This window comes from Carcharodon carcharias, chromosome 18, assembly GCF_017639515.1.
Source record: "Carcharodon carcharias isolate sCarCar2 chromosome 18, sCarCar2.pri, whole genome shotgun sequence".
NCBI lineage: Eukaryota > Metazoa > Chordata > Chondrichthyes > Lamniformes > Lamnidae > Carcharodon > Carcharodon carcharias.
In genome coordinates this window covers 91,927,883-91,999,971 of record NC_054484.1, presented here as the reverse complement: position 1 = coordinate 91,999,971, position 72,089 = coordinate 91,927,883, and the positions used below count along the sequence as shown (strand labels likewise).

At 45.3% G+C, this 72,089-nt stretch overlaps 1 protein-coding gene across 1 annotated transcript; it reads right to left on the bottom strand.

The window, feature by feature from the left end:
- Positions 1 to 18,198: 18,198 nt before the first annotated feature.
- LOC121290479 (coiled-coil domain-containing protein 122-like) lies at positions 18,199 to 66,960 on the bottom strand. The gene is made up of 4 exons (XM_041210918.1): positions 66,841 to 66,960; positions 58,354 to 58,752; positions 55,810 to 55,926; positions 18,199 to 18,348 (listed from the first exon to the last, which is right to left on the bottom strand). Exons 1-4 carry the CDS (start codon positions 66,958 to 66,960, stop codon positions 18,199 to 18,201), a joined length of 786 nt encoding a protein of 261 aa, XP_041066852.1.
- Positions 66,961 to 72,089: the final 5,129 nt, after the last annotated feature.

Below are 72,089 nucleotides of genomic sequence, written 5' to 3'. Positions count from 1 at the left end.
TGGAGAGATGCTGCAGTCTAAATTCCGATCAGACCTCAGGCGTTCATGAGAGAACCAGTGATAGATGTTTGTCCTCTTTTAGGCACCTTGCAATTCTTCAGGCATACTGCCATGAGTGCACTGAGGTTTGCAGTGCTGCTGCTGCCTCTTGAAGGCTGCCATGGTCAGTGAAATGTTGGTGTGATGTTTGAAAAGACTACGCCATTTCTAATTTCTTCATAGAGAGTGCTGGTGGGGTTCTTATCCCATAACAAAATGGCCACATGCTCCAGAGACTGCCTAGCCTTCCAAGGATGAGGCCTTCATCACGCAAGATTGTGACTACTCATTCTGAGATTGACGTCCTTCACTGAGATAATGAAGATAGCAAATTTGTGGAGGGCACAAGTGAAAAAGGCTCATATGAGTTAGTCATCCTTATTGTCCTGGAACCTTATTTCTATAAGGATATCATGGGCACATCTGCTGTATCTGGCCCATGCTATGGCCTCATCCTCATCCTCATCCAGCTTATCTCCCTCGACGTCCTCCTCATCGGAGGAGACATGCAGCACCTCCATCTCTCTGTCTGGCAACTCATCCTCCTTTGGAGTGCCAAGTTGTGTGGAGCACATAAAACCACAATGTTGCAGGATACTGTCTGGGCAGTGTACTGGAGATCACCACCTGACCAGTCCAGACATCTGAAATGCATCTTCAACATGCCAATGGTTTGTTCAATCAAGGAGCAAGTTGCAGAATGAGCCACATTGTACCTCTCCCCTGAAGCACTCTGTGGACACTGAACTGGCATCATTAGCCACGCCTTTTGCTGGTAGCTTTTGTCACTGATGAGCCAACCCTGGATGTGCTGAGGTCCCTCGAAGATCTGTGGCACCTGCGAGTAACTGAAGATGTAAGAGTTGTGCAAGCTCCCAGAGTATCTCGCACAGTCCTGCATAATCTGCTTTTAGTGGTTACAGATCAGCTGTACGTTGAGAAAGTGGAAGCCTTTTCTATTGATGAAGCTCGTGCCAGGGAGATCCTCATGGCACACATGTGGAACCGATGGCACCCTGTACCTCTGGGAAGCTTGTGATTACTGCAAATCGCACTGCTCTGGCACTCTGGCTGCCTTCATCCAGGGAGAACTCGGCGTAATTATGTGCCTTAATGAATAGTGCATCGGAAACCTCTCGGATGCATTTACGAGCGGAGGATTGTGATATTCTGCAGAGGTCCCCAGTGGAGCTCTGGAACGAGCTACTCGTGAAAGCATTGAGTGCGGTGGTCACCTTTAGACCCACTGGCTTTGGATGGGCTCCCAGGCCATGCAGCATCCTCTCAGAAAATGTGGCAGATGTGAGCCACCACATCTCTTGACAAGCGAAGGTATCTACAGTACTGTCTTTCACTCATCTGCAGGCATGAGAGGCATCTTCGGTACACCCTGGGTCATGACAAATGCTTCCTTGGAATTGGTATCTCTGCCTCACCTTCTGTATCTTCATGGGGCTTCGCTGGCCCGTGTTCCTCAGGACCTCTGTCCTGCAATGGTGATGGGCGCTTCTTCTCTGCCAAGCTAGGGACTCATTATGAACCCTTGGGCTGCCCTCATTCCAGGCATTCCATTCCCAGATCTTCCCTTGCAGCTGTCGCACAGTCTTAAGGATCACTGGAAGCTGAACACCATCCCGCAAATGCCCCAGGCATGACAGTGCTTTCACAAAGGGGTTGGATCTAGATGAGTACAGTCAGGCCCTATGATCCTTAGTCAGGGCACTGTTAGGGTGCCTCCTTTGGAGTAGACTAGAGCCCAAACTTGCACTAATGTAATGACTGTAATTGTTTATGTGTGTAAAGCCTGAACACCTCAACTGCAATGTGTCGAGGTCTTTGGAGCTTTTTGTATATTTACTTCAGCTGTTGCCCCATGCAGAGCTTTGTGGACTTTGTGCATCCCTAGGAGAGGAATAAATGGTCATTCAAAGCCAATCAACATTTTGCCCCAAGCTGCTCTAGCTTACAACAAGAATGTGTACCATGACTTAAGGTGCCCAAATCCTTCAATTGGCATTTGAGTCTTACTGACGTGTCTCAGCTGAGCCTTGCTCTCCATGTCCTGAAGTGGTAATTATCAGGGTGCCCATTCAGAAGCTGACTCCTTGCACAAGCCCCAGACCACTCTCCAGGCCATTATTTACCGAGGTTATTTTTCAAATGCGTTATTCCATTGGCTGGTGATATGGTGCTGCTCCAGTTCTATTATGAGACCAACACCCCCCCTTGACCATCCAAATCTTTCCTACCCTGGAAGAGCATCATGTGCAAAATTCCCTCCCTCTGATCACTCACCTGCCTCCCCCACTAATCCTGGAGTCCATTGTGAAACTTGTGATATCCTTTTCCTCCTCTGAACCATTTTCTGTTAACGTTTCGATGTCCCATGTCGACTTGACCCCTGCTCATCTTGATGCCCTATGTACAGTGACCTACCGAGACACCATCCACCCCTCCCACCATGAGACCATCAGTGCCCCCCTCTTACTTACCAGTTCCCCATTTAAGGACTGCAGATGCCCCCCCTGACTGTGACTGTGCCATCTGCTGCCCAGTACCAATCCATGAGGACTGACATGTGTGAGGGACTGACCACTCACTGCACAACATGTTGTGCACAACTAACGCAGTATGTACAGACCGTCCCCCTCCCTGGATTGGGACCAGGACATGTGTGCCAGGCACAGCCTCGTAGCATGGTGCACACAGCCCCAGAACTCTGCTTCCTGGCCCTGACTATATGGTGTGCACAGCCCCAAACTGTCTCTGCTTCCTGGCCCTGACTATATGGTGCACACAGCCCCAGGTCTCTGCTTCCTGGCCCTGACTATATGGTGTGCACAGCCCCGAACTGTCTCTGCTTCCTGGCCCTGACTATATGGTGTGCACAGCCCCGAACTGTCTCTGCTTCCTGGCCCTGACTATATGGTGTGCACAGCCCCGAACTGTCTCTGCTTCCTGGCCCTGACTATATGGTGTGCACAGCCCCGAACTGTCTCTGCTTCCTGGCCCTGACTATATGGTGTGCACAGCCCCAGGACTGTCTCTGCTTCCTGGCCCTGACTATATGGTGCGCATAGCCCCGAACTGTCTCTGCTTCCTGGCCTTGACTATATGGTGTGCACAGCCCCGAACTGTCTCTGCTTCCTGGCCCTGACTATATGGTGTGCACAGCCCTGGACTGTCACTGCTTCCTGGCCCTGACTATATGGTGTGCACAGCCCCGGACTGTCTCTGCTTCCTGGCCCTGACTATATGGTGTGCACAGCCCCAGGACTGCCGTAGATTATGCCCTGTCTTTCTTTTCCCCCCGCACCCCCGAGTCATGTGTCTCTCTTCCCACCTTCTCTCATGTGCTCCAGTCAACCCCCTCAAGTCATGTGTGTCTGTCCACCCCTCCCCTTGTCTCTGTGTTGTCTCACCTCCTACAGTTAAGCATGTGCCTTACAAATCACCCCCTTCCCTTCCCGCTGGTTTTGCCTAAGCAAGCTTGGCACAGGGTCGCAGCAGCTGCGATCTCAGCGCAGTGAAAGGTAGGCGACCGCTGTGTACACAAATGTCAAAGTTGCCAGTGAAGTGCAGTTTGGCAGGTGCACATCTGTTATATCCAGTTGTGATCCACGACAGTCTAATTAGCCACTGGCGTGGCCATTTGATTTGGAGTAGGGCGCGATTCCAGCGAGCTGGGCTTTTAATGACAATTTGTGAGATGCAAATGTATCCAAATGTGGTTCCTGACATGGAGCGGTGGGCAGCCTGACTCAAACAAGGGAGCAGGAAATTGCAAACTATTTCCACGCTGGTGGGAAACTGACTTCTGGCCGTATTGCGAAATTTCCAGTCCTGCTTGCCATGATGCTTGCTGCTGGCAGGACCAGAAAATCCCACCCCGAGTCTGCCAAGTACGCTCACTGAAGAACATCAGCTGCAGAACAAGGCAGTAACATTTATGCCTTTTAAAACTTGGGGGCTGCTACATCTTAAAAAGTCTCCCAGTCTGATTCCTGTTCCAGTTCCATCTGTAAAGAAATTTGACCTCCTGGTAAGAAATGCTACAAGTGACTAAGTTCAAGACCTGCTGAACATCCATCTTTTTGAGAGAATCCTGCAATAATTTTGATTTATGGCTCCAGCTATTGAAACCATCTCAAACTGCCCTTCAAGAATGAAAACTCACCTTTACCAGGTTCTAATAAAGAGTCACATAGACTCGAAACATTAACTGTCTTCCTCTCCGCAGATGCTGTCAGACCTGCTGAGTTTTTCCAGCTATTTTTGTTTTTGTTTGTTATCTTCACCAGGCCCGCTCCGACTGTTTTCCTGTAATGAGCCAAATACTTAAACTATGAATTATTCTTTTGTTTACAGATACCAGGTTTCTGATTCATTGGTAACCAACTTCGCTATGACTTTTTTTTAAATGATGACATATTTATCCCTGACTAGTTTACAATAAGTTCTCAAGGCTAAGCTAAGGGAATTGGCAGATAAGTTGAAGTTAGAATCAACTGAAGAGAGAAGGAAAGCAGACATAGTTGAGGTAATAGCGCAGCATCTAAAATTGGAGGGGATACAAGAGAGTCCACATTCTGCAGGGGCTGAGTCAATTGAGTTAGCCAGGATTCGGTTGCACATGGAGCAGCTAGAACACGAAAAAGAAATGGAGAAACTTAAACTGGAACAGGAAAGAGCAGAAAGAGAAAGAGCATTTAAATAGCTAGAACTGAAATTTCAGCCAAGAGAGAAGGAATGAAGAAGGGAATACCAGCTTAAAAGGAATTTAAAATGAAGGCACCAGATTTGGGGGAACGTTTTGCAGATGGGAGAATTTATCCCAAACCGGAGTCCAGTGGGGTGATGTCTAAATTTCTACATGTCCTTCCAAAGTTTGACAAAGGAACGTAAAGGCATCCTTCATTTCATTTGAGCAGGTAGCTAAGCAAGTGAAGCAGCCGAAAGGAATGTTGCTCCTGCACAGTAGGTTAGTGGGCAGAGTTCATGAGGTTTATGCATCACTTTTGAAAGTGATGCATAAGGTAACAGCCTGGGCACATCTACACTGAATCTGAGAGGGTAAGGCAAAATAACTTTGATTGCTGGATATGGGCACTAAAAGGTAGAGGCCACGAATGAGACCCTTAGGGAAATAATTCTCCTGGGTGAATTTTAAAATACACTCCTTCCAGTTGTAAGAACTCATGTAGAGAATCAAAAGGCATCAACAGCTGGAGAGGCAGTGAAGATGGCAGATGACTATGGGCTTGTCCATAAATCCAAACTCCTTTTTCCATCACTTCAACAAAACCTGAAAAGGATATACAGTGAGAAGGTGAAAGGAAGGCAAATAGCCAGGAAAGAGAAGGGTCAACTGAGAACTGGGAATGTGCTGAAATCTCCTCCTCAGACCAGAAAGAAAAGTTCTGTGGGTGGGAGTGATGTCTGAAGGCCTAAGTGTTTCCATTGTAACAAAGTGGGACATATTCGGGAAAAGTGCTGGAAGCTGCATGGGAAATCCATGGGACTTAATGGGGTGCATAAGGATGATTCAGGATGAAAAATCCTGACTGAAAATACAACTGATCAAGTTGTAATGGGAATTGCAGCTGTGAGTCTGAGTGTGAACACTGCCGAGAGTGCGGGTGAGATGAACAAGATAGCTGAAAGCTACAGGAAATTCTTGTCAAAAGGAAAAGTAACTCCTTATTCCTCAAGTGAAGCAGGTAAACTTATAGTTATACTTAGGGATACAGGGACTACCCAAACTCTTTTGCTGAGGAAAGGCCTGATTTTTCCACCAGAGAGTTCACTAAATGCCAAGGTTTTGGCGAATGGTATTCCTGCGGATTATGTACTCATATCCTCGTATTGGGTGTACCTGGAGTGTGACCTAATGTCTGGAATGGTAACAGTAGGAGTTGCTTATAGTTTGCCTGTCAACAGAGTTGACTTGCTCCTCGGAAATAATTTAGCCGGAGTGAAAGTAGTAGCTTCTCCAGTAGTTACGGAAAGACCAAGTGAAGTCAAGGAGACAAAGCAGTTGCAGGAAAGGGTTCCAGGAAATTTTCCTTCTAGTGTAGTGACTTGAGCAATGGCTAAACAAGTTCCATCGTTAGAGGTACATTGGCACCACAAACAGATATTTGGCTGTCTGAAACTTTCTTTGCAGATTTGGACAATCCAAAGGAAATATTCAGTAAGTCATCTCTGATTGAGGCTTAGCCAGCCGATCCAGGGTTAAGTAAAGTGGCACAATCAGTCAAACTGAAGCTGAAGCAGAAGGGTTTCCGGAAAGCTACTGTATTAAAAGGGGGATTCTGATGAGGAAATGGAGAAGAGCGGATGGTAGTTCATCAGGTAGTGGTACTACCCGAATACCGTCAGGAAATACTAACGGTAGCTCATGAGATTCCTGTGGTGGGACATGGTGGGATCTGAAAGACCCAAGCACGTATAAGTCAACATTTTTACTGGCCAGGCCTTCACAAGGATGTGGTGCAGTTTTGTAAAACATGCCATACGTGCCAGATGGTGAGAAAACCACAACATTCAATCAAACCAGCACCTTTAATTCCCATACCACTTTTAGGAGAGCCATTTAGTAGGGTATTAGTAGACTGTATGGGACCATTACTGAAAATGAAAGTGGGACACCATTATATTCTTACTATTATGGATATGAGAACTCAATTTCCAGATGCCATCCCTTTGAGAACGATTACAACTAAGGTTGTGGTAATTAGCCCAAATTTTTACTAGATATGGATTACTGATGGAGATCCAGTCAGATCAAGGCTTCAATTTGATGTCTAAAATTTTTCAAATGATGGCCTGTGACTGGTTTTAGTCCTTTTGGATTGGTTTATTGACATGAGATAAGAGGTCCTCTGAAATTAATCAAAGAAACATTTTTAGGACATGGGACAAATCCTCCATACCAGATTATGGCCAGGTTTTTTAGCTTGGTATGCAGGTGCATGCCCGACATGCCCGAAAGTGAAATAAAGCACGTTGATGTCGGCCGAACGTGCCGATGTCAACATGCACTCTCGCAATATTTCGGTAGGCACGCGCGCGATGAACACAGAGGCTTGCCCGCCATTAATTAAGTGGCCAGTTAGGGACCTTGAGACACCAATTCTCTCAGATGTTACGTAGCCCGTGCAATTTTCACACGGGCAAAATGGGAGGGCAGGCCACAATCTATGAAACCTCATCCACGGGGATAAGAGGGGTCAGTGGGCTTGTACATGCCAGTGCTTTCTAGTTTAGAACTTAACTTGCTGCTGGTTGCTTGTATGAACAGGACATCTTCATTTCACTTCACAGCTGCATTGACAGAAGTAAGAGGCTTCAGTTCAAGACTCAGTGTTGTTTTTCAGGCCCTCAGAAAATTCATACCACTTTGGGCCTTCCAGGTATCAGACAGCCTTCCCTTACCCTGGTAATGGGGATTGTGGTCTCTGCTGGTGGCACCTCCTCTGAGAGGAAGAGAGGGGCAGAAGGAAGAAGGAGGCCAGGTGTCCCTATTCAGCTTCCAGGGGAGTGACCTGTGGGAGGCCAGGCGGAGGAACAAGGGACGCAGGGCCAACAGGAAGCCCAAGGCGGAAGGGGCCGCACAAGACGCCACTATCCTGCTGCCAGGGTTTACAGGCGGCGATGCAGCTACCTCAATATGTCCGAGGTGCAATGCCGAAGGAGGCTCCACCTCTCAAGGGAGACCATGACCTCCATTTTCAGAGGATCGGTCCTGAGATCAGCTCTGACTGTGTGGGTGGACACCCCATGCCAGTGGCTCTGAAGGTCACAGTGGCCCTGAACTTATATGCCCCAGGCTCTTTCCAGGGCTCAGAGGGGGATCTGTGTGGAGTCTCCCAATCAGCTGTCCACAGTTGTGTCAAGCTGGTGACAGAAGCTCTGTTCAGGTGTGCATTGACTTTCATTCATTACCATGTGGACAAGACCAGCCAGGCAGAGCGAGCCAGAGGCTTTGCTGCAATTGCTGGCTTCCCCCGCATCCAGGATTCAATCAACCACACACATGTGGCCATCAAGGTGCCAGTGGGTGAGCCTGGTGCCTTCGTCAACAGGAAGGGATTCCACTCCATGAACATGCAGATAGTGTGTGACCACAGGATGCTGATTCTACAAGTCTGTGCAAGGTACCCAGGCAGCTCCCATGATGCGGACATCCTGCGACACTCCCAGGTGCCGAGGCTCTTTGGTGCTCCAGCCCGACTGGATGGATGGCTGCTGGGTGACAAGGGCTATCCCCTCAGAAGGTGGATCATGACGCCTCTCTGCTACTCAAGAACAGAGGCCGAGCAGTGGTACAACAGGAGCCATGCCTCCACAATGGCAGTGGTAGAGAGAACCATAGGTCTTCTCAAGATGTGCTTCCGATGCCTTGACAGTTCAGGGGGCACACTCCAATACCCCCCAGATCATGTGTCACTGATAGTGGTTGCATACTGCGCTCTCCACAATCTGGCACTGGAAAGGGAAGAAGATTTTGATGCGGCTGCACAGGCAACAGACGATGAGTCCAGTAGTGAGTCTGAGGACGAGCACGGTCAGGAGAACGCTGAGGGCATAGACACAGACCTGGGTAACCTCCAAGGAGGCAGGAACACATGGGACACTTTGATCCAATGCTCCTTCAGCTAGCTGACCAAATAAAAACCACCACCATATGCCAGGGCTGCAGGCTCCATACTTGATATCTGACAGGAACAGTTCCTTGGCCAACAACATGCACTATGTGCTATTTCAATGAAGTTTAAGGAGAAACACGTCCATCAAACATCATGGCTCACCCTGCACCTGCAGAACAAATAAAACATCCAGAGGCCAGTTGCACAAAAACCCATTTAATTAACTGGTGCCTGGCAAACATGCTACAAACTAACATTGTGTTTTCCATCACACCAATAAACACTGAACTGAAAAATGGGGGAAACAAATATCACCTTTGATCAAAAAGATAAAAGCAAAAAACTGCGGATGCTGGAAATCCAAAACAAAAACAAAAATACCTGGAAAAATTCAGCAGGTCTGGCAGCATCTACGGAGAGGAACACGTTTCGAGTTCGAATGACCCTTCAACAGAACTAAGGTGCACCTTCAACACCTCTTTGTCCTTTTGTCTGTGACATCTTTTGGTTATCTCCACCTATCGCTGGCCTTCTATCCAGCTCTACTTGTCCCACCCCCCCCTTAAACTAGCTTATATTTCACCTCTCTTCTATTTTTACTTAGTTCTGTTGAAGGGTCATTCGGACTCGAAACGTTAACTGTGTTCCTCTCCGTAGATGCTGCCAGACCTGCTGAGTATCACCTTTGATCAGGCATCATGTTGTGATTAAGGTGCTTTAAGTTTATGCTTGTGGGTGCTACATCTAGGTGCTCCCCTCTCACTGGCATTGGCATTGGAGACAGCCTGCTCACTCTGTTGTCCTGTTGGCCTTGTTGACTTTGGCGGGCGTCCTCTGGCCTGTGGAGCCTGTGCTGGCCCGATCTGGGAGGGTGCGGCCAGTGACACGGCTGGCATCTCCCCAGTCACCGCAGCTTCATCAGATGCCACAGTCACTGGCAGAGGGGCAGAGGAACTGCTGCCCTCATCCGGAGCGCCCTGAGAGGAGCCCACAGAGATGACAGGCAGGTCGTGTGCCAATGTGAGAATGCTCTGGACCTCCCTGCTCACCACTGATGGATGGGCACCTAGCTGGGAAACTGGGTGCCCAATCCATCTCCCACACTGACACTGACCACCTGAGGTCATTGCTGGTGTGAGGGTTTGCAGGTCAGAGTGCATCCCCAGGAACCCCTGATTCAGTTGCTGGCAGAGCCTTTCCATGAAGGAGGCATTGCGCTTGGCCATGAGGGTCAACACATTGCTCACGCCCCACAAGGACTCCTTCACAATGAAGACCATGGCACTCATTCCCTCATGTATCTCCGCCAGATCCTCGTGCACACCCTGCTGTATGGCCAGCATCTGCTGCCTCATGGACGACTCCAGAGGCCCATCAGCAGCCATCGACTGAGCATTTTCCTGGTCCCCAGCTGTCCTCTGACTGCCGGCACCCTCGGCACTCTCTGCTTTCACCTGCATCTCAGGCAAGTGTGTAATGCACTCACCAATGTGCACCGAGATGGTAGCCGGTGATCTAATGCCCACTGAGGTGCTGGTATCTGCGCTGGTGCCTGCTTGAGAGAGCGGGTGTGATGCTGGTGCGTTGTGATGGGTATTTTCCTCAGGGTCAGGGGTGGGGTCTTCAGGCTCCTCATCCCAAAGGGCTGGTGCTGAGCCTGAAAGGAAGAACAAGGACATGTCATTATTTGAAGTCGTCACACAGTTACTTGGTAGCCTTATGAGACAGAGATCTGGGTGCATTAGGGTGCCCTCGTCTTTCCATTATCAATGGGGATTCCAGGTTCGAGGTTCACATCAGTATAAAGATTACAGTGGAATGGTTCCAATAACCAACGTTCTCACCTCAGTGCACTGCACTCTTACCTCCCTCTGGCACCCCAACTTCACCGCGGCCGCTTGACCGAGGTGCATGGTGCCTCTCCAGCTCCAGGGCCTCCTGTTCATAACAAGTGAGGATGAGTAAGCATGGGGGTCCCCCGCTATTACGCGGCCTATCTGCATTGTTATGGGATGTTTTGTCCTGAAGGGAGAGAGGAGCATTGATTAGTCCACTCTCTACCTGCATTGGCATTGCAGCCAACCTCACCTGAGGAACACCTCGCAGGTCTCAGCCAATTTGTGACTCTGGAGCTGCAAGGCACTCAGTTCAAATAGCCAGGGCTCACTCCCTTGGCCAGATGCTGCCTCCAGGCAGGACATTTCCCACGCATACTGTAACACCTGTGAGATCTACGGGGGGGATGGGCAGCTCTTCTGACCCACGCCAACACAGTACTCACCCTTTCGGATCGCAGGAAGTTGTTGAAGCGCTTCCGGCTCTGGACCCATGTGCGTCTCACCACATCGTGGCTGCTGACCCTGGATGCTACCTTCTCCCAGGCCTTTTTGGTGAGGTGGGGGGACTCCACTTTCTGTCCCTGGAGACAAGGGTTTTTCCCTGCGCTGCTGCCTCCTCCAGGAGTGTGGTGAGACACTCGCCTGTTTAATATATGATCTCACATGACTTAAACAGAATTTTATTCTCTTTTAAAGGGCAGCCGTGGAAAAACTATTCACGCCATGAGAGTCTGTCATAGAAATAAAACTAGGGCCAGAATGTCCTGTTGGCGTCGGGGGTGGACCCCGCACGTCCGCGTGTAAAATGACGCGTGGTGACGCCGGGCGAGCGTCACGATGTTACTGCGTGCAATCACGATATTTCGTTGGGTGGGCGCGTGATGATAACCGATGCATGCCCGCCATTAATTAATGGTCCACTTAAGGCCCTTGAGCTGCCAATCGATGGCTATTTTTCGGCGCCAGTGCGATCTTCATGTTGGCACACGGGTGCAACAGGCAGGCGGGTAGGACACATTTGTATAAACCTCATCCACGGGCGGTATAAGAGGGCTCACTGGGGTCACGAGTGTGCTCTGTCAAATATTGATGTTTCAAAGTTACTGATACTTGCCTGTGTGATCTGTAATACTTCAAAATGCATACCAGCTGCTTGGTCTGGACTCACAGCCTTCAGGTCAGCACTCTGCAGTGAGGAATCTTTTTTTGGGCCTGCAGGTTTCAGGAAGCCTTCCCTTAGCCTGGGAATGGGAGCTGAACTCTCCACAAGAGGCACCTCCTCCTCTGAGGGAGGGAGGGCTAGAAGGGGGAGGAGGCTAGAAGTGAACATTCAGCCTCCAGGGGAGCCACCTTTGGGAGGACAGGCGCAGGCACAAGGGGCGCAGGGCCAAGAGGTTGTCCAAGGTGGAAGGGGCCGCAAAAGATGCCACTATCCTGCTGCCAGGGTATACTGGTGCTGAAGCAGCTACCTCAATATGACTGAGGTGCAGTGCCAAAGGAGGCTCCGTCTCTCAAGGGAGACAGTCAACTGTCAGTTGATTGGGCCTGAGATCTCTGTGAACTTTAACTTTGTGGGTGGACACCCCATGCCAGCAGCTCTAAAGGTCACAGCCGCCCTCCACTTCTATGCCTCTGGCTCCTTCCAGGGGTCGGTGGGTGATCTTTGTGGTGTCTCCCAATCAGCTGTCCACAATTGTGTCAAATAAGTTACAGACGCTCTGTTCAGGCATGCATTGACCTTTGGGACTGTACCATTGGGACAAGGCAAGCCAGACAGAGCGAGCCAGAGGCTTCACGGCCATTGCTGTCTTCCCTCGTGTCCAGGGTGCTATAGACTGTACACATGTGGCCATCAAAGCGCCAGCAGGTGAGCTCGGTGCCTTCATCAACAGGAAGGGATTCCACTCCATGAACGTGCAGATAGTGTGTGATCACAGGATGCAGATTTTGCAAGTCTGTGCAAGGTACCCAGGCAGCTCCCACGATGCCCACATCCTCAGACACTCCCAGGTGCTGAGGCTCTTCAGGGCTTCAGCCCGGCTGGATGGATGGCTGCTGGGTGACAAGGTCTATCCCCTCAGAAGGTGGCTCATGACGTCTCTCCACCATCCAATATCAGGAGCTGAGCAGCGCTACAACAGGCGCCACGGCTCCTCAAGGGCTGAGGTGGAGAGAACCATCAGTCTTCTCAAGATGCGCTTCTGATGCCTGGGCCGCTCAGGGGGCGCACTCCAGTACCTCCCAGATTGTGTGTCACTGATAGTGGTTGCATGCTGCGCTCTCCACAATCTTGCACTGGAAAGGGGCGATGCTGTGGATGACGAAGATGTAGACGCAGTGGCTACAGATGCACAAGATGAGTCCAGCAGTGAGTCCGAGGATGAGCATGCACAGGGGAATGCTGAGGGGGTAGATGCTGACCTGGGCATACTCCAGGGAGGCAGGGACACTCGGGAGGCTTCAATCCAATTAAACTTCAGCTAGCACACCACAGATGGACCTCCAAGACAAGCCTGGGCTGTATGCCCCATATTCGAGACCTAAGTGCAAAATCTGCCTGGTTAGGAACATTAAATAAGGGCCTTGTTAATAAAGCTGAATGTCCCACAAATCACATAACATTACTGGTAAACATCCAGAAGTAAAGAGGCACCCTCAGCCATGGTTACATGTCTGTATTTAATATTGCAACCAAAGAAACTTAATGAAACAAAATGACAAAGGTATTAAAAATCACACGAATTCATAAAGACCTTATTGTGGCCCAACACAAAAGCAGCAGTGATAAACCCGTGCTGTGCATAAGCTGCCTTATGCTTACGTTTGCGGGTGCTACGTCTTGGTGCTGACCCCTCGCTGGGAGTGGTCTCTGAGACAGCCTGCTGACTCTGCTGCCCTGTTGGCCTCAATTACCTTGGCGGTCGTCCTCTGGCCTGTGGAGCCTGTGCTGGCCCCACCTGGGACATTTCTTTAATTTAATTTGGGCTGTGCAAGACAGAATTTCTAATTAGGCTGTAGTCTTGATAAAAAGAGAATCGTCCTCATTTTCATTCTCTGTATTTATGATTTTGCTAGAAATATTAACCAGACTAAATGTTCATAAATGCATTAATGTCCCTACCTGTAATGACGCATACCAATTGTTCCCGTGTATAATTTCAGACGCTGACAGAGCCGTTGAGTCATTCCTCAAAATTCTGTTTCAATAGAGAATATGGCTTGAATTTTTCAGATGGCTGGTCTCGCATTCTGCCATCCAAAGAGTTGACAGGGAATACATCCGGGGAATGAGCATTAAGTGTCTGCAGGCAGAACCTCCACCCTACACTTGGAGGAAGCCCTGCCTTAGTGAGCTGCCAGCCAACCTGATTAGTCGGCAGCTCTCCAGTCCCTGCAGCGACAGGAGCTGCAATGGACAGAAGAAGAAGAGCATGTGGACGCCTGAGATTAAGTCTGGGCACTGGAGGCCCAGGTAAGTTTAAAGGATCTCTGGACAGAGAGGGTAGGGAAGGCCTGAGGGGATGTGAAGGCAATGATTATGGTCATGGGAGGAGAGGCTGGGTGGGGGCTTGGGGAGGGAGATCCAGAACCACGGGATGGGGGTCACCTGGCTTCAGAAAGGATCTTCTGATGGAGGCGGCACTCCCACCCCCTCTCACTCGAAATCTAAGTCTGTAGATTTTCAGACATCCCCCACTCAAGGTCAATCCTCTTGCCAGGCTAAAAATTGAGGCTGGGCAGAAAATGAGCCTTAAGTACCTAGGTGTAGAATTAAAATTGACGATGTAGAGTATATCAACATTAAAGGGATCCAAATTGTATTAAATGAAAATCTGAATTACATGAACAATTAAATAATAAATAGGAGTAAGGGAATTTTAAACTAAAAACATTTTATATAATAAGACATATGTAGATAAACTTTTAAGCACAATGAGCAACAGCTGAGACCAGTTGCCTGCAATTGTGGGAACTTTGTGACTTTTCACACGTTCTGATAACACCGTATGCAGCAAGTGCCACTAGTTGCTCAAATCTGAGCTGAGGGTGTCTGAGCTTGAGATGCAGCTGGATTTAGTACGGGGCATATGGGAGGCTGAAGGTTTCCTGCAGCAGACATCCCAAGGAGGTGGTCACTCCGCAGCTACAGAAACATCAGGAGGATAGTAAGCAGGTGGCCATCTGTTAGGGAGGAAGAGGCAGTTTAGGAATCCTTTGGGGGTGTGACACTCTCAAAATTATTTTTAGTGCTGAATGCTGGCGAGGGTGTCAACATCTCAGGAAAGTGGAGTCTAGAACACATCCATGGCACTGTGGGGCAATCACCTGCATGGGAGGCACAGCAAAATATGGAAATACATGGTGACGGGATTCAGTAGACGGGTGATTGAAAGGCTCCTCCATGTCCTTTGAGAGGGCCAACAGGCTGTCTGGCTGGCCTGCCAATGCATCAATCATCTTGATGTGCATGCTCATCAGACTCTCCTACATGCTGCCCCACCAAAGTCCTCATCTGAATATCCTGTAACAGAACTTGTTTGCAACCTTTTTGGCACACAAAGTATCCTTGCCTGCTGACGTGGCTGCAGTCCACAGACCCACCATATACTGATCCTGCATCTATACTGCCCTCTAAGGTACGTGCAATCCTAGTAACTGGCAGGGGTCAAAGTAATTTTCTTCTTGAGGTCTCTTCTCGAGATTTTCTCAAGGGCTACTTTTTGGTTTTCAGGGGCTGTGTTTTCATTCTCACTAACTCCTTTATTAGGTGATACAATCGCACAGTATCATAATGTTCTAAATTCATATTGAATTTTTTTTAGGGTTTCTTCAGATAGATAAGATACTACATATACCAATGATTGTATAAATATTATTAAAATTTTTAGCTTGGAATCTGCTGAAACCCTCATTCATGCCTTCATTACTTTTAGACTTGACAATTTCAACACACTCCTGGCCGATCTCCCACATTCTACCCTCCTTAATCTTGACGTCATCCAAAACATTGCTCCTCATGTCTTAACACGCAGCAAATTTAGTTCCCCTATCACCCCTCTACTCGTTGACCTATGTTGGCTCCCAATCAAGGAGCATCTTGATTTTAAAATTCCAATCCATATCTTCAAATCCCTCCATGGCTTTGCAATCTCCGCTATCTCCACAACCCTCCAAGATATATAATTCTGGCCTCCTGTTCCTCTCCAATTTTAATCACTCTGCCATTGGGACCTTAATTCTGGAAAACCCTTGCTACACCTTTCCGTTTCTCTACCTCATTTTCCTTCTTTCAGATACTCATTAAAACCTACCTCTTTCACCAAGCTTTTGATCATTTGACCCACTATCTCCTTATGTAGCTTGGTGTCATACTCTGTTTTATAATGGTCCTCTGAAGCGCCTTGGAACGTTTCATTATGTTAAAGGCTCTATGTAACTTTAAGCTGCTGCACTGGACTTCATTAATTCACTCAGATCAAATTGCCACTTTGTTGCCCGTCTACTCCCCCATCTTCAAACTTAGTTCGCTGGCACTAAAACTCAGTCCAGGTTGTCTGTGTAGATCAAGAGGCTCTGGCATAAATTTTGGGGCACTTCCCAATAACTTTTCCATTTCCATCCCCATATTGTGAGGTAGCCCTTCTTGCCTTCTGTCACTTTACCTTTTAGCTACGGTAGCAAGATCTACCATTACAAAGCTTGATCTAATGTTGATGAGGAGGACTTTGCATGGTTGTCTGAGCAGGGTGTGCCTTTGTTGTGTCGGGTGCCCAGACTGCTGCCAGGTGCTCCGGCCGGTTTCATTCTTATTAGGCCTTTTTGTCACAGCTTGATACAACTGAGTACATTGCCAGACATTTCAGTCAACTGCATTGCTAGGGTCCTGGAGTCAAATAAATCAGACAGAGTAAGGATGACAGATTTCTCTCCCTAAAAGGCATTAGTGATCCAGATGCATTTTTATGACAATCTGGCAATTTCAAAGGCACCACTACTGATACTAGTTGTTAAATTATGGATTCATTTAAATTACTGAATTTAAATTCTGCATTTGTTCTGGTAGAATTTGAATGTTTGTCTCCAGATCATTAGTCCAGGCCTCTGGATTACTAGTGCAGTAACATAATCACTATAACATACTCAATTGCATGGAAAATTTTGCCCTTAATGGCTTCCTTCCCAATCCCTCTTGCAATCATTCCTTCACTTACTTGTTCCCGCTATACCCTCTACCCATTCCCCATCACACAAACTATTCTCACTTCTATCATCCCTTCACTCTTATCACTATCCATACGTCTTTGAGTTTGAACTACCCACTCAACCCTTAAATCCTTACCTCCATTGTCACTCATCCATCGCTCCTTCAGCCTATGGGCCAAAATAACCTCCACAATGTTCTGATCGTATACCTGTAGCTTTTGTTTACTAAACATATTAAGCTAAGGGAAAGAGAGACAGAAACAGAGAGAAAAACAAAGACAAATGGAGAGAAAGATACAGTTTTTGCATCATTCTAACTTGATTCCTTAGCTGAATTTTGAAAGCAAATGAAATCCCTTAGAGGGAACTGGACAGGAGGGAGTATAGGAGAAGTGGAGGAATGAATCTCATTGAGGGTGAAGAGGTCTCTTGTTTCTCAATGCCACTTTTAATGTCAGGGAGCAATGGAGGACTAAGGGCAAGGGTCTGTGACAATGGAGCCAGGCGAGGTAAGGATTTAAGGGTTGAATATGTAATTCATATGGGAAGAGGTATGGACAGTGATTGGAGTGAGGAGATGGAAGGAATGAGAATAGATAGTGGGATGATGAATGGGTAGTGGAAACAATGGGGGCAAGGAAGTGAACGAAGCAAAAATGATTGGAGGAAGGAATAAACAGGGAGCCATTGAAGAAAACATTTCCCCTGTAATGCTCACCCGAAATGTAACTCCTTTCCCTGTCACATCACACAACACAGTCCAATACATTACACCTGAAAGGCAAAAGAGAAAGGTGAAGATGCAGACATGGACACAGAGAAGCAAAATACTAGGTAGTTGTAAAGAAGCAATGGAAAAAAGAAATGGCAGACTGCCCTGATGCCAGAGAAGTTTGATTAATATTCAATAAAATTGCAAACTATGTGCTTTTAAATCTTTTATTTGAAGCCCAGCAAAACTGAAATATTTTAACACAGAAGTAATAATAAAAATGTCCCTTAGCTAAATAGAATGTAAGTGGCATTAATTAACTCAGCTGAAGATTCAGATAATCTAATATGCACACATAAAAACATCAAAACATTGACATCAGATGCATATGTTTACAACATTTTTAAAGAGCTGGTTCAATTTAACACATTCAAGTTCTAACCAACCTGCCAACAAATTAATTTTCATAATCAAATTCATGCATTAATTTCAAAAAAACTTCTGGACTGAAATTAGTCCATGCAATATTAGTAACACACACGTTGATACACAGTGAAATTCCTTTATCCAGAAGGAAACAAAAATGCTAAAGCTTTTGTTAAAATAACTGATAAAGGAACTTTTTTTTGTTACTAATGGTGCACAGTGCAATTTCAACCTTGTTCACGATATCAGCTATGTTAAACAGTATTAACTCTTATGCTTTATATTTTAAATAGAGTATGATTTCTAAATCTTCAGTGTTGGAAGTTATTTACTTTGTAATTCCAAGGCATTTTCTTAGATGTGCTGCAGTTTTTTCCATCTGTCGTATGTCCCAGGTCAACTGGCGTTTGTTCGACTGAACTTTATTCAATTGGCAATATAAACGCTTAAGTATGGCTTCACACCTTTTGTTCTGCACCTGAAGAAATTAATTTGAAAATCTGTATTTTTAGATTGATCCATAAAAAGATGAAATAGTTGAACATATACTGTTCAAACTCTCGAGAAATGTATTTACAAAATGTGTCCACATATATGGAGTAAGTTAAATAGTGCAGGAATAATTAGATCAAGGTGAGGCATTTAGGAAGAGCTCGAACAAGCAGGTAGATATGAAGGAGAGGGGATGAGTCAGATGAAGAAAACAGCATGGTGGAAGGGAGCAGGGGAAGAAGGAAGGAAGAGAGAGAAAGGAGCAGAAGGAGCTGAAAAGGAGAGGGACTAGAGACAACAGGTGGGCAAAGTAGGAAAGGGTGACATGGCACAGGGATAAGCAGACTTTTAATTCCAGATTTTTTATTGAATTAAAATTCACCATCTGCCATGGTGGGATACAAACCTGGGTCCCCAGAGCATTACCCTAGGTATCTGGAGTACTAGTCCAGTGACAATGCCGCTACACCACTGCCTCCCCTAAACTAACTAAGGGAAAGCAAGTGAAGGGAAGGGTTATAGGTGATTGCAGGGGTTGTGAATGTGAGACACCGTGGAAGAGGGATCAGGAGGAGATAGTGTCAACATTGGTGGGGTTAGATGAACAGAGGTGGGGAAACTCTCCTGTACCTAGGCCAAGGCCCGCAATTTCTCTCCCTTGGGTGTGGTAGTTCAAAAACTGTTTCAGTAGAGGCTGGGAGCCTTGGGTCACCAAGTTTTTAAAGGGAGAGGCAGAGAAGAGAAAGAATCCAATAAAATCCATTGATAATTCCTGAAGCACACAGCAGAACAGTAAGCCTAGGACAGAACAGTAGCCAAAATAACCTAGCTTTGTGCATCGCCCCACTGTCCCCTCCCTCACATCTACATGTGTTACAACCCAAACACTCCATGACTAAACTGAGCAAAATATGGAGGCAAAATTGGGTCCAGTAACTCACATATTTTGGGCAGAATGAAGTCCCTTGGAGTTCCAAAATGACATCCGCAGCATGCCACGAAGTGTGCCGAATGGCATATTGGTAAAAGGGTTAGTGTGTACAGAGCTAATGTCTGCTGGCAGCATGCAGAATAAGCAGATAATGGCATCAATCAAAACGCAACACTGAATTTGGCACCAGTGCAGTCAGTTTGGAACTCCGCTCTCCAGCTTTTGTCTTCTCAACCTCCCCAACTGGGCACACTCTCAACTGCATGATAGTTCCCTGTCCCTGCCCCAACCCCCATTCACCAGTGCTATTTAAAGGGACCAACAACTACATACAGGTTGGTTGTTGATTTATTTTTTCTGGCTGTTGCTGCAATTTTAGATGTTTTGGGTACTTTTCCATACACGCTACAAGAGTAAAATGTCTACAGGGAGTAATCTAGCAGGTAATGAAGTAGTTTGCTAACTTAAAGACTTCTGTGCAAACCAGTTGCTTCCAGACCTGAGTGACCTAGTATGTAGTCTTCTTGGCATTGAACATAATTGGGAGAATGAACAGAATCCATGCAGAGCAGGACAAGCTGCTAGAAGAGGGAGGAGAAGGAAGGGGAGAAAGGTTTGCATCAGCGGGCCATATCTGCAGAAAGTCCTTAGGGAGCAGATCTGTTGGAAAACAGATTGTAGGAATGTTGTGATGCCCCAGAGGCCCCTTTGTGCACTAGCATTCACAGCCAAGTTGACAACAGTTTGAGCTTCCATGCAGCAAGTTGACATTACATGACAGTAATCATAGGACTGGATTTTGGTTACCGAGGTGGATAGCTTGAGTTAGGAAATTTCCTGATTCACTGGACTTGCCTCAGGAAAAATGCTTCTATACACACAAACCTTGTGGGTGCGGGTGCAGGATGCAGTTGAGCCCGCCGACCATGGAAGCAGAGTGTTGCAGCCACGGGGTGGGTAGGTGCCGAGGCGGGCTGGTCGGAAGGCCTGCCTCAATTTTCTGGGACTCCATCCCAGTTGCGTTAGAGGTTTTAGCTCCCACCCAGTTCCGATGACCGCTTATCCTCTCCATGCCAACTCATTGCTAACTTATGCTCCTTCCATTCCCATTCACCCAGTATGCACTCTGTACATAACCAATGGCATGTGTGGAACTGCTCAGAGACAAAAAAAAAACCCATTCAAAATCTTCTTTTGAAAAAAACCTGCTGTTCATACAACTGAATAAGTGTGTTAATTAGACAGGCCATTAAAGTATCAATGACGAAGGCTTCAAACGCTTCACACTTCTTAACCTTGTCCAAATAAACATTGAGACATTGACAAACGAGATCACAGAAAGAACTTATTATAACCACTTAAATATGTCAATCAAGCGGTCAACAATTCACTTTCGTTATCTAAATCAAACGCCTGCTGAGCTACTGCTTGTATTAGTCTGGGCTCACTTAATGAGCTTGCATAATGAGGAATGGCTGTAAGCATCAGTTCAGAAGGGGGTTCTGTGGCTCTGACAAAGAAGGCATTGGTGAACTGCTTTATGTGTACATACTAACTTCTGTAACCTGAAAGGGTTCAGAGGCTAAAAAGTTAAAATTGTGGTCACTTCAATTGCCATAGGTAATACATAACCACCTGGCAGAATGGATTGCAGCTCTTGCTGTTAGATGTAACAGCCTCTATGGAAAAACATAGTCCCTCCATGCACTGCTCCTCAGATAATTCTAGGTAAAAAACTGAAGGTGTATAATCACTGTGGGCTGGGTAAGGCCTGTGGGCAATCCCTCTCCCCTTCCATGCAAGGTTTACTGAGAGATCGAAGTACTGTTCCTTATAGCTCCCAAGCCTGCTGCTCCTTCTTTCTCCAACCAAACTAGTGCACTCAACTTTAGCTCTGACCTTCTTCAGGGTGGAGAAGTTGAATAATGTGCAAGAAAGCAAAGTCCCCTGTGGAAATCCAACCACTGTAAATCCAGCTACTGTTTTCGCAAATAGACACCAATGATTCAAGTATATTCAGGTGACAGCACATCTCATTTCTGTTTGAAAGCTATTCCACCCAGTGCTGCTGAATGGGTCTAATGCCGGGGAGCACTTGCATTCCAACAAGTTAAAATGGAGAACAAAAACAGAATTACCTGGAAAAACTCAGCAGGTCTGGCAGCATCGGCGGAGAAGAAAAGAGTTGACGTTTCGAGTCCTCATGACCCTTCGACAGAACTTGAGTTCGAGTCCAGGAAAGAGCTGAAATATAAGCTGGTTTAAGGTGTGTGTGTGGGGGGCGGAGAGATAGAGAGACAGAGAGGTGGAGGGGGTTGGTGTGGTTGTAGCGACAAACAAGCAGTGATAGAAGCAGATCATCAAAAGATGTCAACAACAATAGTACAATAGAACACATAGGTGTTAAAGTTAAAGTTGGTGATATTATCTAAACGAATGTGCTAATTAAGAATGGATGGTAGGGCACTCAAGGTATAGCTCTGGTGGTTTTTTTTTTTATTTTTTTATATAATGGAAATAGGTGGGAAAAGGAAAATCTTTATAATTTATTGGGAAAAAAAAAGAAGGGGGAAACAGAAAGGGGGTGGGAATGGGGGAGGGGACTCACGACCTAAAGTTGTTGAATTCAATATTCAGTCCGGAAGGCTGTAAAGTCCCTAGTCGGAAGATGAGGTATTGTTCCTCCAGTTTGCGTTGGGCTTCACTGGAACAATGCAGCAAGCCAAGGACAGACATGTGGGCAAGAGAGCAGGGTGGAGTGTTAAAATGGCAAGCGACAGGGAGGTTTGGGTCATTCTTGCGGACAGACCGCAGGTGTTCTGCAAAGCGGTCGCCCAGTTTACGTTTGGTCTCTCCAATGTAGAGGAGACCACATTGGGAGCAACGAATGCAGTAGACTAAGTTGGGGGAAATGCAAGTGAAATGCTGCTTCACTTGAAAGGAGTGTTTGGGTCCTTGGACGGTGAGGAGAGAGGAAGTGAAGGGGCAGGTGTTGCATCTTTTGCGTGGGCAAGGGGTTGTGCCATAGGAGGGGGTTGAGGAGTAGGGGGTGATGGAGGAGTGGACCAGGGTGTCCCGGAGGGAGCGATCCCTACGGAATGCCGATAAGGGGGGTGAAGGGAAGATGTGTTTGGTAGTGGCATCATGCTGGAGTTGGCGGAAATGGCGGAGGATGATCCTTTGAATGCGGAGGCTGGTGGGGTGATAAGTGAGGACAAGGGGGACCCTATCATGTTTCTGGGAGGGAGGAGAAGGAGTGAGGGCGGATGCGCGGGAGATGGGCCGGACACGGTTGAGGGCCCTGTCAACGACCGTGGGTGGAAAACCTCGGTTAAGGAAGAAGGAGGACATGTCAGAGGAACTGTTTTTGAATGTAGCATCATCGGAACAGATGCGACGGAGGCGCAGGAACTGAGAGAATGGGATGGAGTCCTTACAGGAAGTGGGGTGTGAGGAGCTGTAGTCGAGATAGCTGTGGGTGTCGGTGGGTTTGTAATGGATATTGGTGGACAGTCTATCACCAGAGATTGAGACAGAGAGGTCAAGGAAGGGAAGGGAAGTGTCAGAGATGGACCACGTGAAAATGATGGAGGGGTGGAGATTGGAAGCAAAATTAATAAATTTTTCCAAGTCCTGACGAGAGCATGAAGCAGCACCGAAATAATCATCGATGTACCGGAGAAAGAGTTGTGGAAGGGGGCCGGAGTAGGACTGCAACAAGGAATGTTCCACATACCCCATAAAGAGACAGGCATAGCTGGGGCCCATGCGGGTACCCATAGCCACACCTTTTATTTGGAGGAAGTGAGAGGAGTTGAAGGAGAAATTGTTCAGCGTGAGAACAAGTTCAGCCAGACGGAGGAGAGTAGTGGTGGATGGGGATTGTTCGGGCCTCTGTTCGAGGAAGAAGCTAAGGGCCCTCAGACCATCCTGGTGGGGGATGGAGGTGTAGAGGGATTGGACGTCCATGGTGAAGAGGAAGCGGTAGGGGCCAGGGAACTGGAAATTGTTGATGTGACGTAAGGTGTCAGAGGAATCACGGATGTAGGTGGGAAGGGACTGGACGGGGAGAGAGAAGGGAGTCAAGATAACGAGAAATGAGTTCTGTGGGGCAGGAGCAAGCTGAGACGATCGGTCTACCGGGGCAGTTCTGTTTGTGGATTTTGGGTAGGAGATAGAAGCGGGCCGTCCGAGGTTGGGCAACTATCAGGTTGGAAGCTGTGGGAGGGAGATCCCCAGAGGAGATGAGGTCAGTGACAGTCCTGGAAACAATGGCTTGATGTTCAGTGGTGGGGTCATGGTCCAGGGAGAGGTAGGAGGAAGTGTCTGCGAGTTGACGCTCAGCCTCCGCGTGGTAGAGGTCAGTGCGCCAGACAACAACAGCACCACCCTTGTCAGCGGGTTTGATGACAATGTCAGGGTTGGACCTGAGAGAATGGAGTGCAGTAAGTTCAGAGAGAGACAGGTTAGAATGGGTGAGAGGAGCAGAGAAATTGAGACGACTAATGTCGCGCCGACAGTTCTCAATGAAAAGATCGAGAGAAGGTAAGAATCCAGAGGGAGGGGTCCAGGTGGAGGGAGAATATTGAAGATGGGTAAAAGGATCCGTTGAACTGGGAGAGGACTCCTGCCCAAAGAAGTGAGCCCGGAGACGAAGACGGCGGAAGAAGAGTTCAATATCATGCCGAGCCCGAAATTCATTGAGGTGAGGGCGTAAGGGTATGAAACTAAGTCCTTTGCTGAGCACTGAACGTTCAGCATCGGAGAGGGGAAGGTCAGGGGGTATAGTGAATACACGGCTGGGGTTGGGATTGGAAGATGGGGTGGGGATGGAGGGACAGGCAGGGGTGGAGGGTCCTAGATGGGTGTTGGTGTCGATGAGTTGTTGGAACTTGCGTTCCTTAGCACTTGAGAGAAAGAGAAAAAGTTTCTTGTTGAGGCGTCGGATGAGCCGAAGGATAAAATGAAACTGGGGGCACGCGCAGCTTTGAAAAAGGGTACGGCGGTGCTGCTGGAGGGAGAGGTCGAGTGTGTTCTACATTCAAAAACAGTTCCTCTGACATGTCCTCCTTCTTCCTTAACCGAGGTTTTCCACCCACGGTCGTTGACAGGGCCCTCAACCGTGTCTGGCCCATCTCCCGCGCATCCGCCCTCACTCCTTCTCCTCCCTCCCAGAAACATGATAGGGTCCCCCTTGTCCTCACTTATCACCCCACCAGCCTCCGCATTCAAAGGATCATCCTCCGCCATTTCCGCCAACTCCAGCATGATGCCACTACCAAACACATCTTCCCTTCACCCCCCTTATCGGCATTCCGTAGGGATCGCTCCCTCCGGGACACCCTGGTCCACTCCTCCATCACCCCCTACTCCTCAACCCCCTCCTATGGCACAACCCCTTGCCCACGCAAAAGATGTAACACCTGCCCCTTCACTTCCTCTCTCCTCACCGTCCAAGGACCCAAACACTCCTTTCAAGTGAAGCAGCATTTCACTTGCATTTCCCCCAACTTAGTCTACTGCATTCGTTGCTCCCAATGTGGTCACCTCTACATTGGAGAGACCAAACGTAAACTGGGCGACCGCTTTGCAGAACACCTGCGGTCTGTCCGCAAGAATGACCCAAACCTCCCTGTCGCTTGCCATTTTAACACTCAACCCTGCTCTCTTGCCCACATGTCTGTCCTTGGCTTGCTGCATTGTTCCAGTGAAGCCCAACGCAAACTGGAGGAACAACACCTCATCTTCCGACTAGGGACTTTACAGCCTTCCGGACTGAATATTGAATTCAACAACTTTAGGTCGTGAGTCCCCTCCCCCATCCCCACCCCCTTTCTGTTTCCCCCTTTTTTTTTCCCAATAAATTATAAAGATTTTCCTTTTCCCACCTATTTCCATTATATAAAAAAAAACCCACTAGAGCTATACCTTGAGTGCCCTACCATCCATTCTTAATTAGCACATTCGTTTAGATAATATCACCAACTTTAACTTTAACACCTATGTGTTCTATTGTACTATTGTTGTTGACATCTTTTGATGATCTGCTTCTATCACTGCTTGTTGGTCGCTACAACCACACCAACCCCCTCCACCTCTCTCTCTATCTCTCCGCCCCCCACACACACACCTTAAACCAGCTTATATTTCAGCTCTTTCCTGGACTCGAACTCAAGTTCTGTCGAAGGGTCATGAGGACTCGAAACGTCAACTCTTTTCTTCTCCGCCGATGCTGCCAGACCTGCTGAGTTTTTCCAGGTAATTCTGTTTTTGTTTTGGATTTCCAGCATCCGCAGTTTTTTTGTTTTTATCTCAAGTTAAAATGGAGTTTCAGTCCGAATAATGTTATAGAACTCGGATTTGAATACAGTAATGAAACTTCTGCCTGCTTCAAGGAAATCCCTTGGCTTCCGTTCAAAACTCTGTTCTAGTAAGGATGATAAGTAAGAAATGAGTGGGAGTGGGGCGGTTAAGTGACCACTGTGTTTTTAAAGTCGGTACCAAATCCCCCCCTCTTCCATTGCCAGAGAGAAAACTGTGTGTAGTATTTCTAACTAAAGGAGTAAACCGTACCACCAATATTTTTGTTAAAGCCTATTATTTGGTAGTTACCTGCAGCAATATAGAATGTGTGATCTCAAATGGCACATATTTGGGTTTTGTCCTTCAAGTTAAATTTTATAAGTTCTGTGCACTATGGAGCAGTTAGAAGTTCAAAGCTTTTTTCTTTTTTATTAAATTTCAATCTCAACACAATTTCCTAACTTTCTCCCTGCCACTCACTGGCACAGCAGATGATCTTATAGTTCACATATGTTTTACAGTTATTACACAGACACTGATCAAGCAATAACAGATATTTTCATGTAGGTACCAACTATATATCTAAGTAAATATTGGGAAGACTGAAGGCATTGTTTTTGGTCTCCATTCTAAATTCCATTGCCTAGCTCCTGCTTTCAACCTTCTCTCTCGCAACAGCCTGAGATGAAACCAGATCCCAAGATAAGCTTCTGACCGTGTATTAACGACATCGCTAAGATCCCCTACTTCACCTCCATAACATTGTCCGACTTTGCCCATCTCAGCTCTTCTGCTGCTGGAACCCTCATTCATGCCATTGTCACCTGCAGAATTCACTATTCTAATGCCCGCCTGGCTAACCTCCCACATTGTACTCTTCTTAAACTTGAGATCATTCAAAACTCTGTCTTACCTTGCAATTGTACATCTATCACCCCTGTGCTCACTGACCTATTTCAGTAACTGGTCAAGCAACGCCCTGATAATAGAATTCTCATTCCTTATTTTCAAATCCCTCCATGGCTTAGCCTCGCTCTTTCGCTGCCAGCCCCACAACCCTCTGAGATATTATGCTCATCTAATTTAGGTCTTATGAGCATCCCCTGATTTTAATCGCACCATTAGTAGTTGTTGTAGTGGTGATCCTAAGCTTTGAAATACCCTGCCTATAGCTCTCTGTCCCTCTACCTTGCTTTCCTCCTTTAAGACACTCCTTAAAACTTACCTTTTTGACCAATCCTTTGTATATCTAACAGAATATCTGTTAATGTGGCTCAGTGTTTGTTATATTTTGTTTTGTAATATTCCTGTGAAATGTCTTAGGACACTTCATTACATTAAAAGGTGCGATAAAAATTTAAGTTGTTGTTAATTACATTTTATACACGCAGAAACAGGAGATTTGCAGTCTTTATATGCCATCTAGTGGTAATTTGTAAAAAGTTTTGCTATGGCCATCCAAATCTAATTTTACAACACTTTTTAAATAGCCAATTTCAGAGTTTTGGACTGCATTTCCCCTTGTGTTTTTTGACAGGATACCTGCCTGGAAGTCAGCCCGAATGACAGACTTGACGCCCGCTTAGGTTGGGACCACTGATTGGGCTGGGACTACTGTGCACACTGCAGGTCCAATAGATGCTAGTAGGTGTTTGGAAGGTGGGTCCACATTTTGGGAAGAAAGTCTTATCCTGGGGGGAGTTGGGAGTCCAATCCCTGATCAAGATATTGTTGGATCGGGGAGGTGGTCCGAACCCAGGGAAGCAAATGAGCTGGGTGGGCTGAGGGGGAAGGTGTGGTTGAAGCACTCTGCTCCTCCTGGCCCATAAGCAGTACTGTATGGGAAACCTGGCCAGCCAGGGTTAAATTTGTACCAGCCTCTTATATATATATTTGGCCAATCACTTCCTGGGAGTGAGATGGCTGTTTGCTAACTTTTTTATTGCTGTGTGCAGCTTTAATCCCTCATATTTTGTTTAGCTCATTTTGTAATTTCTAGGTTGCCTCCTTTGATTCCTCTGCCCTTCTTAGTTTTGTATCATCTGTAAATATGGTCAATTTGTATTGAGTTTCTGAATCTGTCACTGATGTAAAAGACAGTAACAGTTAGATGTCAACATATACAGACCCCCACCCAACTCGGTACTCTTCTCCCACTCCTTCCAACCTCTAACCAATATGTGCTGTTTTCTATACTTTAAGTAGCTTTCTTTTCATACCTAAATTTTGCCTGGAATCCTGAACTTTATTAAGAGCCTTTCGTATGGAGCTTTATTAGCTCCGAATGAAGAGCTTGGATATGTCATATCTGAGAACTGAGAGAATAGACCCTGTCAACTCAGTTCATTAATCTCCTTTTACAACACAGATTCTGTATTTTTTAAACTCAGAGCTGACCAAGCCATTCGAAGGATCATTCGCTAATCAGTTGAACTGCCATTCTTTGTCCATGTGGTCATTCTTGGTGTTTAGGGTTTGGATTCTAAGTGGCTATTAGACTGTGGAGATATGCAGCACACCTTTAATAGGGGTCACTGGACAACGATCAGAAGCAGGAATCTTAACTTTATTTTTCCCCTCTTTAATTGTTATTTATGAGAAAACAAAATATACAAGTTAGCAGTGACACTAATTTCATTTACAGCAGCCTCTAACACCTACAAGATGCGCTGCAGCAACTCATCAAGTTTCCTTCTACAGCACCTTCCAAACCCACGATCTCTACCACCCAGAAGGACACGGGCAGCAGAATAGCAACACCACCATCTCCAAATTACTCCCCAGGTTACTTACCATCCTGACTTGGAACTATGTTGTTGTCCCTTCACTGTTGTTGGGTCAACACCCTGGAACTTATTCCCTAACTTAAGAAGGCCACTCACTACTACCTTTTCAATGGCAATTAAGTTGAGTGACAAGTACTAGATTTGCAAGTGACACCCACATCCAAGAACAAGTGAAAAAGTGCTTTTATTGTCAAATGACAAAGATTAGCTGACTGACCTCAGTAATATGCCTTGTGGTACATTTACCAATTGCCAAACTGAGTGACTTTTAAAACAAAATCCACATCTCATTTGTGAAAGTACAATTCAATGTGTTACCTAACCTACCTCAATTATTCTCAGCCATTCTTCAAGGCATGGTGTACCAGGTTGTGTGTTACTCAAATAAATTTTTACAATCTAAATCTTAAGTTAATTGACTGTATACTCAGTTGATCCAAATACAGGAATGCTGAACTGAAAATACTTATGGCTGAAAAAAATGGTTCCATAGCATCAGTAGTTTTAATGCTGAGGGTGACAGTTTAGGAGAAAAGCGGCATCGTGCCACACCCACCTATTTCCAGTACATCCCATTCTGAATGCACGTTGTTGAGGGCATTATCGCAGGTGTGCTATAAGTATCCAAAGTAGGCAGATTCTAAAGAAGAGTCATCTGAGCTTGAAATGTTAACTCTGTCTTTCTCTCCACAGATGCTGTCAGACCTGCTGAGTTTTTCCAGCATTTTCTGTTTTTGTTTCAGATTTCCAGCATCTGCAGTATTTTGCTTTTATATTAGATTGGGCTACTGTTCAGTGTTGAATGTCAATTTGACACCTGACCTGAACTTGCTGCTCTAGTTAACGCCTTCTGTTAAATACGCACAGCTGAACATGTGTTTGGAACATGAGGGACCTCTCATCATGACTATTTAAAGGCACCATCATCCAGCTGGCAGTTAGTTTCTTCTTACTTCCTACTGGTTCTTGCTGAGTTTGTACTGGGTATTTGGAAGAGTTCCTGAAAGTTGGTGAAGTCCAGAAAGGGTGGTGCTGGATATGGGGAAGGCATTGCTTCTGACTGCAAGGCCCCAGAGTATTTGCTCTCTAGTCTGTTGCCCCATTTCTGTCTTCCGCACCTCTTGAAGCAGTTTTAGCCCTGGCTGTAGCCAGAATGCACCTTGACTTTAGGAGGTCGAGTCTGGCATTAAGTAGTGCAGGCTAGCCTTAAATGATGTTAGCCTTGCATGAACTTAGGCTTCTTACTAAGGTGCACTGCCACTCAGCAATGCGTTTAGCACTGGATTGCTGTAGTAAAGTGAGGTACTCTGTCCCTTTAAGAGAATGCAAGTGTACTGATCATGCGACAGCACTGATGAATCACTGCACAGCACAGGAAACTGGGAACTGGAAGTCTAGTTCTGGAGGTTTCTGAGTGAGCACTTATGATCTGGTGCTTTGCCCCATGTCTCAATAAACCATCACTATTTATTCTTATATCAGTCTCTCCCCATTATTGATTGCAAGCAGCAATTGAGGAGAACATAGGAAGGCACGCAGTTAGAGTTTGGTTGGCCAACGAACTCATTTACCCAAGACATAAAAGATGCACCCACAATCACTATAAATAGCAGGCAGCATAAGCTTTTGTGCTGCTGGCATCACTATGAATGAATGGGAACAGGGTAATTATGCATCGCAATCCATACACCTGATTTTGAGACTCTCTGATTTAGCCTCCTATTTGTCTCATTTAAAAATAAAAGACCACTTCCTGAATCGAAATCTGCTTTTGTCTGGCTTGAGTTTTTTAATCTGTTACAGTCCATGTGCAACTGCTTATGGAATGTACAGATATAAAATCTGTGACCAACGTGTTACATTTATGCTTTTTGAACAGTGATATTTTAGTCTGTAAACTGGATAATGTAATCTCTACAGATTACATCATACAACAGTAAGAATATCAGTACTGTCAAGCACCTGTAATCATATTTCATATGCTCTGTAGTTTAATTTTCTATAATATGGGATTTGGATAGGTTAACATATAATCTTTTCATCTCGAGGGTTCTTGCTGAGTTTGTACTGGGTATTTGGAAGAGTTCCTGAAAGTTGGTGAAGTCCAGAAAGGGTGGTGCTGGATATGGGGAAGGCATTGCTTCTGACTGCAAGGCCCCAGAGTATTTGCTCTCTAGTCTGTTGAATTCCAGTGAGAGAATGAAAATTTCCACTATATGCTGGCAGTAGGAGTCCTACATGAAATGCAACTGAAACCCAAGGATCAGTTTTAATCCTGACTACCCAGTGGGAACGGTTACAGGCATGAGGTTAAAATGGAAACCAACTTTTTAACCCCTGAATGAGAGGGCAGAGGCTGCCCCCTCCCCTCCAGGCATTTCATAAATGTTGAAACGTTAGTGTCTGATAATATCATTCAGACCCCAGCACCAATTTAACTTGGTGAATTGTAAATCAACAGGCTGATAGGAAAAGTTGGCCACAAGCAGAAGAGGCCCAGGTGACTATTTCATTTTGGAGTGCTCCTCCTGTCCCGACAAGGAAATCTTAGGCCTCCCCTAGCCCTGGTTTCTATCCCCAGTCCTCTAGCCACAATTGGTTTGGACAACCTCCCCATTGTTAATTTACCCTCCAGGAGAAAGTTTCCACATGTTGTTCCCAACGGCTGTGATGTAATTTTCTAATCCTGTCTTTTGGCCTCCAGTCAAACCCATCAATTTAGAAAGTCAAAAAGGGTCTCACATCATCTCTTTCCATATAGGTATGGGCCCACCATATAATTTTCCTCTCAGGCACTTCACAGGCCGGTGGTGGGCCTTCCGCTGGGGGTGGAAGACCTGTCTGGCAAGAGCTGCTGGCAAATCAGAGGGTGGCAGCTCTACTGAATAGCAGTACCACTGGGGGGCAATGGCTGCTGCCGGTACAACACCGATCGAACCCTGGTTTCGTCGTTGGATCCAAGGCAAAATGTTAGTGATATGGGGAGGGCAGGTTTTCGGGTTGGAGGTCCCTTGAGGTCAGCAGAAAGGGCAGGGGGAAGGCTTTCAGGGTTCCCTCCTTCCCAATGCTGGGTCCCTTGATCAGCCATTGAGTACCTTTTGTTTGTGCTCCCCACATGGCGAGCCTCCCACCCTCTGCTGGGTTAATACCTGTCATGATGGAATGAGACCCTTAAGTGGACATTAATTGCCCACTAAGAGCCTCAATTGGCAGCGGATTTGGAAAGGCCTTCCAACAGTCCTTCCATCCCCAGTCTTAAATGGGGTGGAGACTCACCTGATAATGCCTCCTCTCACCACAAAACTTACCACGGGGAAGGCCACAAGACATTGCCTCATGTTGAGAAAGTTAATTGACGTACGGGACTTAAAATCTCAACTTCACTCTCCAGTTGGGGTTGAGGTGGGTGTGCAGTCAAATTTTCACAAGCTTCAGACGCTGCAACCTTAATTTCCATATCAAGTTAAATAGGAGCTCTGATTTTCGTCAATCCTGATCCAAGGCACTTTTTCCAAAACTAAGTACAAGATTAATAACCTCCCTCAGCGAGATTTTATATGATCAAGTTTTAGGAATATAAGAAATGGGGCATTGACCATATAGCCTCTCAAACCTGCTCCACCATTTGATATGATTATCACTCATCTTCTGCCTCCATTATATTTTCCTTCCTGCTCCCCATATCCCTTGATTCCCTGAGACCAAAAGTATGTTAAACTCAGCCTTAAATATACTCACCAATGGATAATCCACAACCCTCTGGAGTAGAGAATTCCAAAAAGTCACAACTCTTTGAGTGATCAAGTTTCTCCTTATTTCCATCATTCATGCTCAAAGCCTTATTCTGAGACTGTGTCCCTGTATCCTAGATTCCCAGCCAGAGGAAAAACCTGTTGGTGTCTATCCTGTCAAGCCCCCACAGAATACTGTATACTTCAGTGAGATCACTTCTCATTCTTCGAAACTCCAGACGGTATAAACATAATCTCAGGACAAACCCCTCATCCCAGGAACCAATCTAGTGAACCTTTGCTGTACCACCTCCAATAAAAGTATATCCTTCCTTAAGTATGGAGACCAAAATTGCACACACTACTCCAGGCATGGATTCCTCGAAACCCTGTATAATTGTAGCAAGACTTCCCTATTCTTGTACTCCATTTTTCTGATAGTAAAGGCCAACATGCCATTTGCCTTCCTAATTGTTTACTGTACCTGCATGTTACATTGTGTTCTTTGTACAAGTACACCCAAGTCTCTCTGAAAATCATCATTTAGAAGTTTCACATCTTTGAAAAAATATTTTGCTTTTCTGTTTTTACCACAAAAGTGAATAACCTCACATTTTATCCATCTGCACCTCGTTGTCCATTCACTTGTTTCTTTGCAGCCACTTTGTATCCTCCTCCTCATAGCTGACATTCCCAACTAGCTTTATAAATACCATCTTCCCTGTCAATAATCAGTTCCTCCAACAGCCATGTCTCCTTAGCCTGGAACATTTAGCTCAACTATATTCAAACCTCAGAGCGCTAAGTACATGAGAGGCTAACTACTGTCACAATTCTGTTTTTGGATTTAATGTAGCCTCATATTAGTCCAGCAAATTCTTTTCAAGATGAATGATATTCTAACGGACCAAACAGATTAAACAGCCATTATTTTTGCATATCCACATATAGTAATATGCAGCAGAATAACATCGCCCTTCGACATTCAATTACGTTACAATCGCTGAATCCATCACTTAAGGGGAGATGATGGCATAGCGGTATTGTCATTGGACTAGTAAACCAGAGACCCCCACCACAGCAGATGGTGGAATTTGAATGCACTAAAAATCTGGAATTAAAAGTCTAATGATGACCATGAAACCATTGTCGATTGTTTTAAAACCCATCTGGTTCACTAATGTCCTTTAAGGAAGGAAATCTGCTGTCCTTACCTGGTCTAGCCTACATGTGACTCCAGACTCATGGCAATGTGGTTGACTCTTAAATGTCCTCCGAAATGGCCGAGCAAGCTACTCAGTTGTATCAAATCACTACAAAGTCTCAAAAAAGGAATGAAACCAGAGGACCACTTGGCATCGACCTAGGTACCGGAAACGACAACAGCAAATTCAGCTCTGTCGACCCTGCAAAGTCCTCCCTACTAACACCTGGGGTCTAGTGCCAAAGTTGAGAGAGCTGTTTCACAGACTAGTCAAGCAACAGCCTGACATGGTCATCCACATGGAATCATATCTTACAGATAATGTCCCAGATACCACCATTACCTTGGAAGAGGTGGCTCCACAAATATCCCCATCCTTGGATATGTCCTGTCCCACCAACAGGACTGACCCAGCAGAGATGGCGGTACAGTGTTATACAGTCAGGAGGGAGTTGCCCTGGGAGACCTCAACATCAACTACAGACTCAGATCAAACATGGGCAAGGAAACCTCCTGCTGATTACTACGTACCGCCGTCCCTCAGCTGATGAATCAGTGCTCCTCCATGTTGAACACCACTTGGAGAGAGCACTGAGGGTGGCAAGTGTGCAGAATGTACTCTGGGTGGGGGGCTTCAATATACATCACCAAGAGTAGCTCGGTAGCACCACTACTGACCATGCTGGCTGAGTCCTAAAGGACATAGCTGCTAGACTGGGTCTGCTGCAGGTGGCGAGGGAACCAACAAGTGGGAAAAACATACATGGCCTCATCCTCACCAACCTGCCTGCCGCAAATGCATTGTCCATGACAGGATCGGTAGGAGTGATCACCACATAGTTGTTGTGCGGACGAAGTCCTGCCTTCACATTGAGGATACCCTTCGTCATGTTGTGTGGCACAACCACCGTGTTAAATGGGATAGATTTCGAACAAGTATAGCAACTGAAGTCTGGGCATCCATAAGGCACTGGGGCCATCAGCAGCAGCAGAATTGCACTTGAACACAATCTATAACCTCACAGCCCAGCATATCCCCACTCTTCCATTACCATCAAGCCAGGGGGTCAACCCTGGTTCAATGAAGAGTGCATGAGGGCATACCAGGAGCAGCACCAGGCTAAAAATGAGGTGTCAACCTGGTGAAGCTACAACACAGGACTACTTGCATGCCAAACAGATAAGCAGCAAATGATAGACAGAGCTGAGTGATCCCACAACCAAAGGATCAGATTTAAGCTCTGCAGTCCTGTTGCATCCAGTCGTGAATGGTGGTGGGTAATTAAACAGCTCACTGGAGGAGGAGGCTCCACAAATATCCCCATCCTCAATGACGGGGGAGGCCAGCCTATCAGTGATATCCAGAAACGGCTGAAGGCACTGGATACTACAAAGGCTATGGGCCCTGACAATATTCCGGGATTAGTATTGAAAACTTGTGCACCAGAACTTGCCATGCCCCTAGCCAAGCTGTTCCAGTACAGCTACAATACTGGCATCTACCCGGCTATGTGGAAAATTGTCCAAGTATGTCCTGTACACAAAAAGCAGGACAAATCTAATCTGGCCAATTACCACTCTATCAGTCTTCTCTCGATCGTCAGTAAAGTAATGAAAGTGGTCATCATGAATAAATAAAAAAATACCAAAATTAAAAAAACAGGTATGTCATGGACCCCTTTGTAAGCTAACTTCCGAAGGATCTCTGTTAAATGATGAACAAAATTTGATCAATTCAGTTGTTTCATCCTTCTTGCTCAAAATTTCATTCACCTTCATGGAAGGCTTGCTTTTTGTAGACTCTCATTCAGCTGAAACACTGTTTTCCCAAGGTACAAAATGTTACTGCAACCATGTAGATTCCTATATGCTGATTGAACATGAAATAGCGCACATGAACAAAATAGGATACTTTGCCATGAATGCTCAGGAGGTATGCATAGTCCTAAGAGGATTGTGCACATCTTAGTGTGAAAGGTTTAGAGGGGGTGGAATTCTTAAAGTGCGTACAGGAGAGCTTCTTGAGCCAGCACGTAAAAAGTCCTACAAGAGAAACAGAAACATAGAAACTAGGAGCAGGAGTAGGCCATTCGGCCCTTCGAGCCTGCTCTGCCATTCATTATGATCATGGCTGATCATCCAACTCAATAGCCTGCTCCCGCTTTCTCCCCATACCCTTTGATGCCTTTTGCCCCAAGAGCTATATCTAACTCCTTCTTGAAAACATACAATGTTTTGGTCTCAACTACTTTCTGTGGTAACGAATTCCACAGGTTCACCAGTCTCTGGGTGAAGAAATTTCTCCTCATCTCAGTCCTAAATGGTTTACCCCATATCTTCAGACTGTGACACATGGTTCTGGACTCCCCCAACATCAGGAACATCCTTCCTGCATCTACCCTGTCTAGTCCTGTTAGAATTTTATAGGTTTCTATGAGAACCCCCCTCATTATTCTGAATTCCAGCGAATATAATCCTAATTGACTCAATCTCTCCCCATATGTCAGTCCCGCCATCCCAGGAATCAGTCGGGTAAACCTTCGCTGCACTCCCTCTATAGCAAGTATATCCTTCCTCAGATAAGGAGACCAAAACTGCGCACAATATTCCAGGTGTGGTCTCACCAAGGAGGGGGCGGTACTGGACCTAATCTTAAGGAATATTTGTGGGGGAGCATTTCGGGGATAGTTATTGATTAGCATTGAAAGGGAGGAGCTATTAACAGTTTTAGCAGGCTTATAAGTGAATAAATCCCCAGGCCCAGATGAGATGTATCCCAGCCTGCTATGTGAGGCAAGGGAGGAGATTGCAGGGGCTCTGACACTAATTTTCAAATCCTCTCTGGCCACAGGAGAGGTGCCAGAGGATTGGAGGACAGCTAATGTGGTACTATTATTTAAGAAGGGTACTAGGAATAAACCAGGTAATTACAGGCCAGTGAGTCTAACATCAGAGGTAGGGAAACTATTAGAAAAAAATTCTGAGGGACAGGATTAATCTCCACTTGGAGAGGTAGGGATCAATCAGGGATAATCAGCATGGCTTTGTCAGGGGCAGATCATGTCTAACAAATTTGAATGAATTTTTCGAGGAGGTGACTAGTTGTTTAGATGAGGGTAGTGCAGTTGATAGTCTATATGGACTTCAGGAAGGTTTTTGACAAGATCCCGCATGGGAGGATGGTCAAGAAGGTAATCCTGGGACCCAGGGCAATTTGGCAAACTGGATCCAAAATTGGCTTAGTGGCAGGATGAAGAGGGTGATGGTCAAAGGTTGTTTTTGTGATTCGAAGCCTGTGACAAGTGGTGTACTGCAGGGATTGGTGCTTGTAGTTTGCTGTTTGTAATGTACATTAATGATTTAGACATGAATATAGGAGGTATGATCTGTAAGTTCACAGATGATACAAAAATTGGTGGTGTCATAAATAGTGAGGAGGAAAGCCTTAGATTACAGGATGATATAGATGGGCTGGTCAGATGGGCAGAGTGGTAAATGGAATTTAATCCTGAAAAGTGTGAGGTGATGCATTCTGGGAGGACTAACATGGCAAGGGAATACACAATGAATGGTAGGACCTTAAGAAGTACAGGGGATCAAAAGGACCTTGATGTACATGTCCATAGATCCTTGAAGGCAGCAGCATAGGTAGATAAGGTGGTTAAGAAGGCATATGGGATACTTGCCTTTATTAGCCGAGGCATAGAATATAAGAGCAGGGAGGTTATTTTGGAGCTGTATAAAATGCCAGTTAGGCCACAGCTGGAGTACTGTGTGCGGCTCTGGTTGTCACATTATAGGAAGGATGTGGTTGCACTGGAGAGGGTACAGAGGAGATTAACCAAGATGTTGCCTGGGTTACAGAATTTCAGCTATGTAGAGGGACTGGATAGGCTAGGGTTGTTTTCCTTAGAGCAGAGGAAGGCTGAAGGAGGACCTGATAAAGGTATACAAAATTATGAGGGACATGGATAAGGTAGATAGGAAGAAACTTTTTCCCTTAGTGGAGGTGTCAATAACCATAGATTTACGGTAAGGGGCAGGAGGTTTAGAGGGGATTTGAAGAAAAATGTTTTCACCCAGAGGGTGGTTGGAATCTGGAACACACAGCCTGAGGGGGTGGTAGAGGTAGGAACCCTCACAACATTTAAGCAGTATTCAGATGAGCACTTGAAACACCATAGCATACAGGGCTACAGGTCAAGTGCTGGAAAATGGGATTAGAATAGGTAGGTGCTTGATGGTCGGCATGGACACGATGGGCAGAAGGGCCTGTTTCCGTGCTGTATAATTCTATGACTCTAACCTGAAATAACAAGGAGAACAAAGGTTGGAGAAATTGTTGTAGAGAGGACTGGGTGCACAAACTGCTACATAATCCTTAGCACAGCAATCAAGAACAGATACATGAAGGCTCATGTGAAGATAAAGACACAAAACAAACTTCTGGATGTTAAGGTAGCATTTTTGGTGCTTGGATTTCTTTGAAGGTAGGCTTTTGCAATATGCCCATGAAGATTCAGCAAAATAACTCTGGTTTGATCTATGTTTCTTTTTATGGATAGCAACAGAGAGATCTCCTGGAAGGCATTATGAAGCAAATGCAGTAATAGAAAGTTGAAAAGGTGGAGGTGGATGATCATCAGCTGAACAGGAGTTGAACAGGATTCCTTGTTGAAGGAAAGCTTGATGTATCAAGAACAGATTCTTAACCTTTCTGTGGCGACCAGCACAGCAATCTACCAAGTTAGCGATTCAACAGCTAAGCTACTGCAGCAAACTTGCCTTTACTATTTAGATGTCTTAAACATGAACAGATAAACATACAGGGATGTAAGCCATTCAACCGCTTGAGCCTGTTCTGCTATTCAATAAGATTATGGCTAATCTCTATCTTAATTTCATCTACCTGTCTTGGTTGGGTAGCCCTTAAGACTGTTTAAGCTGTTGAGGCTAGGAGTCAAAACTGAGTTTGATAGATTTTTGTTAGTGGAAGTGGTGTATTTGGATTTTCAGAAAGCTTTTGATAAAGTCCCACATAAGAGGTTAGTATGCTAAATTAAAGCACGTGGGATTAGGGGAAATATATTGGCATGGATTGAGAATTCCTTAGCAGACAGGAAACAGAGAATAGGGGCAGGATTTTACTTCTGTCGGGCGGGTGCGCGTCTGACCCGATCAGGTGCAAACTCACGTGCGATGACGTCAGACCAGTGTCCCAATGTCATTGCTCACTCTAGCGATATTTCGGTCAGCGGGTGCGTGCGAGAGTTGGCAGTGTGCCCACTGACAATTAAGAAGCCTATTAAGGCCCTTAAGCAGGTAAGGTATTAATTTGTAGTTTTCATTGCCCACTCAACTGTGCGGTTGTAGGGCGGGCGAATAGGCCAGGCGTTTTTTACAAAACCTCATCCACAGGCGGGATGAGGTTTCCAACCACAAATAAAATAGCGGAAAAAAGTTTTCAACTTCATTTCAAACATGTCCCTCTTCTAGTGACTGAGTCACATGTGGGGACTTATATCATCTTTTAAATCTTTATTTTTGTTTTTCCAATTCCCTAGCTTCCTGAGGCAGCTCTGCGCCCTCAGGGAGCTATCAGCGTGCGCTCCACGTGCATGCGCAGACTTCTGGGGTTGCTCTCCTCCTGGCCCCACCCCGACAGCACTGATTGTTGCAGCGCGCGCCGCCTTCTCAAGGGATGGGCATCAAATGCTGGCCTAGCCAGTGATGCCTACATCCTATGAATAAATTTTAAAAAGTTGATTCCATAAGCAAGTTTTACTGGGAAAAGGTTTTATGAAACATGGAACTTAACAAGGCAGGATATAAAAAGGAAGTGTCACTAAAGTGAGCTTTGGTCCATGAGGGTAAGATTGATGAATAATTGGAAACAAGGAAATGGCAGAGACTTTGAACAAGTACTTTGTATCTGTCTTCACAGAAGACACAGAAAGCATCCCAAGAATAATGGGAAATCAAGAGGCAAAAGGGAGGGAGCAACTTAAGACAATGATGATCAATAGAGAAAAAGTACCAGTGTGGATGACGTCGTGAAACCGATTGTTGGCCTTCTCACCATATTGTCTGCTCACACCGCTGAACACACCTGACACTAGTGGGCACAGAATATTCCACCCACTGAAGCACTAGGAAAACTAATGGGACTAAAGGCTGACAAGTCCCTGGGACCTGATGGCCTGAACCCGAGGGTCTTAAAAGAAGTGGCTGCTGAGATAGTAGGTGGAATTTTCTGTGCCCATTAGTGTTGGGTGTGTTCAGCGGCGTGAACACACAATATGGTGAGAAAGCCAAAAATTGGTATCACGACGTAGTCCACTCAGCCCGTCGATGGCAGGCCGCATTCCCCGCCATCGGGAAAGTTATTGTAATGCATCTGCATTTCATTATCATGTTAGCCTGCTGGTCTTATCCCCCCACACTGGATCATCCGGCCATGTTGGCATGATTGCATGCTGACGTGTTTCACAACTGCATATATAAGGTGTGGACTTGGTGGGCTGCACTTCATTCAGGACTTCAAGGTTTGTTTGCCTACCTTGCTTCGGGCAGAACTCGCAGTCATCAGCACCAGGCTTCGCAGACAGCAACACATCACTTTTAGGGAGGCTCATGGGCAAGTCTCTACCTACCAGATGAGGCGTAAGGCTTCGTATGGCTGCAGGGCTAGGGCTTGCTTGGGGAGCAGAGGCCTCGGGCAAGGGAAGAGGGTGCAGGGTGAGGGCTGTACTGGCAAAGGGGGGTATCCAGGATTTGTGTAGGGCCGCAAGTTGATCTGTGCGAGTCGCTTCATGATGGTGAGGGCTGAAGAGGCACTCTCCAGAGCAGATGAGGCCAGATGGAGATGTGAGGGTGTGTGAAAGAATGAGTGGTGATGTCCTTGGGAGTTCCCATGACTCATACATCCTGAGTCACTCACAGGTGCCTCAAATATTCAAAGGGCCTCAGCGATTACAGGGATGGTTGCTTTGGGATAAAGCGTACCTGCTCAAATGATGGCTCATGACACTCATGCATCATCCTCAGAGTGTCTCTGAGGAGAGATACAATGCAACGCATTGGTCGACACGATCCACCATCAAGCAGACCATTGGCATCCTATGTTTGGACTGCTCTACAGAGTTGGGACTCTGTAGTACTCTGCACAGAGGGTGTCTCACAAAATCTTGGTCTGCTGCGTCCTTCACAACCTGGAGCTTCAAAGGGAGGAACCCTTGCCAAAGGGAAACATGGAGGAGGCTGAGAGCTCCTCGGATGATGTAGGGCACGAAGGGCAGGAACCTGAAGAGGAAGATGAGGGTCATCTTCCACATGAAGAAACATGACACGGAAGATGTGCCCATGCCACAAGATTCCAGGAAGAGTAATGTGCAGGCAATGGAACATGGCTACATTCCAAAGAATTAGTGCTGATGAGCTGGCAGCCAGTGAGATGCTAGGACATGTGTGATAGGCTTAAGTGTGTGAGCTTAGAGTGATGAGATCCCTGGGGTCACGAATGAGATCATTCATCCTCTATCTGCACTGGATGGCCAACTTCTTCTGTGCAGCATTGGCACTGATCACCATTGCCATCATCTACCAAGCTGGAGTGGTAATGTTGCTGTCCCTCCTGCGGTCAGAGGAGGGGTAGAGGACATCACAGCGGGCCTCCACTTTGTCCAAGATGCGCTCGAGGGATGTGTCACTAAACCTGGGGGCTTCAGTCTTCTTGCCTTTTGGGGCCATGTCTTATTTGCAGCAGTCCTGGGCTAGAAGCACCGAGAGGTGTGTGCACGGCTGTACTGTTATACTTTAAATTAAGCACCCGGCATGATGAAGCAACGAGCTGATGGCGTGGGCAGACGAATCAGAACCCGCCCGCCATCGAAACGACATGTTTCCCAGGAATGAATAATTAATGTGGTGGGATTGTGATGATACAGCGTGAGAAGCCGCCATTGCGGCCAGCAAGTAAAACATTGTTTTTCCTGTCTGCTGCCGCACTTAGTGCAAATCTGGAACGATTCCGTCTAGTGAATACATTGGTTGTAATATTGCAAAATTCCCTGGACTCTGGAAAGTTAATAGTGGATTGGAAAACTGCAAATGTAGCATCTCTCTTCCAGAGATTAAGTGCAGTGGTGGGCGGGTTTTGTGTAGTGTTTCCCGCTGGGCAGTGTGGCAGTCTCCAACTCTGCTGCGGATATTGGGGATTCACCAAGACATAGCAGTATGGTTAGAAAAATTAAGAAACTCAGGAGTTGTCCATGTGTATCAATGTGCCCTCTTATTGCGAGTTGTTCAGTGTTTGCCTCCCTTTGTGAGCCTCCTATTCATGTGATGTGTAGCTAAGTCATGATAGTTAGTTGACCCTTGTGTTATGTCAGGGAGATGTGTCAAACTCTTTACTGGAAGCGTTTGTAAAATGGGTTAGTAACATTTACTCCTTACAGGACAACATGGAGTTAGGCGTGTTCAATAGCCATGGAGGCTTAGCTGAAATTGTTTCCCAAAATGAGATGGCTGTCTTCATTGGTAGTGCCAATGCACAAGATCTGCTGCCATGATGGTCTCTCCAACCACACAGCTCAGTGTCCGCTAAAAATTTCTCATTAAGATGATGATGACTGCATCAAGACTTTTGATGCAGCATTTACACTGTTGTGCTGACTTTCACTTCCCAGAGCACATGGATACTGAGTTCACTCTTGACTTTTCCAAAGATTAGGGCCTGGCAAATCATGAGGGTTGAAAATGTAAGTCCAAATGCTGAACTTGCTCTCAATGTTACTGGTTTGTAAACGCCTTTCAGTGCACTTGCATGGCACTAAGGGATAGAAGGAACGTGGCCGTGTTCCGTTGCCTGCACATTACTCTTCCTGGAATCTTGTGGCATGGGCACGTCTTCATTGTCAGGCTTCTTCAATGGCATTCTCATGTAGAAGATGACCCTCATCTCCCTCTTCAGCTTCCTGCCCTTCATTGTCCGAGGAGCTCTCAGCCTCCTCCATGTGCCAATGGTAGCAGTGCCTGATGTTCACCCTTTGTCAAGGTTTCCCCTCTTTTCACCAGGTTGTGAAGAACGCAACAGACCATGATTATGTGGGACACCCTCTGTGCAGAGTACAGCAGAATCCCAACTGAGTGGTCCAAACGTAGGAAGTGCATCTTTAGGATGCCAATGGTCTGCTTGATGATGGATCATAATGATCTATGTGCCCTGTTGTATCTCTACTCAGAGGCACTCTGAGGATGATGCATGTGTGTCATGAGCCATCATTTGAGCAGGCCGCTTTATCCCAAAGCAGCTAGCCCTGCAATTGCTGAGGCCCTTTGAATATTTGAGGCACCTGTGAGTGACTCAGGATGTATGAGTCATAGGAACTCCCAGGTTTCCTGGCACAAATGTGTATGATGTGCTTCTGATAATCACACACCAGTTGAACACTCAGGGAGTGGAACCCTTTCCTGTTAATGAATATCAGGCACTGCTGCCATGGAGTCTCAAATCCACATGTGTGCAATTGATTGCACACTGAACTCTAGGGAAGCTTGAGATAGCTGCAAGCCCCAGAAATCTGGCAGCCTGGCTAGCTTCATCGAGTGTGAATTTCACATAATGACGAGCCTTACTGTAGAGGGCATCTGTCACCTCCTTGATATATTTATGTGTTGAGGGCTGAGATGCCGCATAGGTCCTCCGTGGATTCTTGGAACAATCTGCAGGCAAAAACAATTGAGTGTGGTGGTGACTTTCAGGGGTGCTGGTGGGGGATATCCTCCTAGTCCATACAGCACTAGATCCTCCTTCAGAATGTGGTAGGTATGATCCATCACATCTCTTGACAAGCGCAGATTTGTGCGCAGCATTATCTTTCGCTCATCTCCAGATAGGAAAGTCTTCTTCAGTAGACCCTTGGTTGTGCGACTTGCCTCCAGTGGATGGGTCTAACCTCCCCATTCTCTGGGGCTTGCTGGGGCTCCCCTGGACCATGGACTGACTCAGGCCAGGCTTCCTCTTGAAGCTGCACTGGGCGGCACTGGGCCCTTCTGCTCCTCAATGGTATCACTGCCATCAAGAAGGCAGCATTGAGTGCAGGTTCCGTTATTTAATCCTCCTTCTCCCTGTTGACTGATAGATGCAACAGATTAATGAATGCTGGGCACTCGTGAACAGAAAGCTACTGGTATGCCCTAGAGCTGCATCTGTGCTACTAGCTTATCGCTGATACCTCCTTGTGGCTGAGGCAAACACAGATCTCGATGACCAAGATGCCAACCCTGATGCTTGACATCTCAATCCCGCAGAGGTTGGAGGTTTGGATGCATTCATGAAATATGCCACTCTACCAAAGGCACTCCTGCAATCCCTCACCTAGTATGCTGATTAAGCTCAACTTGCACTTCAGCAATGATTGCCTGTTATCCATGCCATTTGGAGAAAGCACATTAGAGTCTTTTATTGGTGATCTGGCAGACATGCAGCTACTGTGTTTCTTTAACGAATGTATGCATTGTCCATTTTCACATTACTCTCTGTTAATGTTCAAATGAAGCAACTGTAATGTGGAGCCAATGACTCCTATAGGCTCTCGTTAAAGTGAACCAAAAGGCAGTAGCTCCAATTGTACCTTCTCAAGGAAGTCTTTCTCTTCTCTCTCATCTCTGTTTCTATTTCAAGGTGTTGACTCTAAGCAGTTTGAGGGTGCCCCTGAAAGAGCCCCTTAGTTCAGCTATTGGCTCCTCCTACACTGCCTAAGACCCCTCCCAGTCAGATTCTTTCCCAGTTTCAACTGTAAGCTGTGCAATAACTTTGGGGTTTCATGATGGTGGTGTTGCATTTTTACTTTCAGACCACCTTCGACCAGTGCTCGGATCCCTCCAATCTTCCTGGAACTTCATGATGTGCACTTAGACCTCCCTCTGGTTATTCTCCAGCCTCCCCCAATAACTCTGGATCCCACTGTAATTGTGGTGGACATTTCAGCCCTCCCACTGAACCCATTACTGCTGATGGCCCCATGCTCCATGTGAACCTCACCTCTCCCCATCTTGAGGCTGTGTCAGTGCGTGGTCACATACAGAGGAGAACCGCCACCACCCCCCCCCCAACACAATATGAGCTTCGAATACTGCCCCCTCTCCCACTTATTACCTGTTCCCCATTTACAGGCTGCAGATGTCTCCCCTAACCATGACCATCCCATCTGCAGTTCAGTAGCAAGCCAGGAACCCCGTCGTCACAGACTGTAAGACAATGAACATGCCCTGCACAGCAAGCTGTGCCTTATCCCAATTGAGCACACAGCTCCCTGGAGAGGGACTATGATGTGTGTGCCATGCATAGCTTTGTAGCATGGCCCACAAAGCCCCAGGACTGTCTTTAATCTCTCACCCTGTCTGTGAGGAGACACAAAGCTTTAGGACTGCCTTTAATCTCTCAATGACTATGAGGTGCACAAAACCCCAGTGGATTGCCTTTAATCTCTTAATCTGATCTCTTGGCCCCAGACCAAGGACTATGTATTTCAAGGAGCTCTCCCACTCCTTCATGACTGATCACAACAGTATGCCTTTCCCCCACTCCATGAGTCTCTGTGCAACCCACCCCTCATGTGCAAGCCTTTCCCCTCCCCATCTCCATGATTCTCTGTGTGTCACACTAACACAACCCATCCCCCCTCGTATTCTGGAGTCTGCGTACATCCCCTTACACTTATACTGTTTGATTCCCACCCACCACCTTCTGGGCTTGCATTCTGTCTTCCGTGTCGGGCTCCAACTTCCCCACTCTTGGTCTTCCATTTGCCTGCCATCGACCCCCCCTGCCCATGTCTCTGTCATTCTTCCTCCCCTCCCCACTCCCAACTGTGTTTGCAATGCGGGTCTCCGTTTCAGAGTGCAGCCCTGTCTAAGACCCACAGCACACAGTGAGTACTGTCCTCTGGAATGCGGAGGCATCCACCGTGAGGAGACCAACCCTACACTCTCGCCAGTGTAGCGTTACATTGCTGAGAAACAGAGCAGCGCTGTTGCAGGTAGGCCATGAATGTTGCACTTACCTCGAAGTCATGAGCAAAGTGAGGACGGACAGTTGCACGCCACTTATATCTGATTGTGATTTAGACCGGTCTAATTTCCTGCTGGCATGGCACGAACATACAAATTAGGAGCAAGAGTGGGCCACCTTGGCCCCTTGAGCCTGCTCCACCATTCAATAAGATCATGGCTGATCTCACTGTAACCTCAACTCCACATTCCTGCCTACCCCAGATAACCTATCGCTTATCGAAAATCCATCTACCTCTGCCTTAAAAATGTTCAAAGGCACTGCTTCCACTGCGTTTTGAAGAAGAGAGTTCCAAAGACACATGTTCCGCTGGGAGAAAAAATTTCTCGTCATCTGTCTTAAATGAACGACCCCTTATTTTTAAACTCCGTTTGCCAGATCTTTGCCCACTCACTTAACCATGTAATTGGGAGGATGAACGTGATTCCAGCGAGTTGCATTTTTAAAGAGTATTCATGACATGGTAATGCATGCAAGTAATGTTCCCAAGATGGATCAGCGGGAAATCTGACCTGCCATCAGCCAGCCATGAAAGTGTTGAGGGAAAAATACTGAATTGATTTCCTGCCAGCAGGATTCCGATTTTTGGCCTCTCTCCGAATTTTCTACTTCTGCCCACTATGAAACCCCAGGACCGGAAAATTTTGCCCAGAAACAGGAACCTATAGGCCAGTTAGTCTAACATTTGTCATTAGGAAAATACTTGAATCCATTATTAAGAAAGCAGTAGCAGGACATTTAGAAAATCATAATACACTTAGGCAGACCAAACATGGTTTGTGAAAGAGAAATCCTGTTTGACTATTTTATTTGAGGTCTATGAGGATGTAACCAGCAGGGTCGATAAAGAGTACTAGTGGAGGTAGTGTATTTGAATTTCCAAAAGGTATTCAATAAGGTGCGACATAAAAATTTACTGAACAAGAGCTCATGGTGTTGGGAGTGTAAAGTTAGAATGGATAGGGGATTGGCTAACTAACAGGAAACAGAAAGTTGAGATAAATGGATAATTTTCATGATTGCAAACTGCAATGAGTGGAGTACTACGTGTATCAGTGCTGGGGCCTCAACTATTTATGATTTTCATTAATTTCTTAGATGAAGGGACAGACTATACAGTAGTCAAATTTTCTGACGCTATGAAGATAGGTAGGAAAACAAGTTGTAAGAAGGGTACAAAGAGTCTACAAAGGGATTTAAGCAGACAAAAATCTGGGAAATGGAGTGTAATGTAGGAAATTGTGACATTGCCCACTTTGGCAGGAAGAATAGAAAGCAGAATATTATTTAAATAGAGAGATCCTGAAGAATGCTTCAGTACAGAGGGATCTGGATGTTCTTGTACATGAATCACAAAAGGTTAGCATGCAGGTACAGCAAGCAATTAGAAAGGCAAATGGAATTTTGGCCCTTTTTTGCAAGGGGGTGGAGTATAAAAGTTGAGGAAGTCTTGCTACAACTGTACTGGCCATTCATGAGACCACATCTTGAGTACACTGTACAGTTTTAGTTTCTGTACTTCAGGAGAGATATACTTGCACTGGAAACAGTTCAGAGAAAGTTCACTAGGCTGACTCCTGGGATGAAGAAGTTGTCTTATGAGGAAAGGTTGAGCAGATTGGTCCTATACTCATTGGAGTTCAGAAGTATGAGAGATAATCCTGTTGAAACATGTCAGATTCTGAGGGAGCTTAATGAAAATCATAAATAGTTGAGGCCCCAGCACTGATACACGTAGTACTCCACTCATTGCAGTTTGCAATTGTGAAAATTATCCATTTATCCCAACTTTCTGTTTCCTGTTAGTTAGCCAATCCCCTATCCATTCTAACTTTACACTCCCAACACCATGAGCTCTTGTTCAGTAAATTTTTATGTCGCACCTTATTGAATACCTTTTGGAAATTCAAATACACTACCTTTACTAGTACTCTTTATCGACCCTGCTGGTTGCATCCTCATAGACCTCAAATAAAATAGTCAAACAGGATTTCTCTTTCATAAACCATGTTTGGTCTGCCTAAGTGTATTATGATTTTCTAAATGTCCTGCTACTGCTTTCTTAATAATGGATTCAAGTATTTTCCTAATGACAGGCTAGATGCTGAGAGGTTTCCCCTTATATGGGAGAATCTAGAATTAAGGGGTGCAGTTTATTGATAAGGGGTTTCCCATTTAAGATGGAGATGAGGAGGAATTCCTTCTCTCAGAGCGTTGTTAGTCTTTGGAATTCTCTTCCACAAAAAGCAGAGGAGCTGGGTCATTAAATACATTCAAGGCTGAGTTAGACAGATTTTTGATCTATAAGGATGTAAAGGGTTATGAGGGGGTAAACAGGAAAATGGAATTAAGGCCATAATTAGATCAGCCATGATCTTATAGAATGGCAGAGCAGGCTCAATGAGCCGAATGGCCTACTCCTGCTCCTATTTCTTATGAACCCTATTATTTAAATAAAGAATTCAAAATATAATTAGACAATTGTAGTTTGAGGTGGATTTTGAAATGAACCAATGAAACATCCTGCCCACCTTGGAAAGAAGCATATAAAGATCATTGTAAAGAATTTGGGGTCATAGCTGGGCAATTTGGTCAATTGCTGAAGAGTATAGGAGGTTGATTGTTTGCTATGTGATCATGTGCAACTCCTTGTAACATATTTGTAGCTAACGGGTGTATTACTAATGGATGTATTGCATTTCTAACTGATATTCCTATCAAACCTAATAAAGACATTAGTGTTTAATTTGGGTTTTGTGTTGTCTCATTATTTCTCACAATTCTCCTATCTGAACTGTAGAGTGACCTGTCATGGGTAGAAGTTTACATTTTACATTGTCTCTTCTGGCTCTCTGCATGATCAACTCAGTTAGCCCCATTCCCCAGTTCTTTCCCCTTAAGCCCTGCAAATTTTTTTCTCTTCAGATAATTATCTAATTCCCTTTTGAAAGCCATGATTGACTTTACCTCTGCTGCACTCTCAGGCAGTACATTCCAGATCCTAAACACACACTGCGTGAAAAAATTTTTCTTTATGTTCCTTTGGTTCTTCGACCATTCACCTTAAATCGGTGTCTCCTGGTTCTTGACCAATTGGTGCAACCAATTGGAAACATTTCTGCCCATCTACTCCATCCAGATATCTAGAGCAGGATCTTCTGGTCACCGAGCTTGGGAGGTTGGGGGGGGGGGGGGGGGGGGGGGCAAGGCCCGCTCGCCAACGTGTAAAATGACGCAGGATGATGTTGGGCGGAACTCCCAACGTCACCAGATGTCATTTCCATTTTCAGGTTGGTGGGGGCGCAGCCGAATCAGCTGTGTGCCTGCTGACCTGTCAATGGCCTATTGAGGCCATTTAAAAAGTACTTAGCATAATTAATGGACTTGCCCGTCCAACCTTAACATTGGCGGGGTGGCCGGGAGCCCTGACGAGCTTAAGAAAAAGCATGAAACCTCATCCACGGGCGGGATGAGGTTTCATGAGGGTTTTAAAATATTTAATAAAGATTTCATTAAAAGTGATGGACATGTCCCAACTCATGTGGCAGTGCTACATGAGGGGACATGTCATGGAAATTTTGTTTTAGTCTCTTTGTTTTTAAATTTGGAGCCGATCTCCCTGAGGCAGAACTTAGCCTCAGAGAGATCAGTGCGCTCTTTCACACACATGTGCGAAAGAGCGCACTTTTGGCTGAGGGAATCCCCGCTGCCTACACAGGGAGCGTATAGTGCTTTCCCGGCAGGTGTCATGCTGGGTGGACCATAATTGGCCTGCCCATGTAAAATGGCGGCGGGGTTGCCAATCGGAGTCGCGCCTGCCCACGCCTGCTCCTGCACTCCTCTCCCCCGCCCGCCCCACAAACGGGAAAATTCTTCTCCTAATGGTTTTGAACATCTCCATCAAATTTCCTTTCAACCTTCTCTTCTCCAAGGGGAATAGTTCCAGCTTCTCCAATCTATCTATGTAAATGAAGTGCCTCGTCCCTGGAACCAATCGTGTAAATCTTTCCTGCACCCTTTCTAAAGTCTTTGCATCCTTCCTAAAATTTGGTGCCCAGAATTGGACATAATACTCCAGTTGAGGCCAAGCTGGTATTTTATAAAGGTTCATCATGACTTCCTTTTGTACTCGCTGGCCCGGATTTTCATCCATAAGTCTGCTGTGCAGAGTCGGAAAATTCTCAGCTCCGTGGACCCTTTTTCTAAGGGTGGTTGGGGGGTGAGGTGGGGAGGCGTTGATGACCTGGGAAGTATTGAGGAGGTGGGCTGGGTGGAAGGCCTGCCCAGAGGATTTGGCACTGTGTCCAAAATTTTAAAAGAGAGTAAAACATGAAACCTCCCTCCAGCCCTCACATCCCCTCCACACATTCCCCATGCCCTGCCAATGCCACCTCATGCCCACCATCCAACTTCCATGGCCGCTTATATCTTCCATGATTTTGACAGGTCCTCTTGACATTCTTGCCAGGTCCACTTGGCAGCTCCTCTTGACACTTTTGACAGTTGATTTTGACAGTTCTGTGGAAAGCTCCAGCGAGCTTTACTGTCAATGAGTTGATGCATTTTATACACACATTCATGTCTACTTGTAACAATTTTAAAGGGCACCTGGCCTACCCTAAAGAGCACCTGATCTAGTCTAAAGGTGTTCCGGGGCCAGATCCAAAGGGGTACCTTACCTCTCCAAAGGAGTACCCTGGCTGCCAAAACAAATCCACAAAACTCAGACCTGCTTTTACTAGGTCTAATCTGCATAATTCGGGTTTCACACTCCAAGATTACCAAAATCCCACTTGAGTGCAGGCGGCTGATGACTTAAATAACCAACTGCCTCTGTAAAATGTGCACGTGCGAAACACGACCCGACCCCACAAAAATCTGAACTGTTGCATTCGGGGCTTATGATTTTTGGCCACTTCTGCTATTTTTGGCAGATAGCGTGTCCATCATGGTGAAAATCTGAGACTATGCCTCTATTTGTAAAGCTGGGGATCCCATGTGCCTCATTAACTACATTCTCAATGTACCCTGCACATTCAATGATTTATGCACATATAACCCCCAGGTGCACACACTTTCAAACTGTACCCTTTATTTTGTATTGCCTCTCTTAATTCTGCCTACCAAAATGTATCACTTCACACTGATCAAACCTGATACTTGATCAAACATGAAAAAGGAAGCAGAAATTAATGAAGGTGACCAAGTTAAAAGTGCCAAACAGAAATCCTTTCAGAGATAAGTATAGAATTTCTTCAAGGTGGGCAGTTCCTTATTTATTATGTTAATTACCTTCTCAAGAAATACAACTGGGTTCATTAGATGTGATGTAACCTTTGCAGGGTCCCAAACATGAAAGAAATCCAACAACTTATAAACTAACTCCCTCCCCAGTAGCTGATGCCATCATTCTGCTTGGTCTGACTGGGAAATCTGTATACAATGCCACAAAATAAAGGCTGAATGGATTTCCTGGATAACTGGCATTCATTTGCATTATGTTGTCTCAATGATCAATTATCATGACAACCTTAATCGAATAGAAGTTCTGAGGTTGACATAAAAGCTCTGATGCACACCTTGGTGCTATCTACCATAACCTGCTGTTCACATTTTTCACAGTATTATTGTGGGATATTGTAAAGTAGGCTTATATGTGTGTGCACGCGTGTGTGGTTCTGTGTGTGGCTGATGTAATTAAATTAGAGACCTGTAGATTGCAAGGTTGAAATTATCAAGAGCTAGGTATAAAAAGGCATTTGAAATGCTAATGAGTGAGCTAGGGTAAAATCAGCAGATAGGGTGTGAATTAAATTTGCATTTTTAGATAAGGGGAAAAGTTGTTCGATTTTCAAAGAGACATGATAAGCTTTTTACGACTGGCAAAATAAATAGGGCAAGGTTATTATGTTGCCTTTTCCCAAAAGTGCTGACCATAATGATAACACAAGAGATTTTTATATTAGGGGAAAAGTAAATTCCAAGGACCTGGGGGAACAATGGGATTTACAAATCAAAGGAGAAATATATTTAAAGAAAATGGAAGGCTATATGGGGCATGACCATGTGAGATCTGAAAGGTACACCGTGTGAAACAGACTTGGGGAAAAGCCCCTAGCCACTTTGCAGAAGTCTGCTGTTCCAGTAGCCAAAGTTGTGTTAAAAGCCTTTGAAATTCCACTGTCGACTGAGTGTTTGTGGTAACCTTGCTGGATTGTCTCTATAAATTTAAAATCTATTTTGGACTGTTGCCTTAAAGGGTGTATGTAGTTGGGAGTCTGGTTAATTAGGAATTTTGGGAATTGTTATAATGTTAAGTAACTGTGTAACTGTAATCTTGTGTGTGATTCATTCTTTTCTTTTGTTAATATATGTTTTAATTTAATTTTTAGAATCTCTTAAGGTGTTAGTGAATTTAGTGCACAAACCTTTTCGCAATAAATACAAATTGCAAAACCGTTGTGATAGCCAAGTTTCCCTTGTGAATTTGGTCAGCCTAGCAAATACCACCTGCCGTATCATAACACTGCATAACACTCTTCGAAATCTTGCCACTCAGTAAAGGTTCTGTGCCCTGAAGGCTTATAGCTGAACCAATAACCTGTATTTTCTTTTCGTAAATGCTAATGGGCCTGCTGTCTATTTCATCACTTTCTGTTTTTTTCATTTTATTCTGTGCCTGGTCCAGATGATGTTTGCTTTACTCTTTGCAAACACTGGGGGAGATTTCCAAGATGTCACAGGGGCATAAAATTTGTGTTGCAGTTCAGTTACTCTTAGTTTCTTACAGAAACTACGCTGATTTTCATTTCTATTGATCACATTGATAATGAGCGGCCAATCTGCTATGACTGTTTTATGTCTGGGTAATAAGTTGTAAATCTTGTGGTGCGCCTATTGTAATTTGATTGATAGATCTGTGCACTATATACTGACAAAGCTGGCAGATGTCCCTGTGATGGTCTGGGAAAATCCAGTTGTATAAGAACTTAATGCTATCATAAGCTTCACTATTGTCTACAGGCCAGTCTACTGCAAATAGAATTACTCTGTGACTGCATCTCTTGTGAAATGGATTCAGTGAAGATGGGTTAGCTGATAAACCCAGAAAGAGTCAAAAAGACATGCCCTGAGGTAATAAATCAGATGTTAAACCCCTTCCATATGTTAATGAGGGATCATTTGCCAGTTTTAGAACTCCTTTGGGAAACTGGGCTACTCTGGGTGCCCCCTTTGATGAGGATTTCATGGTTTGGATGAGGCCTAGTGTAAGAAATGGTGCCTTTAAGAATATTATAGAATTAGCAGGCTTTGTATTAGTAGAGATTGTATGCTTTCTGTTTCTGTCTCTCTTCAGAAAAAGCATTCTTAGCAGCCAGGGACTGATGCAAAAACGAAGATATACACATTCTAGAACTGGTAGCAGGAGTCTTCTGGTCCCTTGTGTACCCATATACACACATACACGTATCTGTTAAGGGCTAGTAAATAACCCCTAGCATGAGGTAAACTAAGAAGTGACCTTGAGCTGAAGTGATGGACAGAAGGAGGTGACCATCCTGACATCTTGGGTACCTATCCTGTATTCATTGGTCAGAAGGGTTTGAACGGGTGATTAATTTAGGGTAAACTACCAGCCCCTAGAAATAAAATATATTAACGTGTGCTTGGAGACGTGGGGCAGTCTTCATCAGGTGGCAGTCCTCATCAGACAGCTGTCTTCTTCAGATAGAAAATGGACCAGGAGAAAGGAGGAAGATGGGGAAAGAGTTCCTTAACACTTCGGTTAGAGAGCAGAATGCTGCCATCACAAGTTACTGAGATCAACACACTCTGTGCCAACTGTCTCTTCTTCCTCTGGGATCAGTGAATAGCTCTCAACTGTCATGAGTCATTTACTTATCCTGTCTATTTAGCTAAAGCATTATATCTAAACTGTTACTTCTTAATAAACTATCTTAAAATTACTGACAAATACCCAACTGCCTACCTTAGGTATCTGTGGCAGTCACCAAAAGAGTAGGTCATTTTTTAAAGCTTAATGATGCACATCCAAAAGGAACAGAAATGCTCCTCCCAGCAGCATAATGCTGGAGAGGGCTTGTGATTGGCCCAATTCCATTCTTTTTCTCCACCTCCGGCCTAGGGTTTAACTGAGAGCCACTGCCTAAAAGGCAAGTGGCCCATATTGGAATGCTTGTATAGGGTGACTTGGCTTGGTGATGGAACAGGCCACCTGCTCACTCAAATCATTAAATTGAAATCAGGTGCCCAATATCAGGTGACTTTCAAGTGGATGGATGACTGTTATGTGACCAAACATTGTCCATAACCAACTTTTATCTCATAATCTCTATCATTTATTAATTAAATAGCTCTTAATATCTCTATTAGTTGTACAAGTTTTTAAAGACTCATATATTGTAAACAACAGAAAGCTGCTTTTCTAGGATTCTTGTGTCTTTTCCACCAAAATTACAGAGGATGAAAGCCCTACAGAAATTTATCTGCAAGGTAGCTGCTTAATTTTTTTTTAATGTGGCTACCAAGGTCAGCATTTCTTGCCCCTCCCTAACTGTTTTTGAGAAGGTGGTGGTGACCCTTCTTCTTGAACTGCTGCAATTCATTTGACCTAGGTACACCCACAGATTTCTGACCTAATGACAGTGAAGGAATGGCAATATAATTCCAAGTCAGGATGGTGCGTGGCACGGAGAGGAAATTGCAGGCGGTGGTGTTCCCATGTATCTGCTGTTCATTTCCTTCTAGATAGTAGATTGCAGGTTTAGAACGTGCTGTCAAAGGAGCCTTGGTGAATTGCTGTGGTGCATCTTGTAGATGGTTCACACTGCTGCCACTGTACTCCAGTGATGGAGGGAATGAATGTTTAAAGTGTTGAATGGGTTGCCAATCAAACAGGCTACTTTGTCTTGAATGGTGTTGAGCTTCTTGAATGTTGTTGGAGCTGCACTCATCCAGGCAAATTGGGGAGTATTCCATCACACTCCTGACTTGTGCCTTGTAAATGGTGGACAGGAGTTAGGAAGTCAGAAAGAGAGTTACTCACTGCAGAGTTCCCAGCGCTGCTCTTGTGTCACTAATATTTATATGGCTGGTCCAATTAAGTTTCTGGTCATTAGTGATCCCCAAGATGTTGATGGTGAAGGATTTAGTGATGGTAATGCTGATGAACTTCAAGTGAAGATGGTTAGATTACCTGATTTTGAAGATGGTCATTCCCTGGCACTCGAGTGGTGTGAAAGTTACTTGTTATTTATCAGCCCAAGCCTGAAAGTTGTCCAGGTATTGCTGTATGTGGGCACAGACTGCTTCAGTATTTGAAAAGTTGTCAATGGTACTGAGCACTGTGCAATCATCAGTGAACATCCCTATTTTTGACCTTACGATGGAGGAAAGGTCATTGATGAAGCAGCTGAAAATGGTTGGGCCTAGGACACTGCCTCAAGGAACAGCTGCAGTGACGCCCTGGGCCTGAGATGATAGGCCTCTAAGAAGCACCAGCAGTTCCTTTGTGCTATATATGACTCTAATCAGTAGGAAGTTACACCCCAACGGGGTGTAAATAGTAAAGGTTCAAGAGTACTCATGCGGATGTTTTGTCTGAAACATTAATGATTTTAGTGGAAAATATGTTAGGGGTCAATGTTAATTATTCAAAATCCAAATTCATAAAGTATTCTGTCACTTCAATTTATATTAAGTTTGATTGCTTGTTTTAATGAAGTTTACAAAATGATATGGTCACTGTTAAAGGTTAATATTATATCTTGTTTTGCTTCCTTAAGATACAAAAGCCCTGATAATTACCGAGAGGTGGGGTGGGAGTGGCAGGGAAAATACTGAAATCCTGGGATTGCGGCAGATAACAGCAGGTGGGACCTGATTATCAATTTTTAGTTCTTCTTCTTGTCTGGTAACTGGATAGGTTAATGGCCTGGCCATTGTGCAAGCAAGCAGTAAAAGTACGCAGGTGGGGAACAACGGGGATCTCAACAATTGGAAAATATTGGAGCTTTGTGGGTGAGGGAATTGGACAATAACAGCAGAAGGCTTACATGAGGGGCCAGGGATAGCACTTCTGCTCCTCCTAGCCAACAACCGCTATAAAAACACCTATCTGCTTGATCTGGCTGCTTGTGTCTCAATTTAGCTGCTGAGTCAGGTTTTAATTGAAATCAAGCTTCCACTTGCATTGTGGCCATTGTGACAATGTATCCTGGCTGTCAAGAGGGGGACACAGACATGTCTGCTGTAAAAATGGAGGCTGGCACTTTCACAGTGGGTTGGATGTCTCATTTCACAATTTTAAATTTTTCACCCCAACCATGAAATTCTTCCATCTGTCATTGTGGGTTAACAACAATCCCATAAATGTAGGTTAATTGCACCTCAACATACCTCTATTTCTTTCCGAAGTTGAACATGACACTCTTGTTCCTTGATCAATAGAACTGATTTTTCATTAATTGCTTCTCTTATTTCTGAGATTTTGGCCCTTAATTCGGTAATTTCTCCCTGTTTGAATAATAAAACTTATTTAATTTTTTTTCAGTGACAAAAACCATTGGGGAGAATTTTCATGTTGGCGTATGGGGGCGGGCCGGGCATGCCGATGCGTAAAATGACCCACGGTGACGTGGGACATGCGTTCCGACGTCACCGCGCATCATTCAGATCTTTCGTTCAGTGGGCACGCGCCAGAGCGGCTGTGCACCTGCCGAACTTTCAAAGGCTTGTTAAGGCCATTAAGAAACAAATTACAGTAATTATTAACACTGCCCGTCCAACCTTAAGGTTGGTGGGCAGGTGAAAAGCCCAAGCGGCCTTCACATTTTTCAGGAAATCTCATTCACGGGCAAGGTGAGTTTTCTTGAAGGTTTTATTAAATGAATAAATATTTTTGTCACAATTCATAAACATGTCCAAGCTCATGTGACATTGTCACACAAGGGGACATGTCTAAATAAGTTTACCTTTCTCCATTTAAATATTTCAATGTGAGGCAGCTCCGTGCCTGAGGGAGATTTCATGCGTGAAAGAGCACAGGCCCTGCCTCTCCCTCCTCCCCCCTGCCCGCACAGGTAGCACTCAGCGCTACCAACTGTGTGTCATGGCTGTTCACATAAAATGGCGATCGGCTCCGTGCCCGTTCCCGATCTGCCCGATGACAGGCAGAAAATTCTGCCCATTGTGTATAGAAAACTCTGAACGAAGCATCACAATTTGTTTTTGTTCTGCAGTGAAAGAAAATTTAATTCATTTACAAACACAGAAGAATCTCAATTTTCAATTATTAGCACCATGGATATGAAATTCATAGCTGTTGCGCTGCCTAGCTCTGCTTTTCTGGGCCACTTTGGCCTCATGATCAAACCTGATTTGAATTGCTCCACCATTGATGGCCAAGCCATCAGTTGCCAAGGCCCTAAGTTCTGGAATTCAGTCTCTAAACCTCTCTGCTTCCCTTTCCTCCTTTAAAATGTTCCATAAAACTTAGTCCTTTGACCAGCTTTTGGTCATCTGCCCTAATATCTCCTTAAGTGACTTCACATCACATTTTGTTTGATGATGCTCCTGTGAAGTAGCTTAGGATGTCTTAGTGCTGTATAAATGCAGGTTGTTGTGAAGATTGTGATGGGTGGGAGGTGGGCTAAAAGTTTATTTTAAGGCCTCTTGAAGCATTCTGGCCATGATTCACTTACGTGTTGGGTTGGCCTGGCGGGAAATGCTAATCCTTCGGTTCTTATTGTGAAAATGTGATCGGGCCTAATAGCATCATTGAAATGCACAGATTAAAAAGCACATGTGCACTTTGGGTGTGTGTTCCTGCTGCCTGCCCAGTGAAGTAGGTTAAACAGCAGAGGTAAACTCCCATCTGCAAGGCGGATAAATAACTTGGGTGATTTTAACTGCCTACCCATTTGGTTTCTGTCAGGTGGTCAGTGTTAAATTCACCACCACAATCATTTTGTCATGTTATGCACTGAACAGCGAGGTGGAATAATTTCTGCTGTAAATGTATGGCTATATTATATGACTGTTATTTATGTGCTTGTTCATCTTTTGTAAAATAAACTGGCTTTATATTTAAAATTTAAAATGAAATCAGATGTGTTGTTAAGTTGCTTTCAAAGACTAGAGTGAAATCTTATGGAGATGAAATAAATCCAGTAGCAAAAGTAATTAGTAGAGAGCATTTGCAGTTCAATTCCAAGTCAGTTAACTGAAAGTTTACCTAGTTCTCAAAGAAATAACACATAGGCCAGAATTTTTAGCTCGGTGGGCGGGTGCACGCCCTACCTGACCGAGCTTAAAATGACGCGTGATGACGTCAGCCGCGCGCCTGCCAGCAATTAAAAGGCTTGTTAAGGCCATTAAGTTATGAATCAACGTTAATTTTTCACTGTCCGTTCAACCTGACGGTTGGCAGGCAGGTGAAAAGGCCAAGCGGCCTTTGCATTTTTTTGGAAAACTCATCCATAGGCGGGGTAAGGTTTCCAAAAGCAAATAGAAATAAAATAAAAACATGTTTCATTACTTTTTCCTCTTCTTAATTATTTTTTAAAATATCTCTTCATTTCCGTGTCAGCTCCCTGCCTCAGGGAGATTATTCAGCGCTCTCTCGCGTGCATACGTGAAGTTCGCGCGAGGCCTGCTTGCCTACACAGGCAGCGCTCAGCACTGTCGCTTGCCTAGCCTTAATTGACCTACCAGTGTGAAATCATGGTGCGCTGTCGATGGTGGGCAGCGGTCGGCTTCCTGACTGCCCCTGCTGAGCACCCCCCCGCCAAGGGCAAAATTCTGCCCATACTTTCAAAGATATGAGCAGTTGGAGGTCACCATCAAAGTAACATAAAGATATGAAAGTCGAAGTAATGTAGGGTAAGATGGTTAACCCCAAAGTGTAGAGTGTTACATAATATTATGGAAAATGTTTCAAACCTGTACTTGTTTTATAATATTTCCTTCTGGATTCATAAGATCTGTCGATAATTCTTCTTTCTTTGCTTTTAATTCTTCAACCATGAGTATTTTTTCTTCAAGTTGCATCATTATTGGGCTTCTACTTTCCAACTGATTAATCAACTCTTTATGAGCCGACATTTTTTTACGATATTTATCATAATCAGCCAGCAACTTGAAATATTTTTCTTCTTCTTCTTGTATAGCAAACTTTAGTTGCAAATTATTTGCATTAAGGCTCCAGAGTTGGGCCTCCAGATCTGCACAATGTTGCCGGCAACTTTCCGATTCATTCTCTAAATGGTAAATCTGTTTCTCGGTTGTCCTAATTTCCTGTAAAATAACTTTATTTTCTTTTTGCAATTCAAATAATTGGCCCTGTAAAATAAAATTAGATGCATTTTGTAACTGAACAGTGAGCACTTCTTCCATTCAGTTACCAGCGAAGAAAACAGTACTTTAGGTTATAACAACATTTTTAGCAGTAATGCCACATATTTAGATATCTAACTCTGGCATAATTGAAAAACACTAATCCGAACAAATGCCATTAATGTTGTTCAGTCTAATATTTCAAAAGCAGGATAAGTCATAATATACCAGTCGGATAAGCCATAATCTAGTGAAGTTTTATTACTGGTGACATGCATTAATTAAAAAAAGGTTGAATTTGAAAATTAATTGTTAGACCTCGGTGAAAATATGATCCAGTACACAGCAATACACATTATGCTTCATTACACCATGGCACAGTCCCATATGTTTAATAAATCAATTTATTACCTTGTTCTCAAAAAACATATCGCAGTGAAAGTAATTTTTATGTTACAATTGGTATAAGCCAGGCTGGCTTCTAGATGACTATAATCAATGAAAACTAAATGTTGCAATGAAATGTGAGGTTTTTAAAGCAAAGCTATATTTTCACAACTTAAGTAAAAGAGCATTAACATTAAAGTCTTTAAAATGGGGGGGTCGGGGGGGGGGCGGAGGAGGGTGGTTGGGCAGTGGGGAAGGGGGTTTGAACTGCCTACTTGCTCATTAGAGCTGGCAAAGGCAGTAATGCTGCCTATGGGCTGGTTACCCATAAGACCATAAGATGTAGGAGCAGAAGTAGGCCATTCGACCCTTAACTTGTACCTGCAAAAATTGCCGGAAATGGGAATGGGGGCGGGAATCCTGGCGTCGGGTCCTGCCCTCCATCTTTAAATGCCTTCCAAGTCAGCATAACTTGGCAAAAATCTGGGCTAATGTTTTAGTTTCGCGACCCTTCGTGTGGACTGGAAAAAGTCTTGCTGTAAGGGGAAAAAAGGACTGTCACTGATCTCTGGAGCTCCATCCTCCACAGCCTCCAACCTCACAGTGCCCCAACCCTGGATAGCCTGCTTCTATCTCCTTCTCAAATCCACAAACAGGACTGTGCTGGTAAATCCAATGTTTCAGCTTGTTCCTGCCCAATCAGCAGATTTTTTTCTATCTCAACTCTATATTTTCTCCCCTTCTCCAGTTTCTTCCTATCTACATCTGTGACTCTTTTGATGCCCTCTGTCATTTTAATAATTTCCAGCTTCCTGTTCCTAGTAGTCTCCTTTTCATCATGTATGTCCAAACCCTCTACATTTCCATCCACCACCAGGATAGTCTGAGAGTTCTCTGCTTCTTCCTTGAATGGAAGCCCAACCAGTTGCCATCCACCACTACCCTCTTCTGCTTGGTTGAACTTGTTCTCTCATTGAATAACCTCTCCTTCAACTCCACTCACGTACTCCAAATAAAAGGTGTTGCTATGGATACATCCATGGGTCCCAGCTATGCCTGCCTGTTTTGAGGAAAATGTGGAACATTCTTTCTTCCAATCCTACTCAGACCCTCTCCCTTATCCCTTTTTTCTGACATATTGATGACTGTATTGGTGCTGCTTCCTGCTCTTGCCCTGAGCTGGAAAAATTAATTGACTTTGCTTCCAATTTCATCCTTCTCTTGCCTTCATACAGTATAGCTCTGCCTCTTCCTGTCCTTGATTTCTCTCTCTCTATTTCTGGGGATACGTTATCAGCCAATGTTCAGTATAGAACCAATGACCCGCACAGAACCTTGACTACAATTCATCAGACTCCACTTCCAGTAACAAAATTTATTAGCCCATCTTGATAAATACCTAATACACAGTGCCCACAGACTTAGCAGAAGTTGCCTGTTATAGGTTCTCCCTTCTTGTTGTGAATAGGGAAATAAAATAGATAGAAACACAAAATTAAAATTTAAGCAGAAATCTGTTGGTGAAAATTTTCATGCAGGGCCAGAAGGTCATGGTGCAAGACAATAGTTAGAAGTTATTTTGATTAAGTTAAGCTAGATGGCTCACTGATTTCTCCCCTTGTTCACTACTGCTGCCTCAGGTTATGTGCTACCTTGTCCTACAAGAGAGAAGAAAGTGTATCAATGAGCATTGTGAAATCTGTGTGACTGATATTCTGTCAAAGAATAGCTGACAGTGTGTGCATATGAGGCTTTCAGCAATGTGCAAGAGTGTGATGAGGCGTATGAATAAGTCCTGATTGATGAGATAGTTGGTAGGGAAGTGATGGGGGTGTGGTGAATTGAGCAATGGATAAGGCTAATGGTGCAGTTGGTAGGATATGACATTTGAGGATGCTTTTACTGTCTTTCACTACTAGTGTGAGGTCATTGAGCTTCTTGTGGAATTGCATCGGGTCCTCGGGGCTAAACTGACATTGACTTTCACAGCTATCTGCACCCACTGCCATCTGAACATGTGTCTAGAGGATCACCTGGCCCCCTGTGGATACAAGACATCTTTCTTTCTTTCCACCTTGCCTCCAAAGCAGCCTCCAAATATCTTTGACCCTACTCTCTCCCATGCTATTGCCAATTTTCTGTCTTTCCTAGGTGAGATTCAGCTCCTACTGGACGGTCAGCATCTTCTCCAGGCACAATGCACATTCCCTTTAACAGATACAGGGCAGTTTTAGTACTGCAGGCTGTGTTAGCCGCTAACTTCCTCAGGCCGTCCAGCCAATCAACAGAGCTGCTGAATATAGCTCCACTGCAAAATTTAGCACTAATGTGCTGATTCGATACAACTTTCACTGAGTGATATATGTGGCTCCTTGCATTTACTTCTACTGACTGCATTCAGTACTATGGCTGGCACACAGCAGCCAGTTCAGGATGGCTCAGGGTCTAAGGGAGAGAGGATACATACTTTCTCAGACGAGGCACTGGAGATCCTAGTGGCAGAGAGTCAGAGAAAAAGGGATGTCCTGTACCCATGGGGACTCAGATGGGGGGAAAACGCCCTCCAAGAAACATAGAAAATAGGAGCAGGAGGAGGTCATTCAGGTCATTCGAGCCTGTTCCGCCACTTAATATTATCATGGCTGAACCTCTATCTCAACACCATACTCCCACTCTCTCCCCATACCCCTTGACACCTTTAGGGTCTTCTAGAAATCTAGCTAAATATTTCATTCTTAAATATATTCAATGACTTGGCCTCCGCAGCCTTCTGTGGTAGAGAATTCCACAGGTTCACCACCATCTGAGTGAAGAAGCTTCTCCTCATCTCAGTCCTAAATGGCCTACCCCGTTTCCTGAGACTGTGACCCCTTGTTCTAGATCCCCCAAGCCAGAGGAAACATCATCCTGCATCCCTGTCCAGGCCTGTCAGAATTTTATACATCTGAATGAGATCCCCTCATTCTTCTAAACTCCAGTAGATACAGGCCTTGTCAACCCAATCTTTCCTCATCCTGCCATCCCAGGAATCAATCTGGTGAACCTTTGCTGCACTCCTTCTATGGCAAGTATATCCTTTCTTAGGTAAGGAGACCAAAACTGCACACAACACTCCAGATGTGATCTCACCAAGGCCTTGTACAGCTGCTGTAAGCCATCCTTGTTCCTGTACTCAAGTCCTCTTGCAATGAAGGCCAACATTCCTCCTAACCCTCTCTCATACAGCAGCTGATGCTGCTTTGTCTGGCCTCATGTTCTCCTCTACACTAAGGGGGCCCCCAGCAAGATGCCCCTGACCAAACATTCCCTTCCTCCTCATAACCTGTGTAAGGGGCGAAATCTTGTGGTTTCTGGACGTTTGATTTCTGATGATGCACTTTGGGGCCCTGTGGAAGTCCTGACATGCGGGTCTATGTGGGAAATGCCCGGGAAGTTTAAAGTTCTGATGGGCAATTACCCCGTTCCCCAGGTCCCTCCATGAATATTTCCAACTCTGAGCTAGAGTCAGACACTTCAGACAGTTCCATGGTACTTACCTGAGTATTTACCCAAGGAATGTTGGGCAGATGAAAGGCTGTCTAACACCAGGGTATCACCACAACTGACCCCCCTAGTCACCTCCCCTGACTCGACCTGACCAACCCCAACTTGACCCAACTACCCCCAATCCGGCCACACCCTCCTCGACTTGACCACCCCCCTGACCCAACTACCCCCGAGAGCCTGACTATCCCCCGGCCCAAACTGACTACCCTCTGACCTGATCATCCCTGGCACGAGGACCCCACGACCACATGACTAAGCCCCCAACTCGATCTGACTGCCTTGCCTTCCCAACCAACCTCCCTCGCAATCCGACTACACCCTGACCACCCAACTATCTCCACACCACCTGACTACCCCCCAACCATCCTACTATCCCCCTGAAGTGACCCAACTACCCTCAGCTGACCCGAGCCAACTAACCTCCAACAACCCAACTACTACCATACTTGACTACCCTTGACCACCCAGCTAACTTCCGACCACCCGACAATCCCAGAGCACCTGAGTACCCTCCTGACCTGATCCAACTATCATTAACTACTCCTCCGACCTGACTACCCACCTACCACCTTACCCAATTACCCATTCTACCCAATCACCCAACTACCTACCCTACCAGCTACCCACACCAACCACTTATTCACCTACCCACCTTACCCACCCACCCACCTACTCATTCACACATCCACTCATTCATCCACTCACCCATTCACTAACATTCAAGGACTGGGCCTTTAAAATTACCCTACGGCAACTAGTGCCTTAAAAAGGTATATCCTCTGCACCAATTCTTTTCTCAGGTCTCTGCATGGATTCCTGCACTGAGCGACTTCTTCTGGATGCTGCATCAGCAGTTTGATACTTTTAAACGTATCCAGGTAAGTGCATAGTTTTCTGACTGATCAGCGTCGGATGCAGCAGTTCTGATACTGATCAGAAGATTTGGGCCAAGGTGTCCAATAAAGTGGAGTAGCACAACCCTTAACTCTTTTTAAGTGAAGTCCTCAGAGAATTTAAAGAATGTTGATGAAATCTTGACAAAGTGTCCCAGAAAGTCTTGTGATGTGTTTCAGGTATCCTCTTCACAGTTCCAATGGCAATAAGCATAAAATGGTGAGTATTCCTTTAAAGTATCATTTAAATTCAATATCAACACTGCGTTTACCCCCAAATAGCTAGTTGTTGTTAAAATGGGGAATTATATCGCTGGTCACCAAAATGCTGTGCAGCCTCTTTAATGTGCACTGCAGGCATTTTAAATGGCAGTCAGCTGTTTAGCAATCCTCTGGGAAGCCGTTCCTACCGCTGGCTTCAACACCTTTACCAAGATAATGCCTTGTGCCAAACATGGGCTAAACCAGTTTATCAAACCCCATTTTGGCCATCCTTCTAGCATCTGGAATATTAAGGGTAAATTGTCCTAAAGACATCCACTTTGCATGTCAAGGGGTAGGTAGCATCTGCTGGGTTATGCTAAGTATAGACAGATAATGGGAAATTTGAATCAACAGAAGGAATTATGAGAGTGACTGACATCACTAAATATAAGAATATATGTGCAGCAGGCCTGAATTTGTAACAGCCACACATGATAGAAAATTCCAGAACCTGCAAAAGCTGCGCACAGGATGATTAAAAAAAGAACCACAATGTAAGTAAAATTATGAAAGGAATAACCATCTTGGAAGAGGAAAGAGGACAACAAAGTGATCAGAGTTTATTGTTTAGGAAAATATATATAATTAGAAGTCCTGGCTTAGAAATCAATACATCTGTGTGCGTGACAGTTCACAAACATGAAGGACTTGGGATGCTTTTCTATGTTTAAAATGCTATATAATTGTTATTGTCGACAAGGTTTTGATGTCAAAAATATCTTAATGAATATATAAATGTAGTAATTATGGTTGTCTTTAGTGTGCAATGTATTTATGAATAATACTTGTTAGGAAAGGTCACATGATCTATAGTAACCAATAGGAGAATAGCGCGGTCAACCTCAGCAGTTAGTGTAGAGATAGAATTGGAGTTGAAAGCACATGTGTAGTTGCTGCTGACTATATTGTAAATAAATTTAATGTTTCCACCCAAGTGTCTGCAGATCAACTCTATCACTAATAGTATAATTCGGCCACCCTACAACAAACTGGTGACAAGGATAAAATAGGATTGAACAGAAGAAATAAAGTTAGAAAGAAATCGGCACTGTACCTCATCCAGTGATTGTAAGTAGCAAGCTCCATTAGAATTGAAGAAGTTACACTCTCTCAAAATGCTACAATTTGGGAGAATTGATCTTTTTGAACCAGCCACAGAAGATTGTTCTCAATACATAGAACACCTCATGTTCTTTTTTCAAACAAATGAGATTACGGGGGAAGAGAAGAAGCGAGCGATCCTCTTGAGTATTTGTGGGAGTGAAACATATGGTTTGATTCGAAGTTTGATGGCAACCCGGGGCACCAGATTCGAAAAATTTCAATGAATTGGTGGACCTTGTGAAGGGTTAATTTCAACCCAAGCTCTCAGTGATGATGCAGAGGTTCAGGTTTAATTCATGAAATAGAGTCCCAGGTGAGACAATTGCATGCTACATGGCAAATTTGAAGCAGCTAATGGAACGTTGTGAGTTCGGTATGACTCTGAATGACATGCTCAGAGATTGTTTTGTATGCGGTGTGAAAGAGGACACTATTCAGAAAAGATTATTGTCTGAAGTGAATTGTAGTTCAAAAAGGTACTAGAGATAGCCTGGCCATGAAGAGCGCTGTAATTGCACAAAATGGTGCCATCCACCACATTGGGTGGGAAACCTAAGCCGAAAGTGGAGCGAAAAAGTAAGACTCTGCCGAGAAGCAGGAAACAGCCCCTGCCAGCCGAAGAATAAAGAAAAAATAACTTAGCAGTGAAATTGAAGAATAATTTTAATAGAGATGGAAACAATCAATCAGTCTTTTGGTGATTGGCAGTTTAAAAAATCAAATGCTATTATTGTTACAGAAATGGACATATAATGAGGCAGTGCAAGGAAAGATTCAAGCAGGCTTGTAAACAAAAGAAGAAGCCCAATGAAATCTAAAATATAGAAGAGCTTGAAACAACAAAGTCTGACATATACTCATTGTTTAATCTGAAGTTGGAAAAACAGAATCAATATTTGTCACAGTGAAAGTAAATGGCAAACCTGTTAAAATGGAAGTAGGCAAGGGAGCTTCCGCTCCAGCACCTGGGGAACATATCTTCAGATATTTGAATCATGGTGAACATCAATTAAGTTTGGAACTAACAGCGGCTAAGCTAAAAACTTACATGGGTGAAGACATTCAAGTAAAAGGCAGAAGCAGAGTAACTGTTCACTATGGAAGCCAATTGGCACAGCTACCTGTAATGGTGGTAGCAGGTGAAGGGCCAAGCCTCCTGGGGCGAGATTGGTTAAAGGAGATTAAATTGGAATGGCCTGAGATCTTTCAGTTAAGAGCAAGGTTTGGACCAGTCTCCCCACATGGTTCGAGCTAACAGCACAGCCTTGTAGTGTGGATTAAGAGAATACCTACGCCTGAGCTGAGAGCACAGCCTGCAGTCCAATGGCCAAAGCTGCCATCAATTGGTCAAGTGGAGCGGGGAAGAGGTGGGATAGGTTTCAGACAGCCAATGAGTGCACCATACACTGGCCAATCAAGTGGTGGCCAGCACTCTCCTACATGCATAAAGGGGCCTTCAGACTTAACCAAGAGAGGTTCTTAGGACACATATGCTAATCCATGGGTCTCTCTTTGATCCTGCAGGAGGAAAACATCAGGATCAAGGAGTCTGGTGATTTAGCGGTATGGCTTACAGGGACCAGAGAAGGAGAAGAAGAGAGCAGCAGGGGCACCTGGCTCAGCAAAGGAAGGAGCACCTCCCTCAAGATGAAGGTGCAGCAGGGCCTGCTGCGCAGCTGAGGATCTACAGCGAGCCGTCACACGTAGGCGCCTCACTAGACCCAGGGTCTATAGACAGCGCTTGTTATTCTTGCAGATGACTGAGGACTAGTGTTGTTGAAGACTGCGAATGTCTAGGGAACTGGTCGGTCATATATGCCACCTATATTTATATGCATGGAGATGTGGAGGGCATCCACTGTCAGAGGCTGTGAAAGTGACCGCAGCGCTCTATTTTTACGCCAGTTGCTCCTTCCAGGGTTCCACAGGTGACCAGTGCGGGATCGCGCAAGCCTCCACACACAAATATGTCCAGCAGGTCACGGACGGCGTCTTCGTGAAGACACAGAACTTTGTGCATTTCGACTGGGAGCGGCAAAGCCAGGAAACAAGAGCGCTGGGATTTGCACAGATCTCAGGTTTTTCACAGGTGCAGGGTGCCTTCGACTGCACTCATGTGGTGCTTAGATCTCCGTGGCAACAGGTAGTCAACTATGTCAGTTGCAAGGATTTCTAGTCGCTCAATGTTCAGATTGTGTGCGACCACCTCAAATACATCCTACAGGTCTGCGCACGATTCGCAGGGAGTGTCCTTGACTCTTACATCCTTAGCAGGTCTCAGATCCCTGATGACATCTAGGGTCCAGAGAGACTGCAGTGTTGGCTCCTTGGGGACAAGGGCTACTCACAGAGGACATGGCCTCATGCTGTGACCCAGGCTTTGGTGGACCAAACAATAGGAATTTTGAATATGAGGTTCTGGTGCCTCGACAGGTCCTGTGGAGCACTGCAATACATTCCACGGAGGGTATTAGGCATCATCGTCGCTTGATGCGCACTCCACAACCTAGCGCTGCAATGTTGAGGGGACTAGCTGAGTAGGAGAAGGAAGTGCTACACGTCTCCTCCGAAGAGGAGGATGTTGAAGGGGATGACAATGATGAGGTCCCCAAAGGCAAGGATGCCGGCAATGAGGCCATCGCACTGGCCAGATAAGGCAGGTGTGTTCGTGAGGCCCTAATAGACGCAAGATTCGTGGAGGATTATGATGAGATTCAGTGAGGACAGTCCTGACATCCTCACCTTGCATCTGTGAATGTTTGACTGCTGTGTGGCTGATGGCAGCGCACTACCCTCCATGCTCAGGCTCACGTCATAGAAACCCAGCGGAGGCCCTAATAGTCACTAGATTCCAGAGGGAGGATGATGACATGCAGTGAGGCAGTGAGGACACTCCATAGATCTTTACATAGCCTCTGTGAATGTCTGATGCCTTCTGGATGAAGGCAGCTTGCTTGCGTTCTGTGGTCAGGGTCATCTCATGAAGACTCAGCCTTGAACTTTAAATGCACCTGATCCTTTGTCAGTCTTCAGCACCTGACCCCTTCAGGAGTACACCGTCACCGGTCACAGATGCTGAAGGGATGGGGGGCCAGCCCCACCTCAAAGGTGCTGAGAGCACATAGTGAGAATGATGGAACTCTGTGATGCCTGCCAATGACATTTTAGCAGCAATGACAAGTACCATTGGATGCAGGCATCACTAGTGAGTGTGAAGCTGGGCTATGACTTTGGTCTGAAGGTTACACACTGCACAGGAAAGAGGCCCAGGACTGAGCCACCTGCTTTTATCTTGTGCAGGAACCAAGACTTCACATCTAAGTGACAGGAACACTGCTCATCGTAACAAGGAGCCACAGGCAGGGAGACATTCTTAGGAGTTTATTCTGAACCTGGGTTCAGCCTACCCTGTGTGCAGGATCAATGTCTTGGACCAAGGTCTCCATGATGGCCGCCATCCTACCAGTGTTGAATGCTATCACTTCAGACTGAAGGCGTGGGACTACTCCATTGTGTCTTGCAATCAGAGGAGTGCAGCGGACGTCCCTTCCTGATGTTCCTGAGCTTGTCTTTGCAGCCCCAGAAAACTGAGGTATGTCCAAATCCAGAGGCTCTGACTCGGCAGATTTCTAGCCTCCAGCAGTCCTCTGAGTGCCGGAAACCTGGGAATCCCTTGCCTCCACCTGCTATGGATCAGATAGTGCAATGTGCTCACCAGATTCTGACCGAGGCTACTCTAGAACTAGGTCCCACTGAAGTATGTGTAACTACGTTGGTGAAGGGGCGTGGTTGAGCGTTGTGATGGGTCTTAAATTAGAGTGTCATCAGGTTCTTCTTTCAAGGTGTCTTCGGGGCTTGAGTCGAGGACCTGGCTAGTGGACCTCTTGGCTGCTTCCCAGATGTGCCTGCAAAAGTAAGGAGAGATAATTAATGCATGGCAGGGGACTGCGGAACAGGGGAACTCACTCAGAGCATGGTTATCTGATGGATGTTGCACTGCTGGATCCTCATTTGGTTGAGCACCGCTGTCCTCACAGGAACGGTCCAGGTCATCACAGGCCAGCTGGATGACTCTAGTTTCAAAGTCTGTGAGGACCTAGATGTCAGGCATTCCTCCACCAGTCTGTGACCTTTCCCTTTTGTTGTATGTCAACTTGTTCTGCATGAAGACAGATAGTGAGAGTGTAAGCGGGATACCTGATAGGCCAGATGAGAAAGATGCCTGGCATGTGTGGGTGGTGAGTGGTGCCATAGATGGGATGAGGACACGATGTGCAAGGCAGAAGATGTGTGTGAGGGAGTGAATGGTGATGTCCCTTGAACTGGCAGTGAGTGCGATCCCTGTGGAAGTGTGATGGGCTTGTGAGTGTGAGTTGAGAGCGATGGGAAGAGTGACTTACCCTGGCAGAATGGAGGAGATCATTCATCTTCTTTTGGCACTGGGTGGTTGTCCTCTTTTGCAGGGTTTTGGCGCTGAACTTTGTTGCCACTGCCTCCCATGCTGGGTTGCTGGCCAAGCAAGGCTGGGTAGAGACCAGCAAGCAAGGCTGGGCGGAGACCAGCAAGCAAGCTGGTCTTCGCCCAGAACGGGGGCAGAGGACTTCACGGTAGGCCTCCACTGCGCCCAGTAGACTCCTGATGCTAAATTTGGGGGCAGCATAATTCCTCCCTTTGGCAGCCATGAGTTTACAACAGCTTTCGATCCCTCAGAGAGTGCTAGCTCTGTGCAGGTGCACCCTTTAAATATGGTGCTTGGGTTAATGAAGGCCTGAGGTGATGGCAGGGAGGGTGAAACAGAGGCCACCCCACTAGTGATCCTGAGAGTTTCCAATGCATGCATTATTAATGAGGCAGGATGCACTGGGAATGGGACAATATAGCGCGAAAACCCGCCATTGCAGCCGGTGGGTAAAACAAGTGTTTTCATGCTTGCTACCGCACTTAGTGCAAATCTGGTATGATTCTGCCCAGGGTCTCTCAGATTCTTTAATCCTTGTATCTCAATGTTGCCTGCAGGGTGCCTTTCACCAAGAGCTTTATGCCTCCTGCACTGTTTCGGAGTGTCATGGGCAGCATCAGCCGTTGGGTCAGCAACCATGGTCCGACAGCATGACAGTGTGTTCTCTTGGTGTGCAGTCTCGACCTCATAAAACATCTTTGGGCCTTCTGTATGTTTAGAGGGTTTGGCCTTGCACAGTTTGCCAAAGTGTCGAATAGTGTTGTAACAAAAGCATTGAGCTGAAATTGCAGAACATTGATCTCGCCTGTGGGGGCACGTTGCTCCACAGCATTGGCATAGTCTACTCTACTGGTCGGTGAGAGTATTGCTTCCCTTAGCCTGGAGTGTCCCTGTTTCTGTGCTGTTCCTTTGTACCACGGTTTACTTTGTTCTCTTAAAATGGACCTGTGCTGCACATGGAGTTCAGAATGCCTAACAACTTGGATAGCTTTCTCGAGGGTTAGATCTTCCTTTGCTTCTAGCATGACTTCGAATGTGTTGCCTGCGACTCCTGCAACTATTCTATCCCTGAGAAGTTTGGATTTTAGGTCCCCGTATTCGCAGCCTTCAGCCATCCTGTACAGACCATTAATGAATGAGCTGACAGGTTCTCCTGGCTCTGGACCCATTTATTAAATTTAGCCTTTCGATGATTTTGTTACTTCTTAGGTTAAAATAAACATCAAACAATTTTAGTCCAGTCTCTACAGAGATGTGGGTTTGGATCACATTGCTGCCCCCATGCTGTAGGGTATCAGATACCATTTGGTAGGTGTTAATGAAGTCTTTGTGGTCTTAAATAGGTTAGCTGTATGTATTTATTAACTACAAGAACTATATACATATATACTGTAAAGGGTTCAAGCTAGGAGCTGTCTCCATGTTTGCTTGTGCACGTGTCTCTGTCCAACACTAGACTGACTTCTAGGTGTGGGGTCATGTATTCTCTTACATCACTTTGTGGGCGGTACTGTACTCAGTCCCATGTTAACCCCATATGTACCAGACCCTTATACTACAAGTAATTAACAGGAATGTTCAAGTTACAAATGGGTGGTATGGAATTGATTTAACAAGAATTTCTGTTACTGTTGAATATTTAGAATAAGGGAACATTGACATAAGATTAAGTGTAAGAGATTTAGGAGGAGGGCAGGAGAAACTATTTTACACAGTGTTGTGGGTCTGCGGGATGTACTACTGAAGATTGTAAATGAAAAGACCATATCAACATTTAAAGTAAGTTAGTTAGGAAATAATAGAAGACATAAGGGCCAAACAGAGAAGCAGTGTACTCTGACTTACTTTAACATATAATGCCACCATTTAAAATCCATCATGTTCAAAGCAAGCAGTTGCTTACAATGGCCAAAAAGCAAAAACCATTATGCATCTTCATTAACATCAATGCAAAGTTGCTGGTTATAGTGCCATTAGTGTCCCATTTATTTCAGGCAAAAACAGCTAAAGACCAGTGTTTTATTGGAAAATAAGCTAATGATTGATATCAACACTGAAGATTATCATGCTCCAAATCTCCTGTGACAAATTGTTTTCTTTTCTAGTCACTCTGTTCACAAGTTTTATTAAAAATGAACCTATCTCTGGATAAGTGCGGCTATGTAATTTCCAGCTTGGGGACTACATTGTTTTAGAATAAGATATTTTTAGCTAATACCTAGTGCAGCAGTGAGTGGATATCAGACAGGTATTAGCATATTTGCATATACAAAGGATCTTACAGGAGGTCTTGTGGCACACTGGGTATTGTCCCTGCCTCTGAGTCAGAAGCTCTAGATATAAGCCCAACTCCAGGATTTTATGGCCAATGAAGTTGCATTCATAACATGGCCAAACAGGCTGAGTATCAACTAGTAAATCCTTCCAACATATGCCAATGGCAGATGGTAAGAGCAGGAGAGTTCCTGGTCAGCCATATGATGGAAAGAAATTGGAGCCCCTGTTGTCACTATCCATACCTCCAGGTTACAACATGCATGTAAAAAATGTTGCCACAGCAAGTTGGACTCCTTGGGGGTCTGGTTAGCTCAGTTGGCTGGAAGACTGGTGTGCATCAGGTTGGTGATAACAGCATAGGGTTCAATCCCCGTTCTGGCTGGGGTGGATTTGCTTTGTCCTAGCCATGGTAG

What these genes read in the sequence shown, in the direction of transcription:
- LOC121290479 (XM_041210918.1), bottom strand. Translation starts at nt 66,960, where the DNA reads ATGCACAAAGTTCTGTGTCTTCACGAAGACGCCGTCCGTGACCTGCTG. An exon ending in ATATTATAAAACAAGTACAG is followed by an intron (nt 55,927 to 58,353) that starts GTTTGAAACATT and finishes TTATTCAAACAG; the next exon opens with GGAGAAATTACCGAATTAAG. An exon ending in AACTTCGGAAAGAAATAGAG is followed by an intron (nt 18,349 to 55,809) that starts GTATGTTGAGGT and finishes TAATTTCTTCAG; the next exon opens with GTGCAGAACAAAAGGTGTGA.